Below are 72,089 nucleotides of genomic sequence, written 5' to 3' on the forward strand. Positions count from 1 at the left end.
AAGACATTCATTTCTCTCCTATAGTTTAATGACATTGTTGTAAGACCTAAGTGGCAATTATGAATTTGTATTAAGGGTTATGCCTGAATGTTCTATATCATTTAGATCATTTAATATGAGATGGTATTGTTAGACTAAATTCTTATATGTTGATTATATTCTCCAAACGAGAAACCTATGTAAGCTTCCTATGCGAGGATTCTAAGTGAACTTCATAAGTAGTATGTGAGAGGATTTCGTAAACCTCAATATATAAAAGATTTATTTTTTTGCATTTTAACATATGATATGTTATGATAAATGCTACGAGACTAGTCTTAGTCCTCTCCGAGGATGATGACGTCGGTTACATCTAGGGGGGGCTCCCCGATCGTGAAAAACTTGGTATCAGAACATGAGGTTGAAGTAATCTTAGGATTGATGTCTTACTAAACTACGTCTACATAGAGTCTTATTTATGTGTGTGAAGTGTGTCACTATTATAAATGAGAGGTTATGTGACGCTTAGAAATTCTTACTTATTGAAAATCTTGAAAGTCATGCCTTATAAGTGGTAACTCTATGTATCCCTATGTCTTGTAATCTTTTTCTTGTGGATATAGGTGAAGGCTACGAGGAATGGAAGTCGCAAGGAGAGTGGAGGCAGATTTGGATAATGTGGGAGCTCATCCCCCAGAGAACCAAGTGCTTTCACAAGGCAATCAAGGTCCTCCACAAGACAAAGCTCCGATCAGTCCTCCACCCATGATGGCTGGAGACATAAGGTTGGCATTTATGACTTTGTCTCAAGTTATTACTACCCAAGCACAATCGGTAGCTACTAAAGATAAAGCCATGGCTACTCAAGCAAATAGGGAGGGTTGACCCCATTTTCAATAAAATTGTAGTACCATGCCTTCTCGCTTGAGGGACTTCATAAGGAAGAACCCTCCGATGTCCTTTGGGTCTAAGGTGAATGAAAATCCTAATGATTTTATTGATGAGGTCGACAATATTCTTTATTCTATGGGGTTAACATCGAACAAAAAGGTCGAGGTAGCTTTCTATCAACTCAAGTATGTGGCTCAAACTTGGTATACCTAATGGAGAGACAGTAGGGCCTTGAGAGCGGGTCCTATCGCTTGGAGGTGTTTAGAAGGGTTTTCCTTGATCGATTATTTCCTAGGGAGAAAGAGGAGGCTAAAGTGGAAGAATTCATCAACCTTCGTCAAGGAGGTATGAGTGTTCAAGAGTACTCCTTTAAGTTCACTAAATTGTCCAAGGATTCTCCTTCCTTGGTATGTAATCCTAGGGATGAGATGAGTCGCTTTGTGATGGAAGTGTCTGATGACTTAGTTGAAGAGTGTCGTTCAACGATGATACATGATAATATGGATATCTCCTTGTTGATTTTTTATTCTCAAAAAGTTAAGGAGACTAGGATCAAGAGGAAGAATAGGGAGTTTAAGAGGGACAAGTCTTATGAGGAAGGTACATCCAAGGGTAGGCTTAATATTCAAGACAAGCCTAGGTTTTAGAATAGGGTTTCCAACAAAGTTCCTTCTAATTTCCCTAAGGTAAATAAGGATAAGTTTTCGAAACCTAAATTTGAAAATTTAAGGAGTGGAAATTCACCAAGTAAGAAACCTACTTGTGCAAAGTGTGATAAGAAGCATAGGGGTGAATGGCTAGTGGAAATGGGAAATTGCCTTGGTTGTGAAAAAGAGGGACATAAGGTTAGGGATTTACCTAATGTGAGGAGTCAAGATAATTGGAATGATAAATATCAAGCAAGTGGTTCTATTTCTGATGCTCCAAAAAGGAACCACTTTTATGCTCTCTGCTCTAGGGGTGAGCAAGAAGAATCTTCCGATGAGGTCACCGGTAAGTTCCAAATCTTATCCATTGATATTTATGCTTTACTTGACCCCGGTTATACATTATAATTTGTAACTCCTCTAGTATCTAAAAATTTTGATGTTCTACCCGATATTCTGATTGAACCATTTTCGGTCACAACCCTCGTGGGTGACTTAATTGTGGCGATAAGAGTCTTTATGTAATATTCAAAAAGTCTAAGACGTGTTCTAGAGCCTAAAATAAGTTTCATGAAGTTTTGACAGTGTTTTAAGGTCTATTTTAATGAATATAAGTCATTTAGGAAGTTTAGAAATCAAAATGTCAAAGAACGTCCATGACATCTGGAGACTTATTCAAGGAGGTGCTAATGTGTCTTAGCTTATTTGACTACATTTTAGGAGTCAGAAATGATGAAAATTGGTAGAAGGGTGTCTAACACGTATTAGAGTTAGCTCATAGTCTAAACATCTAGGAAAGACTCCCAAGGACCAACTAAGGGCCCTTGAGGAGCACCCTTGCATTTTGGGGTCAAAGGCTGCCCAAGGCAATTTCCACCAACGAATGGAGCCCACGATCCGTTGTCCAATCCACGGGGCGTGGACTGCTTCCATCGATACACACTTAGAAAAATCCATGGGAAGCCTCATTTTCACAATCTCTGAACTTAACGACGGACCAATTGTATTGTTGGTCTTTTGTCCATCGATTGACACACGAGGCGTCGACGTGGTCTCGTCTATGAGACCACTGTTTTTGCTGCTCATTTTAAGTTGGGTTGGATTAATTAATTAAGTTGTTAGAAATTAGTTAGGGGTTATAGGAGGTATAATTAAGTTAGTAAATGACCTATATAAAGGCCCTAAGCTAATTATACTAACCTAAGCCCTCATAATTCCCAAACCCAAAACTCTCTTTCCTTCTCTCTTCTTTCTCACTCCCAAAGAAACCCCATTGAAGACAAAGATAGAGGTGGGTTCAAGGGGTGAAAAGGGTCAAGTTTCTCCATAAATCTCATCAAACAATAAGGTATGGTATTCCTTTCACCTTTGAGATTTCTTTCCTCAAAGGGTTCCATCAAATTGATTTAAAAAAATATGAAATTCAAGTGGATTTTCATCCAATACGAAATTGATGTTATGAATTGATTTGTTTATGATTTATTTTGGAAATTATGAATATATTAACATTTACTTTAACTTAATCTTGTTATTTCTTGATTGATTTGTCTAGTTTGTAGAAAATCACTTATTCCCCTTTACCATGGTTATGATCTTGATATGAATTGGGTAGTGGTGGTTCAATTGACTTGGTTATTGGTTAAATTACTATTAGATTATGTTATTGTATAGATTACGAATAGATTGAGATGAATTATAGTCCTCTAATGCTAGTTATTGAGTAATTGATCTAGATTATGACTTTGACCTAAGTCTCTTATCTTAAGCAGTTAACTAGCAATGGATTGTGATGTAGTACTTTATTTAGCCTTGTTATCATGTTGGTTATTGTTGTTTGATGAAATTACACCCATACTGGGTTAAGTTAAGGTTTGATTGTAAGACTTTAATGATGTATTATGATGGAGACTTCGTAAGTCTTGTGATCTCAACTCTTTACTTCAATTGTGGTTAATTATAATTAAGTCATGATGTTATATTGGAGCATATCTTGTATTAAGATTGATAGGGTTCGTATGATGATGAATTGAAATGTCTTTACTATGGTTTGTGAGGTGTTTTCTAAGATGTAAATGTTATAAGGATGATGATAATTTACCAATGTAGCCTTATTATGAAGTGATTATGTAAATGTCCTAACCTTACTTATATGAATTGTAATGAAAGGACTATACTCACGAAATTCTTATTGAGCTATGATGATGATTATTATACAAGGGATACACCCTATTACCTACATCAAGCTATGATAATAAATAAAGGTATTAAAGACATTTCAAAAAGACACTTAGCCTAGCACCGAGTGAATTTTACAATGGAAAGTTTTGACTTTCCATAGAGGAAGATTCACCCTATAGTTCCACATGAGGTGTTAACTCCCCTATGAGGGATATTCATCTTATGGATTCCCATGAGATGAGGCTCCAATTGCCAAGTGGCATGTAGAGAGGTTGTACCTATCTCTTAGTTTTTGAAATATGTTGCCCCCATAGGAAGACTAGCTTGTGGATCCACCTAGAAATTTAAGTTTATGTTTGGTTTACTTTGGCTAATAGACCACCTTCCATCGATGTAATATTTTACAACACCGGATTCCACACTTAGCTCTTGTGGTCCATGTCGGTTAAGCCAAGTGTTTCCTAAACTAAAATGAAGTTATGAAGTACAAAATCAAGTAGAGTGACTTGAGAGGTTTGATTTAGCTTAGGTAGGGGTATGGGATTCTACCTATGCCTTGCACTAGTTTTCCTTGAGAGAAACCTTATGAGGATGTTCTTATATATATGTATATGCTTATAATTGTACATGATATTCATAGGATCTTACACAGTTATGAGACTATATGATGATTAGTCTCACTTATGAATATGTGTTTGGCCTCTAGTTCTAGAGTATGATGATATGTACTCTTAAACGGCATGCTATAAGTTGGATGTCGGTCATGATTTTTGTTGGGTTTACTTAATTAAGGTTATGGGAATTCGCTTGGTCATTGCACTATTTTACTTAATAAGGGTTCATAGGTAATTGTCTTGCTTTAGTTATGTTGTAATAAGCTCTAATTCATGCTTGTTAGTATTATAACTTCATGATAGATTTTTCTTGACTATGTGTTCAATTATATGATATGCATGTTGACTTGACTAGACTTAGCATGGTTTGTGTTGTGATGTACATGATTTGGACTTAATGAATATGTCTAATTGATTTTTATGGTCTTCTTGAATGTGCATAAGGCTTTTTAAAGTAAATTGCATATATTAATGAATTGTCCCTTTTAGCATTATTTCATGATATGTGTGCATATGGTCTCATACTTAGTACAAGTGGTGTACTAACCCCATTTTCTCCCTTTTTCCCCAACATTTTAGGTTTCGATCGTTATAGGGCTTTTGAAACGACTTTGAAGGAAGACTTGGAATTCTCATTCTTCCAAGATGGGTAGATCCTCACTTTCAAAGGGCAATGCCACTATCAAGCTTATGAAGTTGTTCTAGTTTTAAGACTCTTATGTTCTTTCCTTTTCTTTTGAGTACTGAACATTGATCGCCTATATGTGGTCTTATTATATTAATATATGGGCTAGACCCAAAATATTATACTCTTGTTAGATAGTTATGAGATGAGACGTTCATTTGAGACTATGTTATATTTTTATATTTATGTGCAATAAAAAGTAAAAGACTAAGTAATCTTCCTATACGAAGGGTCTATCTATATTTGATATAAATATTATTTGTATGTAGTGGTCTATGTAAACCTCAATGTAGATGTAATAAAAAGTTTTTAAAATTGCTACATTTTAACCTATGAATGTAATGATGCACGCTAAGAGGCTAGTCTTAGTACTCAAAGAGGACGACAACTCTGGTTACGTCTAGGGGGTGCTCCCTGAATGTGACACTTTAGGAGTTGTCCTATATCTTTGTCCAATAGAGTTTCATGGGTGGATTAAGAAGAGATTGATATGGTTGATTTTGATGTTATTTTGGGAATGTATTGGTTGGATACTTGTTTTGCTTCCATAGATTTTCGAACAAGATTGGTTAAGTTCAACTTTCCTAATTAAATCGTCTTAGAGTGTAAGGGGGATAATTCAATTTCTAGAGGTCGTATCATTTCTTGTTTAGAAGCTTCTAAAATGATCTCTAAAGGGTGTCTTTACCATATTATAAGAGTCAAAGATCTTGAGTCTGACATTCCTCCAATTGAGTCGGTCCATGTAGTGAAGGACTTTCTGGAAGTCTTTCTCGATGACTTGCTCGGAATTTATCCTGAGCAAGAAATAGACTTTGGTATTAACTTGTTACCAGTTATGAATCCCATTTCGATCCCTCCATACCAGATGATTGTGTGGAGTTAATAGAGCTAAAGATGTAAGTCAAGGATTTCTTAGACATGGGTTTTATTTAACCTAGTATTTCACCATGGGGAGCTCCGGTGTTGTTTGTTAAGAAGAATGATGGGTCCGTTAGGATGTGTATTGACTATCGTCAACTCAATAAGGTCACCATCAAGAACAATTATCCTCTCTCTCGGATTTATGACTTATTTAATCAACTCCAAGGGCAAGCTACTTTTCCAAAATTGACTTGAGGTCGGGGTTTCACCAACTTATGGTTAGAGGTGTGAATGTACCTAAAATGGCTTTCGAACTAGGTATGGTCATTATGAGTTCATAGTAATGTCCTTTGGTTTCACGAATGGCCAGACGACTTTTATGGACCATATAAATAGGGTGTTCTGGAATTACCTAGATTCCTTTTTTATTGTATTCTTTGACGATATCTTAGTGTATTCAAAGAATGAGGGTAAGCTTATGGACCATTTGAGGGTGGTATTGCAAGTCCTTAATAAATATCAATTATTTTCCAAGTATAGCAAGTGTGAGTTTTGGTTGAGATCGGTGGCCTTTCTTGGTCATATTATCTCACTTAAGGGTACATAGCTTGATCCAAAGAAAATCGAGGCGGTTAAGAATTGGCCTAGAACAATGACTCCAACCGACATTAGAAGTGTCTTGGCTTTAGCCGGGTACTATATGAGGTTTGTGGATGGGTTTGCATCTATTGCTTCTCCTTTGACTACCTTGGCCTAAATGATTTTAAATTTGAGTGGTTGAAGGCATACGAAAGAAGCTTCCAAATTTTGAAAGATAGGCTTACCTCTTCTCCGGTGTTGACTTTACAGGAGGGTACCAAGGGTTTTGTGGTATATTGTGATACATTTCGAGTGGGTTTGGGTTGTGTCCTTATGCAACATTTGAAGGTAGTAGCTTATGCATCTAGACAACTCGAGGTGCATGATAACAATTATCCATGTCATGATCTTGAATTAGAGGTCGAAATTTTTGCTTTGAAATAAGGAGGCATTACTCGTATGGTTTTCATGTAGAAGTCTATACCGACCATAAGAGTCTTCAATATGTGTTCACTCAAAAGGAGTTAAATCTCCGACAAAAAAGATGGTTTGAATTATAGAAAGATTACGACATGAGTGGCCTCTACCATCCTGACAAGGCCAATGTGGTTGCAGATGCTTTAAGTCATATGACCATGGGTAGTATGTCTCATGTAGAGGAAGGTAAGAAAGATCTAGTTAAAGATGTTCATAGGTTGGCTTGATTGGGTGTTTGGTCAGAAAATTCTGCAAATAATGGTTTTATGCTTCATAATAACTCTGAGTCATCTTTAGTGGTTGAGGTAAAGTCTTATCAACATATTGACCCACATTTAATGGAGTTGAAGAGATAGGTATTTAGCAAGTTTAATGACTCATTCTCCTAAAGGGGGATGGTGTACTTAGGTACCAAGAGAGGTTATGTGTACCAAATGTTGATGATTTCAGGGGAAAAGATTTTGGAAGAAGCTCATGGTTCCCAATATTCTATTCATCCTTGTGCTACCAAAATGTATTGTGACCTTAGAGAGGTATATTGGTGGGATGGGTTGAAAAAGGACATAGAAGAGTTTGTATCCAAGTGTCCAAAATGCTAACAAGTTAAAGTCGAGCATCTATATCCTAGTAGTGTAATCCAAGAAATGGGTGTTCCTACTTGGAAGTGGGAGAAATTGATATGGACTTTGTTGTTGAGTTGCCTCGAACCCAGAGGCAAAATGACTCAATTTGAGTTTTAGTGGATAGATGGAAAAAATCCTCTCACTTTATCCCCATCATGTCTACTTATTCGGCAGAGGATTATGCAAATATACACATTGATGAGATTGTGAATTTTCATGGGATCCCTTTGTCTATCATATCATAAAAGAGGTGCACAGTTCACTTCTCATTTTTGGAGGTCTTTTAAAATATATTTGGGTACTCAAGTAAAGATTAGCACCACTTTCCATCTCCAAATGGACGGCCAAGCGAAGCAAACTATTCAAACCCTAGAAAACATGTTAAGAACTTGTGTTATAGATTTTAAAGGAAATTGGGACAATCACCTACCGTTGATTGAGTTCTTCTATAATAATAGCTACCATTTGAGTATTTTCATGGCCCTTTTTGAAGCACTCTATGGTAGGCTATGTAGGTTCCGGTTGGGTAGATTGAGGTTTGTGAGTCTTCATTCCTTGGTCCTGAAATAATCTATGATGCTTTGGAGAAGGTTCGGGTGATAAGGGATTGGTTGCAAACAGCCTATAATAGGCAAAAATCCTATGCCGACTATAGAAGATGATATCTTTAATTCAAAGTAGGTGATATGGTGTATTTGAAGATTTCACCTATAAAAGGGATGATGAGATTCGGGAAAAAGCAGAAGTGAAGTCCCCGGTATATAGATCCCTATGAGGTCTTGCAATGGGTCTAAAAGGTTGCATATGAGTTGATACTACCTAGTCATGAACTAGCTTCGGTTCATCCAGTATTTCATTTCTCCATGCTAAAGAAGTGTATTGGTGATACCATATCCACTTTTCCTATTGAAGGGTTTGGTGTGGATGAGAACCTTTCATATGAAGAGGTTCCGGTGGAAATTCTAGATCGCCAAATCAAGAAGTTGAGGAACAAAGAGATGGCATTTGCAAAAGTCTTATGGAGAAACCACCTTGTTGAGGGAGTAACATGGGAGGCCGAGGACGACATGAAGTCCTGTTATCCTCATCTTTTTCCTCAAAATTCTAGCCAAAGTTGAGGTTAGTAATAATCCCCTTAAAATATTGAATAATTTGAATTTAGCTTATTTTGCTAAAATATGCATAATTATGATAAAAGGTTTTATTCTTAAATGAGTTTTAATGTAAAAATGATTTTTTGCTTAACTTGCACTTATTTGTGTTTTTTGTATTGTTGCCTTCATGAAAAATTATTGAGCATGTTAATGTGTTTGGAGAGAAGGTTGGCATAAATGTCTTGATGATCATATTGAGCTTATATTCATATTCAGAAGGTAGATCCTCATGTTATGATGTTGATATCTTATATGTGGTAAATTGTGATTTGAGTTGCTATATGTAAATACCATGTTGGTATGTTGATTTGAGTTGAAACTCATGTTATTATACGTTTTTGGTTGGTTGCTAGTATTGAGTCTCCTAATTTCCCCTACAAAAGATAAATAGTGTCATTCGAGGATGAATGTTCCTAAGGGGGGGATAATGTAACACTCCCAAAGTCCATGACCTAATATGGAGCCTCACGTGATGAACTAAATCTTAGAAAACTATTTAAAGGCCTAAAATAATATATTCAAACTAGTTAGGAAGTGTTAGAGTCGAAGCATTAAGAAACGACCATAATGTCTGTTGAGTTGTGAAATGTGCACTACTGTGCCTTTGCATGTTTCAATGGGTTTTAAGAGTAAAAAATAAATAAAATTTTGTAAAATGGTGTTAATCAAGTGTTAGAGTGTGTTTAGGGTCGAAACATACGGGTACGACTCCCCATGGACCCTTTAATTTGACCCAAAAAGTTGTCTTTTGACATTGGCCATCCACAAGCAAAATGACGAGCCATCAATGGCTTAGTGGTTCAACACTTATAGATTTTCCAAAATGTCCAGGAATGCATGGTATTTGTCTCATCTGTCACTTGAACAGCAAAGAGTTGTCGATGGACCTACGGTCTGTAGTTCAAGGATTCATAGGTGAGAGGTCTGTTTCACTGTTAGAATTTTAAGTTAGGGATTAATTAGTTAGTTACTTAGGTGGTTAATTATGGGTTAGAGGGTGTTTAAGTTATTTAGTCAATGGACTATATAACACATAAACCTCATTAAACTAACCTAACACTCCTTATTTCCCAAACTCAAATCTCTTTACCTTCTCTCTACTTTCTCTCTGTTTTTCCAAAGAACACCATTAAAGACAAGGTTCAACGGCATTAGGTCTACAAGATTTCAATTTTATCTCCATCAATATTCAAGGATTGTGAGATATGGGAACTTTTCACTCTTGGGATCTCTTTCCCCAATAGGCTCCTTCAAATTGATTTTAAAAGATGTCAAAAACATGGTTACTTTCCAATTTATTGAATTTTCTTTCAATTGGATTTAATGTTGATTTCCTTTTATTATTAATGATAGAGTTGTTATGGTTTAATTGTTGTAATTATTAGTTCTTGTCTTTGTTTGATGATACAATCTATGAATTGACCCTTTACCCAAACCCTCGTTCTGAATGGACTTGTAGATGATTAGGTTTGTTAGAATTTGTTATGTTATTGATTAATCACTTTATTATGATGATGATGAGTGAGTTATTAGAAAATTTTGATGAATTGAGGTTGAGATGCTTGATGAAGATCATGGAGGCAATTTGGTAATATATTGTGATCTTGAACTCTTTCTTTCAATAATGATGGATTATAATTGGTGATGATGTTGTTCAATTGAAGTATCATATATGATTAAATTAGGAAGATATGATATTATGACTATGATAACATGATATGATTATGTTAAATGTGATATCATTGTGATGCTATGATAATGCAAGTTTTAAGATGGTTTCTCTTGTGTGCCTTATATGATAAGATAATGATATGTTGATCTCACGAATGATGGTTTATGATGAAAGGAAGTTCTCATCCTATGACTAATGAGATAAATGGTATTCTATACAAAGGGGTTAGTTTCTTATGACCTATATTAAGCTTTGATTGTTAGATCATGACTTAATGACATTTCAAAAAGAGACTAGCTTAGCACCGAGTGAACTTGACAATGAGAGGTGTTGACTCCCTATAGAAGGGACATTCACCAAACATTCTCATGATATGAGAGATCCAATTTCTAATGGAATGTAGAGGGTTCAAGAAATATCTCCTAGTTCCTTAAGTATGTTGCCTCCAAAGGAATACTAGCTATTGAATCCACCTAGAATGTTATGTTCATGTTTCGGTCCTACATTGGAAAATAGACCACCTTCATTCAGTGTAGGGTTTCATGACACTGGATTCCATGTTTAGCTCACTTACTATATTGTCGGTTAAGGCGATTCTTCCCGAAAGTAAAATAAAAGTAATAAAGTTAACTTTAAATAAGGTGACTTAAGGGGTTCTTCTTAGTGTAGGTAGGGGTATGGGACTCTACCTATACATTGCACAAGTTGGCCTTGAGGGATGTCCTAGGAGGTTGTTCTCTTGCTTTTAATAAAATAAATAATATGCATATGTTGACTCTACATGTTGATGATCCTATATAATGTTAGTTTCATTTATGAACATATTGGTCTATATTTCCATATATGATGATGAATGCTCATGATGCTATGTTATATGAAGTTAGGCATTACTTATGATCTTTTTTCCTTGTTTGCTTCACTATGTGGGGTTATAGGAATTCACATAGACATTATACTTGTAGGCTTGGGAATGAGTTATGAATAAGGGTCGTGCGTGATGTGATGATATGAACTTTTGTACACACTTTGTTGTTGTGATCACATTATATTAGAGTTTATTTGGTTATATGATCTTGATATTCTACTATTCATGTTGATATGACCTTACGTTGATAATATACATGTTGACTGACTTTATTGGTAATGTTGGTCTTGTGTTGCATATGGAATTTTCTTAACGAATATGTGATTATTGGCTTGTATGTGTTCTTATTTGTGTATTAAGGCTTTCAAAAGTGATTTAGCATGACTTCGAACAAATTATCCCTTTAAGCATGATTTAAAAGATTATATGTACATATGTTTCCATACTTAGTACAAGTAGATGTACTAACCCATATTTTTTCCCTTTTTCCTCAAACAATATAGGTTCGGGCCGTTGAGGTATCAAGGTTGATTTCCAGAAGACTTGGACTTGTCCCCATGTTTTGGTAGGTCCTCTAGTTCGAGGATGGTGCCACATACTCTACCTTATCAATATTTTTATAGTCTAAAGACATTAATTTCTCTCCTATTATTGAATGACATTTTTGAAGCCCTAAGTGGCAATTATGAATTTGTATTAAGGGATATGCCAGAATTTTCTCCTTTATTTAGATGGTTTAATGTGAGACGGTATTATTCGACTAAATTCTTATATGTTTGTTATATTCTCTAGACGAGAATCTTATGTAAGCTTTTTATGCGAGGAGTTTAAGTAAACTCCATAAGTAGTATGTGAGAGGTCTATGTAAACTTCAATATATAAAAGTTTTAATTTTTTCACATTAAAACCTAATGATATGTAGTAACGAATGCTAAGAGACTAGTCTTAATCCTCTCCGAGGATGACGATGCTGGTTACATCTAGGGAGTGCTCCCCGACTGTGACAAGATTGGTGTATAGTACCTATGAAGGGTTATTATGTAGTCGATTGTTCAGCACTGCTAGACTCCCTTTGGGTTGAAATAGAAAATTGACTATCTTCATCATCAGTATTCATTATAGACTCATAAGATTTATTAGATTCATAAAACAAAAATGAATAGATTCTTCAATATGTAAAGTACGCTTATTAAAAACATGATAAGATCTACTAGAGTTTGAGTAACTAAGAAATATACCTTCATTGCTTTATTCATCAAACTTACCGATATTGTCCTTTCCATTGTTGTGAACAAAACACTCGCACCCAAATGGATGAAAGTAACTAATGTTGGGTCACTTACCATTTCATAGTTCATAGAGTATCTTTTCTGATTAGGTCTTATTAAGCATCGATTTACCACATGAAAAGAAGTACCTAAGCTTCTGCCATTATATGTGTTGAAGAGAATGCTCGACTATCATTGTTCTAAACATATCTTGTAGTTTCCTGTTTTTCATTCCGATACTCCATTTTGTTGGGGTGATCAAGGTGAGGAGAAGTTCTGCGTGCATCCTTTCTCATTGCAAAACATTTCGAACAAATTATTTTCAAATTCTCCTCCATGATCACTTCTTATGGATGTAATATAGTAAACTTTATCTCTTTGAACTTTTTCATAGAAGAACTCAAAATTTTTTAAGGTATCATCCTTGTGAGATAGAAACATAACCCGATTAAAATGTGAATAATCATCAATTGTTACAAAAGTACCTTTTTTCACCGATGTTGACAGTTCTGGTAGGTTCAAATAAGTCCATGTGTAAGAGTTGTAGAGGTTTATTTGTGGAGACAATATCCTTACCGGAAAAAGAGTTTCTAGTTTGTTTTCCATTTTTACAATTGTCATAAGGTGATCTTTGGAGTAATCCAATTTTGGTAAACCAAAAAATAGTTTATTTTTAACAAGTTTCTCAATTAGTTTCATGCTTGCGGGACCAAGTTTCTTATTCCAGATCCAGGGATCATCAGTCATTGATGCTAGGAAAATATGTTTTCTATTTTTTTTAACTAAGTCAAGAACGTATACATTCTTTTCTCTACTTCTTTGTAACATATTGTTTCCAGTAGAATTTTTTATCAAGCATCGATCCTTTTTAAAATGAACTTCTAGATTTGAGTCACATAGCTGACTTATACTCAGAAGATTGTATTTGAGCCCTGTCACTGAATAAACATTTGAAATATCACAAGAATTATTGAATGAGATAGTACCAATACAAATTACCGTTACTTTAAGTTATCACAAAAAAGAATGTTTCCTCCTTTGTATTCGGCAATAGATTTGAATAAATTTTTGTCTCCGCTCATGTGATTTGAATGACCACTATCCAAGTACCATTTTCCTTTTAATTTATTGTGGTGTTCCTAAAAAACAAAATCATTATTTCCTTTTAGGTACCCAAACCTTTTTGGTTCCTTCAAGGTTAGAGTTATTTTGAGTTCTTTTGGGTCTCCAAACCCATTTACATGAGTTATGATTTCTATGTCTGCTGTTTGAAGATATATGACAAGACTTCCCACAATAATGACAAAATTTAGGAGTATCTTATTCATAATTGGAGTCATTATTTTTAGCTTTTGCACCAATAAACTTAAATGACTGGTTGCAACTAAAGTAATTTTTATTTGAAGAATTATTACAGGTAGATACCTTTAACTGGAAGTTTTTGAAGAATTTGATTTTAAAGATTTCTCAACAGAAAGTTTCAATTCAAATACTTCTTCATTAAGTAGATCTTTTTCAACTTCACTTACTTCTAATTTGATTTCCATATTTCTTTTTTCACTTTGAAGGTTTGTCAATCGGAATGAATTATATTAAGATCTGTCACAACACAATAGATTCTACAATAGCCATGAAGCATATGTTTCCGATTTCTTCATGTTCATTTTCATAACAATCTTCATCATTCCAGCTGCTTAGAGCTTTGTTCTTTTAATTTCCTCTAGAGTAAATTTTCTTAGCTTCTAGACATTAACAAGCTATGTGACCATATTTTCCACATTCATCGCATTTTCCGTCGTTTCTTCATTCATCATTTAATTACTTTCCTCTTCCATGATTTCTTCCTCTTCTCTTGTTCTTGGATTTTATGAAGGATTCCATTACTGATATGGTAATAAAAGCAATTTGATCTTCTGCTAGAGCTTATTCTCCTTTGTCTTCCAAATTCTCTTTTTTGATTCTTCGTGACCCTTTTTGTTGATATAAGTTTTTCTCTAAATATAGTAGATCTCATCTTACCTCATCATAGGTTAGAGTGATTAGATTCATGTTTTTAAATGGGAGAATATGTTTTTTGTGAAGCTTTGAGTTCACCAGTGATTTCACTAAGTTGGGAAAACATGTTTACAATAGTTAGTTCTGAAAGATTTCTTAAGTATGGTGAAAACACAATTTGGAGTCAATGTTAAGTGTGTTAGAACAGATAATGGAACTGAGTTTGTTAACTCTCAAGTATCTAGTCTATTCAAGGAATGTGGAGTTATACATCAGAGTTCTTGTGTTTATTCTCCTCAAAAAAATTGTGTTGTTGAGAGAAAACATAGATCTATTCTTGATATGGCCAGGGCATTAAGGTTTCAAGAAAGTATTCCTTTGAAGTACTGGGGTTGTTGTGTTTCTGCAGCAGTATATATTCTTAACAGACTACCCTCTGTAGTACTGCAAAATAAATCTCCTTTTGAAGTATTGTTTGGTGAAGTTCCTTCTCTTCAACATATGAGAGTCTTTGGTTCCTTATTCTATGCTACTACTCCTAGACATTTAGATAAATTTTCTCCCAGAGCTATTCCTTAAATACATTTAGGTTACTCTTAATCAAAAAAAGGTTATATATTATATGATCTGAGATCTCACTGTTTTTTTGTTTGCAGAGACACAGTGTTTAAAGAAGGTATATTTCCTTTTAAAGATCTTCCATCTTCTCCTTCTCCTGTATTTCCTGTTCTACATTATTTTGATGACTCTTCTAGTCTTTCTGAGTCTGTTATTACTGCAGATACTTCAAATGATATCTCAGTCTCTACATCATCTCTAGCTGATTCTCATTCACTTTCTACTCCTAATGAGATAGTTGTACCTACTGAAAATCAACCTTCTCTTAAAATATCTACCAGACTCTCAAAACCTCCTAGTTGGTTGGATAACTATGTTAATCCTAGTACTAAAAGTGTTTTTCTATATCCACTTTCCAATTATATTTCTTATTCTAGACTGTCTCTTTCTTATAGAGTTTCTCCTGCTGCTTACTCTACCATTATTGAACCTAAGTCATATAAAGAAGCATGTTTGGATCCTCATTGGGTTAAAGCCATGCAAACAGAAATTACTACTCTAGAAGATAATTGTACTTAGACTATTGTTCCTTTTCCACATGATAAGACTCCTATTGGTTGCAAGTGGGTGTATAAAGTGAAATATCATGCCTCAGGGGCTGTTGAAAGATATAAGGCCAGGCTAGTGGCCAAAGGGTATAGTCAGCAAGAAGGTCTAGATTACAATAAGACCTTCTCACCAGTAGCTAAGATGGTAACTGTGAGGTCAGTTGTAGCCTTAGCTGCTTCTAATAATTGGTTTGTATTTCAAATGGATGTTCACAATGCCTTTCTTCAAGGTGATCTTCTGTAATGGTGTATATGTAGGTTCCAGATGGTTTTGCAACCCAGGGGAGAAGTCTATGGTTTGCAAGTTACATAAATCTTTGTATGGCTTGAAGCAAGCACCAAGGCAATGGAATCAAAAACTAACTCAAGCATTGAGTAATATGGAATTTACACAGTCTCATTATGATTATTTTTTGTTTACAAAGAAGGTAGGAAAAGAGTTGCTTGTTATTCTGGTATATGTTGATGATCTGTTAGTAACTGGCAGTAATCTGCATCTTATACAACAAGTTAGGAAATATCTACAACACAGGTTCAAGATGAAAGATCTTAGTGAGCTAAAATACTTTCTTGGAATTGAGTTCTCTAGAACTAATGATGGTATTCTCATGAATCAGAGAAAATATGCTTTAGGACTTGTATCTGAACTAGGACTAACAGGGTGCAGACCTGCTTCTACTCCTCTAGAATTCAATCATAAGTTAACTTCTACTGAATTTGATGAATGTACAGGAAAAGTGGGTAATACAGAAGATACATTGTTAGGTGACTTTGTAAATTATCAAAGGCTTATAGGGAGGTTGTTCTATTTAACTATGACCAGGCTAGATATAGCCTTTATGGTTCAAGTGTTGAGTCAGTTTATGCATTCACCTAAAACATCTCATATGGAAGCTTCTATTCGAGTAGTAAAATATATCAAAGGAACAGTAGGACTTGGGTTGTTTATGCCAAGCAGTAAAAGTTCAGAATTAACATCATATTGTGACTCAGATTGGGCTGCATGTGTGGAGTCTAGAAGGTCTGTAACTGGATATGTAGTGAAGTTTGGGAGTGTTGTAATATCATGGAAAGCTAAGAAGCAAAATACTGTATCCAGAAGCTCTGCAGAGGCAGATTTAACAAGTATGGCCACTACAGTTGTAGAAATAGTTTGGCTGAAAGGTTTATTCAAGGAATTGGAAACAGAAATCAGGCTGCCTATAAGGTTGTTTTGTGACAGCAAAGCTGCAATTCAGATAGCAACTCATCCTACTTTTCATGAGAGAACTAAACATTTCGATATAGATTGTCACATTGTTAGAGAAAAGATTTTGGAAGGATTAATACAAATACACTACATAAACACTAAAGATCAGCCAGCAGACTTACTCACAAAAGGACTATGTAAGCCTCAGCATAAAGCTTTTATTCACAAGCTTGGAATGAAAAATATATTTTCTTATTCTAAGCTTGAGGGGGAGTGATGAGTTAATAGAAGTTAGTTAGTTAGTTGTAGAACTTAGTTGGAATTCAGTTAGGAAGAATCTTCTAGTTACAACTCATTTACTTGTATATATATACATATCTTGAATGTAAAGTCACACACAATGAATGAAAGGTTTTTTCTCTGTTCTCAAATTTCCATTAATGGTGATTCTCATCAATTACTATTTTATTAGTTCTTTTATGCTTTGTCAATTTTAATTGGTTGGGATAATGGCATAAATTTTGAGAAGCTTATTGATATCATTTGGCTTCTGTTCGCATGTTAGTGCATAATTTGGTATTATTTTAGCTAGTTTTGTGTAATTTGGTGTTTGAAAAGTATATTGTTTAATTGACCAATGAGAAAATTTCTGTCGGTTTTGGAGGTCTCCCTAATGTTAAAATACGGAAATTTAGTTTAAGTTCATATATTTTGTTTGTTAAAATTGCCGATTAAGAAATTACCGTCGATTTTCAAGGTTTCCCATTGTAATAAGACGAATTTTTATTTTGTAGTTGTTATTTGAGTTATTCAATTTTATTCATATTTGTTTATTAATAAAACTTTTACTAATTGTCTTTACAGGTACCAGGAGGTGCTTTCCGTCTTAGCTATTCGAATTAAGTTCGAATTATACTTTAGTCATTATTTTGTATATATCGATGTTAGACAAATCTTAGGTCTTTTCGTATATTATTTGTTTATTTATTATTTGTGTATATCGCATGTGTTATTATATTTGTATATTATTTTTGTCTCCTCCTCAATTTGAAAAAATTACTTCAGTCGGGAACCATAATTGTGAATTTCGAAGGGTGTCTAATCCCTTTCCTTTGAAATAACTTGAACCCCTTACTTAGAATCAATTGGTTTCGTAAACATTTTTTAAAAGTTAATTTGGTAATTGGTTTCCTAGTTTTTCCTAAAAATAGTGGTGACTCCTTTACTCTTTTTGGCATTTAAATTTTTTTAAACTAATTCTTTTTAGTTGACTCACTGCGGCGTTGCTCCAATTCAAAGGATGACAACAATTATTGATTCTGTCTATAAAATACTTTTTTGCCGCACAACTCCACACTTATTTTTCTCAACACACACAAAACCTCTCTTGTTATGATTGTTAAGGGAGATTTCTACAGTTTTGCAGTTGTTATTTATGTATAAATGAGGATCCATTCTCATCTTTCCTCATCTTCGGCCAAAGGTTCTCTTGAAAAATCCTTCTTTTACTGATCATTTTTTATCTGGTATTTCTATTGGCGATCATATAACTTGTAAATTTTGATGTGATTTGCATTTATTTTGCTTGAATCTTATTGAATGAATATGTAAAATCGATTTTTTAGGGTGTGTTTTGTATAGAAGAATTTAAATTTAAAACTTCTTCATGTTTTTGTTGGTTAAAAATATTTTTCTAGATACATCAAGTACTGAAAATCATGAAAATGACTTCTCTGCAAGGAGTTAATTTATCCAACCCATACTTAGGTAATTTAGCTATCAAAGGGAGTGAAATAATTGGTTCAAACATTAAATGAAATGACACTAAGTGAATTATTCTCAAATTTTGTGATAGAGTTTTCCGATACTTGTGTTGATTTGAGATAACAGGTGCCAAGAGATAGTCAACAAACCAACATTATAAAACCTCTCTCTTTCTCTCTCTGTCTGTCTGTCTCTCTCTCTCTCTAGTGGTCACAATTGTTGAGTTTTTTTTTTACAAATATGCAGTAGTTATTTGTGTATAAAACGAGGATTCATTCTCGTCCTTCCTAATCTTCGACAAAAGGTTCTTTTTAAAAATCATTCTTTTAGTCATCCTTTTTTTCTGGTGTTTCTATTTGCGATCATACAACTTGTTTATTTTTATATGATTTGCACTTGTTTTGCTTGAATTTTATTGAGAGAACAAGTAAAATTTATTTTTAGGGTGTGTTTGGTAAGGAATAATTTAAATTTTTTTCATGTTTTTATTGGTTAAAATATATTTTTTCTAGAAACATCAAGTACTGAAATTCATGAAAATGAGTTCCCTGCAAAGAGTTCATTTATCCAACCCATAATGGTGTAATTTAGTGGTCAAAGGGAGTGACATCGTTGGTTTAAATAAAATGACACTAAGTGAATTATTCCTAAATTTTTTGATATTGTTTTCCAGTACTTGTATTGATTAGAGATAACAACTTCCTAGGGATAGTCAACACAACAGCGTTATAAAACCGCTCTCTCTCTCCCTCTTTCTTCTCTCTCTCTCTCTCTCTCTCTCTCTCTCTCTCTCTCTCTCTCTCTGGTGGTCACAATTGTTGAGGGATTTTTTTACAAATCTGTAGCAGTTATTTTTGTATAAATGAGGATCCATTCTCGGCCTTCCTCATCTTCGACCATAGGTTCTCTCAAAATATTCTTCTTTTACTTTTTTCTGGTGTTTCTATTTGCGATCATACAACTTATTTATTTTGATGTGATTTGCATTGTTTTTGTTTGAAATCTTATTGAGTAAACAAGGAAAATCAATTTTTTAGGGTGTTTGGCATGAAAGAATTTAAAACTTTTTTCATCTTTTTGTTGGTCAAAAATTATTTTTTAGTAAAATGAAGTACCGAAAATCATGAATATGACTTCCCTGCAAGGAGTTTATTTATCCAACCCATGGTGGGGAGATTTAGCAGTCAGGGAATGACATCATTGATTCAAGCATCACATGAAATGACACTAAGAGAATTCTTCCCAAATTTTGTGATTGAGTTTTCCGATACTTTTTTTGATTGGAGATAACATGTGCCTAGAGAACAGAAATAGTCAACACACCACTGTTATAACTGTTTGACCCTTACTATTTGTTTTTATTAAGGATTAAATGAGATTATAATTTATTATATGATATTATTAATGAAAAGAGTCTCACATTATCCCTTTAAAAAATGGGAGTACCTTATTATATGAACTAGGATAATATTCTCCTCATTAACTAGGTTTAAGATGAGTCAAACACCAATATAAGTTCAATCCAAAAGGATTCTTGAATAAATTTACTCATCAAACACAAAGATATTAAAAAACATAGAAAGAGAACAATTAAATGCTAGTAAGAAAATATAATAAAGAAAATAAGGAAAGCTTTTAAACTTGTTCTTGTATCGGGGACAATACTTGTCTTCATCTAGGGTAAACAAGATACTTCGTCAAATACCCACCTTACAAGCCTAAGTAACAAAACAAAACTTTTATAGATACAAAATAAAAAGAGGAAGATCATCAAATGAGGTTTGCGAGTATTATTGAGGAGAATGATATATTCTAATAGGAATACTGCAAGTTTGTTCCCATGCATAGAAACAAGTGAGCCTACTTGGTTTCAAATTTGTCCTCTTGATTTTTAATTTTTTTGTATGTGATGAAGAATTTCTCTGATATGGCATCTTCCAAACATACATATATCCTTAGATTCTGATTACATAGAGAGAAGTGATGAAGGTATTCTATATAGCTTTTATTTTTTATGTGTATATTAATATTGACATTTTTATAGCATGATGAGACCTTTTTTTTGTTGATGCATGATACCGATTGGTTAAGCTAAGACAAAAGTTCATACACAGAAATAGGATGTGTATTGAATAATTAATTGATCACGGTTAATTATGTGAGTGTTGATTCAACCATCGATGCATATGAAGCGCAAGTTCGTGGAGTTTCTAATATTGATTTAACTACAGAAGAGGTTTTGCCCAATATAACACAAGGAAGGAAATCCTATAGACAAAAGGGTAAACATAGTATTAAAATAAATGAAGAGCCAGTAGAAGAAGATTGAGTAATGAATGATGTTGAAAAGGGTGGTGACCATGTATTTGTGTGGCAAATATGGGAAGAAGAGAACAATAGGTGGATGGAAGAAAACCATACGCTTTATCTAGACCACTTTATTCATAATGAGTTTATGAGTAAAATTGCCGAGCAGCCATCTAATTTGATCATTCCCTTGCTAAGGTACCAAAAAGAGTGGTTGGCTTGGGCATTAAATCAAGAAGAATCTACAGCTAGAGATGATATTCTTGCTGATGATATGGGGATGGGGAAGACTATTCAAGCCATGGCTCTTGTGCTTGTTAAACGTGAAATGGGGCAGGCATTTTCTGATTCCAATTTGCTCTCACCTTCCCCTTATATGCTCCCACCAGTGAAAGGAACCCTTGTTATATGTCCAGTTGTTGCTTTGATTCAATGGGTCAGTGAGATCGACCGCTTTACCACTGTAGGAAGCAACAAAGTTCTTGTTTACCATGGTGCCAAACGGGAGAAAGATATGGACAAATTCGCAGAGTATGATTTCGTTATCACTACCTACTCCACAATAGAGACTGAGAATAGGAAAAATATCATGATTTTGCACTCTATGAAGTGGAATCATATTATTTTAGATGAGGTAATCATTATTTAACTAGACCCAAATATTTGGTTTTGCTTGATATGCTTCACTTGAGCCACGAGTCTATCTAAAAAAACCTCTATACCTTCATAAGGTAGGGGTAAGGTTGTGTACACGTGACCAACCACTCTACAATCACAAGGTAGCTAGGGGTGTGGCTGTTGTATTTATGCTTTTTCTTACTGATAAGTCTATTGAAAGTTCACAGTTGTTGGTTTTGTGTGAGATATGTTAAACTTCTTGGTTTCCCTATATATTTTTTGGTCTGACGAAGACCTTTCATCCATAATTGTCTAACGGATTGCACTTTTGTGACACAAGCCCATTGTGTGAAAGATATATGCAGCAACACTACCAGAGTTATTCTTGCGCTAGAATCGTGTAAGAGAGTTGTACTCACTTGTAAGTTCTTGTGATTAATTTTCTTTTGTGGGCAACATAATTAACATCTTCATTCTCTGAAATAAATACATCCTTACTTCTGCGCCGATCCGTTTCTTGCAAATTAATCCTGACTCGTACTACTTCTGTAAAGATTGTGATTGTAGAGCTCTCGACCACAACTAGACTTAAAATCTTATTTTTTATCTTTGCACCTAACTTAGTTGGAGAGAGAAACATATAGCTGAAAATTTGTTTTATTTGGTCATTTTCACTAGAGGTTTTGTCGTTAATGTTTCTTCCTTGAGTTTTTAATTTTATTTTTCACCTTTTTGAAATATCTTGTTTGTTCCCACATTGCCACCACAAATATAATTGGCACTTTTCCTGGTGGAATAGAGTAAGTCATCAAGTTAATATACTTATTTTGGTGCTTTATGTTATTTGTGATAAAAAAAAATGTTTTTTTTGACACAGAGCAATTGATACATCTTATATTTCTGGTATACTGCCTCGCCCACACAATTTCAAGGAAATCATAGGTTTGGTAGAGATGCGATGGTTTTGTTGAAACACAAAATTTTAAAAACGATAATAATAAGGCGTACTAAAAAGGGAAGGGATGTTGATCTTACACTTCCTCCAAGAATTGTAAGTTTTTTTTCACATTAATGTAGTGCTAGAGTTGTTAATTGTTTTTTCTTCTCTTTAGCATGTTACTGATTTTTGCATTTTGGTTACCTTGCGCACAGATTCTTTGGATGCTAACGAAGAAGACTACTACATATCACTGCGCGAAGAAAGTCGGTTAAAATTTTATGCGTATACAATCTATTTTTGTCATTATTTATGCAATTACTATCTTGCTTGTTTGAAAGTCATCTTGGCATTTTTGTTGCTCTCCATTAGCTACTTATGGTTACTTCATATTAAATTTGTTTTGACGACATGGATCATGGTCTTATTTTTTAATGTTGTTTTTTTCTGGTCTTTGGACTTCATTCTTGCGTGATATATGTTTAATCTATTTTCCATGTGTTAAATAATAGTGAAAAAATATAAAAATTACTTTTCTTGAAAATCCTGAAAACTGTCCATTTTACACCTTTTTCATGAAATATTAATGCTCAAAATAGCTATTTCACCTTCTGAAATAGTAAATAATGAGAGTCACAATAGCGGTACATTATTATTCTTCTTATCAGTATATTGTTTCTTCCTAAAGTATTTTGGTGCAGATACATTCATGATGGTACACGTTGATGAATAACTATGCTGACATTTTTTATCTACTCACACCCATGAGTGGAAATCATTGTTTTCAATATGGATTCTTCTTAATTATGTATTGACACCTACTTGTATTTGGTTTTAGTTGTAAATAAAAGCTTGTGTAATACGTTCATTGTTAACCTTCAAACTAATAATCTAATGTTATTTTATTTCTTAAGAAGATCTATAACAGTACTTCTACATTATGTCACGACCCAAATCCGGGCCGCGACTGGCACCCACACTTACCCTCCTAAATGAGCGAACCAACCAATCTAAACCTTAACATTTCAATGTAATATCAACATAAAGTAATGCGGAACACTTAAACTCATTAATAAAATCAATAACTATTATTATTCCCAAAATCTGGAAGTCATCATCACAAGAACATCTATAATCAAATTACTAAACTAAGAGTATTCTAGAAGCTAAAATACATGAAAAGCTAGTCCATGCCGGAACTTCAAGGCATCAAGACATGAAGAGGAAGATCCAGTCCAAGCTAGAAGCATTAGCTCGCCCTGAAATCCGGAGTGATGAAGACTGGCTAGAGTTGCGGTTGAGTTGAAGACGACGGCACGTTTGCTGCACTCAACAAATAAACAAGAAGAAAACATAAAAGTAGGGGTCAGTACAAAACACGGGTACTGAGTAGATATCATCGGCCAACTCAAAATAGAAAACAGTATGTATTAAGCAATATCCTAAAATAAACTAATATCCTTAGCATGCAACATTTACAGTTACCATGACCCTTGGTTACAACACCAAGCACATCAATGAGGACTCACACCTCCTCATCATACTCATTTGGGAATTCAGTTCATTAGATTGAATATATTAACATATTTCAAGATTCATTATCTTTATTCCCCTCATGTCGGTACGTGACACTCCGCTCCTCAATATACTATCCTGGTGTCGGAACGTGACACTCCGATCCTCATTCTATCCTGGTACCAGAACGTGGCACCCGATCCATATTCTATCCTGGTGTCGGAATGTGACACCTGATCCTCATATACTATCCTGGTACCGGAACGTGGCACCCGATCCATATTCTATCCTGGTGTCGGAATGTGACACCCGGTCCTCATATACTATCCTGGTACCGGAACGTAGCACCTGATCCATATTCTATCCTGGTGTCGGAACGTGACACCCGATCCTCATATACCATCCTGGTACCGGAACGTGGCACCCGATCCCCTAATCTCACTACTTTCGTTCATCAAGCCTTCTTTTATACCAAGGCATGATCATTAACAAAGTAGATTAGGGTTTCTTTTCAAGATTTGGGATTCAATAGCTTCATCATGCTTATTTATTCATAATTACATAATCACATCATTCATGCAAGCATACAATTAAGCATATAGAAGGGTTTACAATACTACTAACACATATCATTCACTATTAAGAGTTTACTACGAATAGCATGAAAACCATAACCTACCTCCACCGAAGAATTGAAATCAAGCAAGTTAATCCTCAAAGCTTGGTGCTTTCCTCTTCTCTCGATCGTTTCTCTCTCTCCCTTCTTGTTCTTCCTGTTTTTCTTATTCCAACCCTCTTTCTTTTACCCTAATTAACATATAATTAAGAATAAAAGATGGCAATAATGCCCCACTAATTAACTTAAGGTTACCTCTTTTAACCCCCAAGTAATTAGGCTTATTAACATTAACCCACTAACTTTATAATTAAGGCAAGAATAGTCAAAAACGTCCCTTAAAACGTATGAAGAAATCCGACTCAGACTGGGATTGCGCAACCTGTGACGGGCCGTCGCGCCTGTGACGGGCCATCGCGCCTGCGACGGTCCGTCCTGCTGTCCGTCGCATAGTTCAGAAACTTGATTTTGGGTGAATGGCCTGTGACGGTCCGTCCTGCCACTCCGTTACGAAGTTCAGAGAGTCGATTTTCAGTACCCAATTTCAGATTTTCTAAGTTTTTTGAAACGAGACCCTGCGACGGTCCGTCGTGCCCATGACGGTCCGTCGTTGGGTTCGTCGCCTCAGCCTGTTTTTCCTGAAATAAAATATGCTGCTCAAAACGACTAAACAGGTCGTTACAATAGATACCAATTTACCCATCGTTCGTCCCCGAATGATCACAAGAAGGAAAACAAGGGCGAAAAAGAGTACCTGAATCTGTAAACAGATGTGGGTATTTTTCTCGCATATCCGCCTCCTTCTCCCAAGTGGCTTCTTCAACGGGTCGATTCTTCCATTGAACTTTGATAGATGCAATCTCCCTTGATCTCAACTTCTGAATTTCTCTATCTAGAATGGCAACAGGTTCCTCCTCATAAGACAAGTTCTCATCAAGCAAAACTGAATCCCAACGGATAATGTAGATTCCATCCCCATGGTATCTTTTCAACATCGACACATGGAATACCGGATGTACTCCGGACAGCCCTGGAGGCAAGGCTAACTCATAAGCCACCTCTCCTACTCGCTTAAGTACTTCAAATGGTCCAATGTACCTTGGACTTAGTTTACCCCTTTTACCAAACCGCATCACCCCTTTCATTGGTGAAACTTTCAACAAGACTTGTTCACCCTCCATGAACTCTAAGTCTCTAACCTTTCAATCTGCATATTCTTTTTGTCTACTTTGCGCCGCTAGAAGCTTTTCTTGAATAGACTTCACTTTCTCTATCGAATCCCTCAAAAAGTCAGTACCCCAAGGCCTAACCTCAAATGCATCAAACCAACCAATGGGAGACCTACATCTCCTACCATACAATGCTTAAAATGGAGTCATATCAATGCTTGAGTGATAGCTATTATTGTATGAAAACTCCGCTAAGGGTAAGAAGCTATCCCAATGGCCACCAAACTCTATCACACATGCACGAAGCATATCTTCCAACACTTGAATCGTTCTCTCAGACTGACCATCGGTCTGAGGATGGAACGCAGTACTAAGGTCCAACCTAGTACCCAATTCCGCATGCAATGTTTTCCAAAACTTAGAAGTAAACTGCGTACCTCTATCTGATATGATGGATAGTGGAACCCCGTGCAATCGCACCACTTCCGAGATGTAAAGTTTGGCTAACTTCTCTGCATTGTAAGTCACCTTGACCGGAATGAAGTGAGCAGACTTAGTTAACCTATCAACAATTACCCAAATAGAATCAAACTTTCCCAATGTCTTTGGAAGACCAACCACAAAGTCCATTGCAATTCTCTCCCACTTCCATTCAGGAATGGGCATTCTCTGAAGTGTTCCTCCGGGCCTCTGGTGTTCATACTTTACTTGTTGACAGTTTGGACACTTGGCAATAAAGTCAACAATATCACGCTTCATTCTACTCCACCAAAAGTGTTGCTTTAGGTCATGATACATCTTGGTTGCACCCGGATGTATAGAATACCTTGAACTATGAGCCTCTGTCAGAATAGTGTTGATCAAATCATCGACGCTGGGTACACATACCTTTCCCTTGATTCTCAAAACACCTTCCTCATCGATTTGTGCTTCCTTAGCCTCATCTCGCAATACCTTATCTTGAATTCTGCGCAGTTTCTCATCATCAGACTGTCTTCTCTTAATCTTGTCAAGAAAGGAAGATCTTGCCTCCACAGAAGCCAACAATCCTCCCTTCTCATTTACTTCTAATCTTATCAAATCATTAGCTAGAGTCTGAACCTCTCTAGCCAGTGGGCGTCTAGAAGCTTGCAAGTGAGCTAGACTTCTCATGCTTCCCGCCTTTCTACTTAAAGCATCCGCTACAACATTCGCCTTCCCCGGATGATACAAAATAGTGTTGTCATAGTCTTCAGTAGTTCCATCCATCTCCTCTGCCTCAAGTTCAAATCTTTCTGATAAAGACATACTGAAGGCTACGATGATCTGTGTAGACCTCACACTTAACCCCATATATATAGTGTCTCCATTGCTTTAATGCAAACACTACCGCAGCCAATTCCAAATCATGAATTGGATAGTTACGTTCATGCACTTTTAATTGCCTTGAAGCATAAGCAATCACACTCTTCTCTTGCATTAGTACTGCACCCAAACCAGAATAGGATGCCTCACAATAAACAATGAAGTTCTTACCCTCTACTGGCAAGGTAAGGATAGGTGCGGTAGTCAACAAAGTCTTGAGCTTCTGAAAGCTTTCCTCACATTCGTCCGATCATACAAATAGAACATTCTGCTTAGTCAAGTTCGTCAATTGGGAAGCAATAGAAGAGAATCCCTTGACAAATCGGTGGTAGTAGCTAGCTAACCCAACAAAGCTCCTTATTTCTGACACATTAGTAGGTCTTACCTAATTCTTTACTGTCTCAATCTTAGAAGGATCCACCATCACTCCTTCTTTAGAAACCACGTGCCCCAAGAAGGACACTGCATCTAGCCAAAACTCACACTTAGAGAACTTGGCATAAAGCTTTTTCTCCCTCAACATTTCCAATACCATTCTCAAATGCTCTTCATGTTCCTTCATGTTCTTTGAGTATACCAATATATCATTAATAGATACGATCACGAAGAGGTCCAAATATGGCTTAAAAATCCCGTTCATCAAGCTCATGAACGCAGCAGGGGCATTCGTAAGACCAAAAGACATCACTACAAATTCATAATGCCCATACCTCGTTCGAAAAGCAGTCTTTGGCACATCCGTTGCCCGTATTTTCAATTGATGATAACCGGATCTCAAGTCAATCTTAGAGAAGACACAAGCACCTTGTAACTGATCGAACAAGTCATCAATGCGGGGAAGAGGATACTTGTTCTTTATGGTTACCTTGTTTAGGTGTCTGTAGTCTATACACATTCGAAAACTCCCATCTTTCTTCTTTACAAACAAAACTGGAGCACCCGAAGGAGATGCACTTGGTCTAATAAAGACTTTGTTCAATAACTCTTGAAGTTGTGCCTTTAACTCTCTTAACTCTGCGGGAGCCATTCTATAAGGGGGTATAGAAATGGGGCGTGTGCCCGGTTCGAGATCGATACAGAAGTCAATATCCCTATCTGGTGGCATACCAGGAAGATCTGCAGGGAACACATCCAGAAACTCACGGACTACTGAAACCGACTCAATCGAAGGCACTTGGGTAGTGTCATCCTTGAGATGTGCCAAGAAAGCTAAAAACCCTTTACTAACCATTTTCTTAGCACGAAGAAAGGAGATGATACGCACCGGATTGGAAGTGTAGTCACCCTCCCACACTAACGGATCTGTCCCAGGCTTGGCTAACGTCACCGTTTTAGCATTACAATCCAAGATCGCAAATTGCGGAGAAAGCCAAGTCATACCCAGAATTACATCAAAATCATCCATTTCTAAGATAACCAAATCTACATAAGTGTTGCTCCCCACAAAGTTCACCAAACAAGACCTATACACCTTTTCAACTACCACAGACTCACCCACCGGAGAAGAAACACGAATAGGCATATCAAGTAATTCACAATGTAAAGTTAGACCATTAGCAAATGAGGAAGATACATAAGAAAATGTGGATCCAGGATCAAACAATACAGAATCCATGCAATCACAAACCAAAAGATTACCTGTTATGACAGCATCAGATGCCTCTGCTTCAGACCGCCCAGGGAAAGCGTAACAATGGGCCCTATCGTTCGTCTGTCCGTTGCCCCTACCTTGTTGTGATGTAGTGGCTCCAGTTTGCCCATCACCTCGGCCGTTTTGGTGACCACCATTTCCTCGACCACCACGTCCTCCAGAATAACGGCCTCTGCCATGACCACCTCTACCTCTAACATTTGGAGGTCTGTAACTCTGTTTTGGACAATATCTCTTAATATGTCCAATCTCCCCACATCCATAGCACTCTCTTGGTTCATGCATAGGTCTCTCAGAGAAGTGTTGACCGGTCGGAGGTGGACCCCCAACTACAGTCTGTAGTGAAGACTGAATTGGTCGGACTGAGTAACTTCCCGAACCTTGTCCTCTAGTGTAAGCACCATTAAACTCACCTCCCTTTCGAAACCTTTTTGATGTCGATGTCGGGGTGAAGTTGTCTGGCTTCACTTCTTCCACTTCTATCACAAAGTCTACCACCTCTTGGAAGGATTTTGCCGTTGCCGCTATCTGTATGGCCGAAATCCGCAATTCTGACCTCAACCCCTTTACAAACCGGCGAATTCGCTCTTGTGGACTGAAACATAGTTGGGTGGCATACCGGGATAATGCACGAAACTTAGCCTCATATGCATTGACCGACATCCTACCTTTCTCTAGGCTCAAGAACTCATCCCTTTTCCTATCCCTCAAAGTTCGGGGGATATACTTCTCCATAAACAAGCTAGAGAATGAGGCCCAAGTCATAGGTGGTGCCTCTATTGGTTGACACTCAATATGTGACCGCCACCACATTTTGGCATTCCCTTGAAACTGATAAGTCACAAACTCCACAACAAACCGTTCTACTATACCCATCTTGTGTAGTAGCTCGTGACAGTCAACCAGAAAATCATAAGCATCCTCCGATTCAGCACCCTTGAAGACCGGAGGTTTCAATTTCAAGAACTTACTGAAAAGTTCATGCTGATCATTTGTCATTATATGCCCAGTAGTCAGACGTGGAAATGTGCCTATGTCCAATGAGGCCTCCATACGAGGAGCCATAGTGGCTGCATGTTGTACTTCTGAAACCGGAGGTGTTGGCGCAGAAAACACCGAAGGTGCCTGACCTCTATCAGACAACCCACTGAGATAGGCGAGAACATGATTGATCATCTCTGGGGTAGGTTGGGGTGGCAATCCCTCATTCTGCACTTGTTCAGTTTCCCCATCCTCCCCTTCTCTTATTACTTCCTCAGTCGGTGGAGGAGTCACTGCCCTAGTATCAGATGGGCTAGGTGCTCGTCCTCTTCCCCTAGAGGACATCCTCCCACGACCTCTACCACGGCCTCTTGCCGCTGCTCTTCCTCGAGCTACAGCCCCAGTGGTTGGCTCAGACGCACCCTGTCCCGCCGGTGCTGGTGTTGGTGTTGGCGTAGTCGTTGCTCTAGTTCTAACCATCTGCAAAAGAGAGTGAAGATGGTCAGATACCAATTCGTATCGCCTAGATACCAATTGGACTCAAGTAGTAGCACAAAAGAAAGAATGAAAGAGTGAAATTTTCCTAAAGTCTTATAGCCTCTCAAGGAAAAGTAAAGGCGTCCCCCTACCGTTCCTTAAGACTCTACTAGACCTATTCTTGTGTGATGAGACCAACGAACCTAATGCTCTGATACCAAGTTTGTCACGACCCAAATCCGGGCCGCGACTGGCACCCACACTTACCCTCCTATGTGAGCGAACCAACCAATCTAAACCTTAACATTTCAATGTAATATCAACATAAAGTAATGCGGAAGACTTAAACTCATTAATAAAATCAATAACTATTATTATTCCCAAAATCTGGAAGTCATCATCACAAGAACATCTATAATCAAATTACTAAACTAAGAGTATTCTAGAAGCTAAAATACATGAAAAGCTAGTCCATGCCGGAACTTCAAGGCATCAAGACATGAAGAGGAATATCCAGTCCAAGATAGAAGCATTAGCTCACCCTGAAATCCGGAGTGATGAAGACTGGCTAGAGTTGCGGTTGAGTTGAAGACGACAGCACGTTTGCTGCACTCCACAAATAAACAAGAAGAAAACATAAAAGTAGGGGTCAGTACAAAACACGGGTACTGAGTAGATATCATTGGCCAACTCAAAATAGAAAACAGTATGTATTAAGCAATATCCTAAAATCAACTAATATCCTTACCATGCAGCATTTACAATTACCATGACCCTTGGTTACAACACCAAGCACATCAATGAGGACTCACACCTCCTCATTATACTCATTTGGGAATTCAGTTCATTAGATTGAATATATTAACATATTTCAAGATTCATTATCTTTATTCCCCTCATGTTGGTACGTGACACTCCGCTTCTCAATATACTATCCTGGTGTCAGAACGTGACACTCCAATCCTCATTCTATCCTGGTATCGGAACGTGGCACCCGATCCATATTCTATCCTGGTGTCGGAACGTGACACCCGATCCTCATATACTATCCTGGTACCGGAACGTGGCACCCGATCCATATTCTATCCTGGTGTCGGAACGTGACACCCGATCCTCATATACTATCCTGGTACCGGAATGTGGCACCCGATCCATATTCTATCCTGGTGTCGGAACGTGACACCCGATCCTCATATACTATCCTAGTACCGGAACGTGACACCCGATCCCCTATTCTCACTACTTTCATTCGTCAAGCCTTCTTTTATACCAAGGCATCATCATTAACAAAGTAGATTAGGGTTTCTTTTCAAGATTTGGGATTCAATAGCTTCATCATGCTTATTTATTCATAATTACATAATCACATCATTCATGCAAGCATACAATTAAGCATATAGAAGGGTTTACAATACTACTAACACATATCATTCACTATTAAGAGTTTACTACGAATAGCATGAAAATCATAACCTACCTCCACTGAAGAATTGAAATCAAGCAAGTTAATCCTCAAAGCTTGGTGCTTTCCTCTTCTCTCTATCGTTTCTCTCTCTCCCTTCTTGTTCTTCCTGTTTTTCTTATTCTAACCCTCTTTCTTTTACCCTAATTAACATATAATTAAGAATAAAATATGGCAATAATGCCCCACTAATTAACTTAAGGTTACCTATTTTAACCCCCAAGTAATTAGGCTTATTAACATTAACCCACTAACTTTATAATTAAGGCAAGAATAGTCAAAAACGTCCCTTAAAACGTATGAAGAAATCCGACTCAGACTGGGATTGCGCAACCTGTGACGGGCCGTCGCGCCTACGACGGTCCGTCCTGCTGTCCGTCGCATAGTTCAGAAACTTGATTTTGGGTGAATGGCCTGTGACGGTCCGTCCTGCCACTCCGTTACGAAGTTCAGAGAGTCGATTTTCAGTACCCAATTTCAGATTTTCTAAGTGTTTTGAAACGAGACCCTGCGACGGTCCGTCGTGCCCATGACGGTCCGTCGCTGGGTTCGTCGCCTCAGCCTGTTTTTCCAGAAATAAAATCTGCTGCTCAAAACGACTAAACAGGTCGTTACACATTAATTGAGATAAAATCATTGAAGCATGGAAATGAAATAATTGATGTTGTTAATGAGTTAAATCTTTCAATATTACATAACTCAGAGATAATAATTTTGTGCTTCATAATTTTTTGGGCTTTCTTTTCCCTTAGATATCCTCCCTCAAGCCATTTTTTCTGTAACGTTTTTCATTGTAAGTTTTTCCTTCACCACTTATATTTTTTCTTCAGTAATGTTTTACGTTTTTTTTTCTTGATTGATTTTGTACTAGCATTCTTTCAATTTGATTAATCTATTTTTTTCTTCATTTCTTTCTATGCTATTTAGTTTTTTTATAGTACTTGTGGGACTACACTACGTGTAATATTATTATTTTTGTTGTCGTAATATTCATTGCTATTCTTTCTATATGATGAAGTGTAATATCTACCCATGAGAACTCCCTACCAAGGCATCTGACAATGATCATTTCCTACTATCTTTTCATTGTCAATCGAATCCACATATCATTTCATTTAGTGGTCGAGTTAGTTTCCATCCATATGTTTTTTGCAGATGTATTTACACCATGATACCACATTGAATTTAAGTTGGCATAAAAGTGGATGCAATATATGGATACGAAAATGGAAGTGCCTATTTTATATTTCTTATTTTTAATTCCATGAATGAAGAAGTACGACGCAAGAAAAAGATCAAGAATTGACTTCATTAATGTCTTGTGACATCAACTTATTTGTTGTTTTTAGCATACCTTGTGTCACGAACTTACAGTATTTGCTAAGACTCCGTCGGCCCTCGACGACTTACTCACTAATCTTTCAAGATCATGTAATTTCAAGGAAGCCTTAAGACTCGGAAAGCTAAGAGAATGCTTTGAATGACTTAGAAACAAAAGAAAGAGAGCTTTGAAGAAAGCTTTTGTATTGCTTTGGAGAATGCTTACAACTTTTCTTGGTTTGCTTGTTTTAAGATTGGATGCCTTGCAAATGAATGTCACCCCCTATTTATACTACCTCCTAAGGACCTAAGTGTAAATATTATTTACTTTATAAGTCCCTCTTTATTTATTCTTTAGTCCCTCTCTAAAAAATTCTGCACATTTTTGGAATTTCTAAATCTTTTCAAGAAAATATCTAAGTTATTCAAGAGAATTATAAGGAATTCTCGAGCCTTCTATATTAGTCTAACAGGTTTTAGAGTTCTCCGCAACCTCTCCACAACTCTAGACCCTTTCGCTCCCATCCGGATGCAAAATTTAATTGTCATGTGGCGGGACGTGACACTCTCCCCCACTTATGTCACATCGCCACTTCATCGGTGACTGAGTCTTGTCTTCTCATACGCGCGACCAATAGTCCATTGACTCAATTAATGCCCTCACGCAATCCTTCAATTGCTTCTTTATCTATTCAAACTCGGCCACACAATCTACCTCCTTCCAAGGAGGCAAGCGCCTCGACGGCTTCTTTGGCATCACGACATTGCTCCCTCTCAGAAGCTTTTTCATACATTGTGGCAAGGACTTCTTAGCACCATTCTCTTCCTTCGAACTTGTAATGGTGGCTAAGAATGTCGTCCCCTTTTTCTTATTGCTTCTCTCAAGTTGCATGGCCGTTAGTCGCACTTTCCTTCCGTATTTGGTGACTTACCTAGGGGAACCATGCATGTTCCTCCTTGCTCCATGACCAGAAGTCGTTGGAGGTAAGGATCGATCATCGCGTGACACGCCTGAAAGAACTCCTTCCCAAGAATTATATCAAATAGATCTAAAGGAGCGACAGTGAAGTTTGTTTTACCTTGCCACTCGCCTAGAGTGATGCTTACTCTATGCGCGAATCCACTCACGGGAGTCAATGGTGCATTGACCGTCCCAGGTTGGGCGTTACTTAGTCTTTAACATAGCCCCAACCTTGTCGCTACCGTCTTGTTCATGATATTGACCTTTGCACCTGTGTCGACCATAGCATGAGCGGGTCTTTCATTGATTATGATGTCGACATACTACGCGACCACATACTATCGTCTTCTCTGGTTTCTTGGTAATAGCTCCACATATTCCTATCAAGCCCAACGGTGTCGTATCCGCACCTTGTTGTTGCTCATGTGCTTCCTTCTTTTTTCGCTCTCGCAGGATAGCATAAGGATCTTCAGCTCGGGGCACCTTGCATAGCCATGCGGTCCACCACATATGTAGCAACCACCTCTTTTGGCAAACCTCTGTCTTTATCTCCGTGTTTCCATGATATCCAGACTTCTTGCTATCGGACCTATAGGTATCATGCTTTCTTAGGATGTGGCCGCTGCTCCTCGCCTTTGCCACGATCTCCCCCACCGTTGTCATGACTACCTCTTATCTCCTCTCCTTTGGCTATGTAGGGCTTCTCGTGCCTGAAGTTTGTCAAAACTTTAGCCTGCGTCATGGCTTCATCAATAGCCCTGACCTGTCTACGATCCAGCCCCGTCCTGGCCCAACTTTGCAGCCCATCCATGAAGTGGAAAAACATATCTTCACCTATGAGGTTGGGAATCTGAAGCTTGAGGATGGTGAACTCTTGAACATATGCGTGAATGCTACCCGTTTGCTTCAGCTCCCTAAACTTGCGCTTCGCCTCATAGATGACGTTGTTAGGGAAGAATGCCTTCTTGAACTCTTCTTGGCATTGCTCCCAAGTGCTGATGATTCAACGTCCCTTCCCTATTTCTGACCCTTTACGCCTCCACCATAGCATGGTCATCTCCTAAAGATACAACACAGTGGTGTTGATCTTACTCTCGTCGCTCTTCAGCCTGTTGCACTTAAAGTAATTATCCAAGTGCCATAGGAAATTCTCCACCTCTTGCGCGTCATGGACACCTTTGAACATAGGTGGCTTGGGAGCCTCGACCTTGTCCTCCATATCTCGGTAAAACGACGATGATCTTCCAACTTCCATGCCTTCCTTGAGTTCTTTCACTTCGGCCTTCAGGGTCTAGATTGTGCTAAGCACTTCCATAAGCTAACGCTCCAAGGAAATGATGGTCTCCTTCGCGTTAAGCACATCCACAAGCCGACACTCCAACGAAGTGATGTCCTCCTTCATCTCTAACTCGGCCCGCTAGCAACCATCCAACTCCTTCCGGATGCTCTCGGTCTCCTCAAGGGTGAAGTACTCAAGGGTCTTGAACTTTTCGTCGACCACATTCATGCGCCAGCTTAATATTTCCAGGGCCTGCCTTGAAACTTCCACCCTTTAGACCCAATCTTCTCCAGTGGTGGCGTCTATGGAGTTTTTGCCCATTTCTTCGTCACTTACTTCTTTAGACGATGGTGGATGAGATGTTAGCGTCTCGCTAGGTGTGGAATCGTTCAGCACCTCCTCGTTACCCTTTTGTTATTTCTTCCCCTTTCAGTTCTTCTTACCACCATCCATACAGACGTTAATGGTGCTAGCGCCCTTTACGTCTCCTTTGGTAGCCATTCCCTTAGTGTCAAACCTCGCTCTGATACAACTTTTTCACGGACTTAAAAGTATTTTCTAAGACTCCGTGTGATCCTCGACGACATACTCACTAATCTTTCAAGATCTTGTAAGTTCAAGGATGCCTTAAGACTCGGAAAGCTAAGAGAATGCTATAGAAGACTACGAAAGAAAAGAAAGAAAGCTTTGAAGAAGTCTTTTGTATTGCTTTAAAGAATGCTTAGAACTTTTCTTGGTTTGCTTGTTTTAATCTTGGATGCGTTGCAAATGAATGTCACCCCTATTTATACTACCTTCTAAGGACCTAAGTGTAAATATTATTTACTTTACAAGTCCCTCCTTATTTACACTTTAGTCCCTCTCAAGAAAATTCTACACATTTTTGGAATTTCTAAATCTTTCCAAGAAAATATCTAAGTTATTCTAGAGAATTCTAAGGAATTTTCTAGCCTTGTATATTAGTCTAGAAGGTTCTAGAGTTCTCCGTAAACCTCTCCACAGATTTAGACCCTTCCGCTCCCATCCGGACGCAAAATTTAATTGTCATGTGGCGGGACGTGACACTTTGCTCTCTTGTTGGATCTCTTGAATTTCCTTGACAATCTATGCAGACTTCTACCTCAAAAATAATGCAACTAGATATGTTTTGCTTATATTTGATTGATTTTATTTTTTATCCTGACCACAGACACTTGATCATCCCTACCTTGTGGAATACTCAAGTACTGTTGTGGATACAAGTGGAAGCACAAACAATGTCGAACAATCATGCGATTTATGTCATGATCTTTTAGAAGATCCAGTTGTGAGTTTCATCATTTTCCCTTCACTAAAATTGGATTTGATTGGATTCATATTTCCAGTACATTAATATTTTGTATATTATATGGTGGATATTACAAATCTTAATGTGTCCATATTTTTTCACACTTACACCTACGATGTCTTTTCAAGGGATATTTTGAATAGGTTTTTCAATCCTTCTTTAAGTGCATGAGCTTCTGCAAATTCTTTTCCAACACTATTCGAAAGACATCAATATTTGCTTTTAGGAATGTGTTTTAACACCTAAAAGGACTACCATGAAACTTGTGGACTTGATGATTTAAATTCTCATACCTTATTTCTTGACAACCTAAGAAATATGCTATGAATTCCTTTACTATTATTCTGTAATTTGAAGTTTATACCTACTTTCCTATTAAATATGCACCTCTTTTGGTAATTGCAGGTTACTTCTTGCAAACATGTCTTTTGCAAGTCATGTCTGATAAGTTTTATTGCAGTTATGAGACAAATTTCATGTCCTTCATGTTCTAAATCATTTACCGTGGATGTCACCACAAATGATGAGAAAACTAAAGCAAAATTCAAAATCAAGTATACTAAAAAAAATTTGTCTTGACAATTTTAAGACAAGCACAAAAATAGAACTTCTGGTATACAATTACTTTTCAATCAATAACTATATCTTATCTTGTTTTTATAGTTTGCTTTATGGTTTTATTTTCTTCTCACAATAAGTGCAGGGGGCTGCAATATTATGGCTTAATCATGTATAATTTTTTTCTTGTGAATATCTTTATTATGGTAGTAAGAGTGTTCTGGTTGCTTGTTTTATTAGTGGAAGAGAGAAGAAATAAGGTTCATGATTAAAAGAGATGGTTTCGCAAAAGGAAATTGTCTTCAGCCAATTCACGTCAATTTTGGATCTGATACACTATTCTTAACAGAAGGTAAGATCTATTTTCTTTATCCCCTTCGTACCTACCCCTGTTGTTGCCATCAGTTGTAACAACAAAAATCATATCTTGTGTGCATTTGGCATTCGGGCACTAGTTGTGTTCAATTAGATGGATCCATGACTATCACTGCAAGAGATTCTGTGATTACAAAATTTACAAATAATCCAAGTTGCATTATATTTCTTATGAGCTTGAAAGCCGGAGGTCATACCTTGAATCTTACAGTAGCATGCATCACAAGTAGATTTTCCTTTCCTCTCTTTGTCAATGCATATTCTACGTTCCTTGATGTGCCACTCTAATCTGTCCCTTTGCTAGGTTTTCTTGATGAATCCTTGGTGGAATGATGTTGTGGAGAGGCAAGCCCAAGATAGAATCCATCGAATAGGGCAGTACAAGCCATTCACCTATGTGCTTGTTTTTTTAACCCAACTATACCAATGAAAAGAGTTAATTGTTATTTTCTAATTTCTAGGATTGTGAGATTTGTGATTGAGAATACAATCGAGGAGAGCATTTTAGAGTTGCAAGAGAAGAAGAAATTACTTTTTGAAGGATAAGTTTCTGCCATGTTCATTGTGCTTGTTGCATGTGAGTTAAGAGAAAATAATTTGGCGTCTTGAATTAATTTTGATATGCTTTTTTACAAAAATGATTTCAAGATAAATTAAGAGAATCAATTACTATTTATGTCCTCTGGAATATATAATATTGGGCTAAGATGAGATTTACTATTTTTAGTTGTCTAGATATTTACAACTAAAATTAAGACATTTGGGCTTGGGGTTGAAGTAGGGTCGTACATCGTTTTATATTCTTTTATTTTCTTAGAAAAGAGAACATGATTATGCATGGAGAGCTCAACTAGGTATTTTATGGTTTCTTATTCATGTAGTTTTTTTATATGTCACAACAATAATCTCTTAAATGTTTTTCCCTCAAATGTGATTTACACATATACTATCATTGGCTGAGTCTGTTTTACACTTGGCTTTCAATTTCCCTCCTTTACTCCGGCACTCCTCCCTTCTCTTTCTGTTGTATGAATTGCCCGATATTGATTTTTTTTTTGCAGGATGGTGGGTGGAACTTATGAGGCCTTGGGGAAACTAATAGAGGCAGACTTGAAATTCTTGTTTGCAACCTAGATCAAATTTTGTTCTGTACTAGGATTAGCAAGAAAGATCATTTGATCTATGTTTAGTTTCTTTCTCGAATCTCATCCCTAATACTCTTGTTTTTAGTTTTCTATGAACATTAACTTTATCATCATGAAATGTTAATTACTATTCAAGCTACCTCTAGAAGACACTCTTACGTGCAATTTCATTCCAAATTGACAAGCATGTCAAATGCCTCTGATTAATGAGCGGTACTTACATCTTTGTTGAATTTGGTCATTATAATCTTTGTTTTATAAGGTATGCCAACACATGTATCATATATTCATATAACGTGCTCATTTTATAGATACTTCGAATGATAGATGCCCAATATTTACTAAAATATAATATTGTTAGTCTTATATCTATTTTAAATTTTGACCACGACCAGGATGAACTTGTATCATCTTTGATGATTCCAGTTCTGAACATGTTTCATAATTAATTTGCAAATTTGATTTTTTTTATTGGAGCTTCCAGATGAGTTTCAGATGCTCGAAATGCATTCTAGTAAAATTTGAAGTTAAGAGTTGACCTCTATCAAATAGTTGACTAAACTAGCTCGGATTATGGTCTGAATCGAACAAGCTACTTTCTATCACTACTAACAACTGTAAAATCCCAAAAGTTTGTCTCTCCTCAATATTCCTAATTGGAAAGAAGATAAATGTACACCGTAAATACAAAGAGAATGGAACAATCATCCATGTTTTATTAATCCAAAAAGGAGAGCTATATGTAGGCATACAGATACTCTATCTAAGGAAAATAGATAATCTATCTAAGGAAAACAAAATCAGAAAATCCCTAAATATTACTATCTATGATCATGTGGAAATTGTGTTATGTATTCTATAGGAAATTATGTCTATGTACATTCTAACACTCTCCCTCAAGTTCAAACATAGATATTAATCATGCCCAACTTGTTACAAAGATATCCCAGCCGAGTTCAATTTAAAGGCTTCGTAAATATACCACCCAATTGTTCTCCTATCTTTACATATCAAGTAGAAATCGTGTTCTCTTGAATCTTCTCACGAACAAATTGACAGTCAACCTCAACGTGTTTGGTTCGTTCATGGTACACTAGATTTGAGGCAATGTGTAGAGCTGCCTGATTATCACACCAAGTTTTGCTGGAAACAAAGGGTTCAACCCAATCTCAACTACCAGGTGATGAAACCATAGTATTTCACATGTGGATTGAGCCATATCTCTATACTCAGTTTCTGCACTCAATCGAGATACAACAATTTGTTTCTTATTTCTCTAAGATACCAAATTTCCACCAATAAAAATGCAATGGCCAATAGTAGATCTTCTATCAATTCTTGCTCTACCCTAATCAGCATCTACAAACACTTAATACGAGTATATATTTGGTCGTTATACAGCCAAGGCCAGGAGAGCCTTTCATGTAGCACATGATTTGTTCCAAGGCTGCCCAATGTTTGATTGTTGATACAAATATAAATTGACTAAACAATACTGACTGCATATGCAATATCTGGACGGATCACGGTGAGGTAGTTTAATTTCCCAACCAATTTCATATATCTTTCTGGATTATCAAGAGGATCACCATTATCCTTAGTAAGATAAACATTAGGAACTATTGGCGCGCATCATGGTTTGGCTCTCAATTTTCTCGTTTATGCAAGTAGATCAAGTACAGGCTTTCTTTGGGACAAGAAAAATCCTATCTTGCTTCTTGCTACTTCGACACCAAAGAAGTATTTCAGTTTCCCCAAATCTTTGTTATGAAACTTGGCATGTAAAAACTCCTTCAGAGAAGAAATTTGTGCACAATCATCTCGTGTAATCACAATACCGTCAACATACACAACTAAAAGAATAATACCAACTTTTGACTATCTATAGAAAAAACTAATTGATCACACTTTCTCTTCTTCAATCCAAATTCCTGAATTACATCGCTAAATTTTCCAAACCAAGCACGAGACTTTACGTTAGACCATATAAAGATTTTTTCATATGACAAACTTTCCCATACTCCCCTTGAGCAACAAATCCTGGTGGTTGCTCCATATACACTTCTTCATTGAGATTACCATGAAGAAATGCATTTTAGATATCCAAATGATGTAAGGGCCAGTGCTAAGAAGCATCCAAGGAAATAAATAATCATACAAAAGTGAGCATGGCTACCGGGGAAAAGGTGTTAGAATAGTCTATACTATAAGTCTAGGCATAGCCTTTAGCCACAAGTCAAGCATTAAGTATTGCAACAGAGCCATCAGGATTAACCTTGACCACAAATATCCATTTGAATCCAACTGCTTTCTTTCCTTTGGGTAAATCTACCAAATCCCAAGTGTGATAATCATCTAAAGTATGTTTCTCCTTAAGCATTGCATCATGCCATCCGAGATGGTTCAAGGCATCCTTCACTGTTTTTGAAATAGAGATAGAGTCTTGACAGGCAATCATACAACTAGATGTAGCTGATAACTGGTCATAAGAGATAAAGTTAGATATGGAATATGTGGATTCACACTGACGTGTACCTTTCTAAAGAGCAATAGGGAGGTCAAGATTTTCTAGAGGATTAAGTAGAGTAACATCTGATGATAAAGGAATTGTATCATCGATTTGCCGCCTCCTCAAGTATTGAACACTTGTAGGTCTTGATGGCGCAGATACAATAGGTGTTGATAGCACAATAGTGGATCGGTTCTAAAAAAGACTAGGATAGGGAAGACCAACATCTTCTGACTTTTCCATCACAACACGAGTAACATAGTAGTCTAACCACTCTTGTTCCTCTCCCTGACCACATCAGTTGACACCAAATATCTACCAAGCTAAGAAGAATAACACAGATATCCCTTTTGAGGCGAGAATAACCCAAGCAAACACACTTCAATGACTTGGGGTCCAACTTTGTAACAGATGATTGAATATCTCGAACATAACATGTTCTTCCAAATACCTTAAGTTCCACCGGAAATAGTGACTTAAAGAGCATTATAAGGCACATTACCATCAAGCACAGTTGATAGCATGTGATTTATCAAAAAACAAGTAGTAGAACCTGCATCAGCCCAAAATTATTTAGGAGCCTTCATTTGGAACAGAATTGCCCGATCTCTCTCAAGTAGATACCTATTCTTCCTCTCACCAACTTCATTTTGAGAGCGTGTATGAATAAAGGAGGATTGATATAAATTATTGTGCTGTCTCATTTATGATCTATAATACTTCTGACATATATTCTTTAGCATTATCAATCCTTAGAATATGAGGAATTGAACTTAATTTTGATTTCAGCAATATAGGTAGAAAAATGAGTGAACACTTCAGATTGACTCTTTATAAAGTAAATCCATGTCACTAAAGAAAAATCATCTACAAAAGTGACAGAATATTTATGCCCCATTTTAGAAACAAATTTGACATGGTCCCATACATCAGAATGAACAATCTCAAAAGCTAACACAACTCGATTATTAATTCTTGGAACTACTAGATACGATGGTGTTTTGCAAATCGACATAACCCATAGTCCAACGAAGAAATATTCTGAAATTATAGGCAAAGCTTCTTCAACAGACGTGGAGAAGAATGTCCCAATTGACAATGTGCTTCAAATGGAGATACAACACTGGAGCAGGCAATAGATTGAGACTCTCATTCACCGAGGATGTAGAGATCATCATATAAATTTCCTTTTCCAAATACTTGATTCATTGCAATATCACAAAAAAGACAATCATCGGAAAAGAACGAGATATAAGAATTATTGTCTCTAGTATTTTACTGACAGATTTCAAATTAAAAGCCAATTTTGGTAGACTTAACACAGATGACATGGTGATAGAGAAAGTTGCTTATCATTTACCGATAATTTTCTAAACTGACCATTACCGGTGTTCCTAACAAAAAAAGAGAAACAGAAAGAAATTCTGTTGATACCATCTAAAATACAGAAAGAATGGAACAATCCCCATGTTTTATTAATCCAAAAGAGAGAGCTATTGTAGGTGTAAATATTATCTATGTAAGGAAAACACATATTCTATCTAAGGAAAACAAAATCAGAAAATCCCCAAATATATCTATATATGATTGTGTTGAGATTGTACTATGTATTGTATAGAAAAATATGTCTATGTACATTCTAACATACACAATTACACCAATGTCTATTCTATCCCTGGAACCATCAAAAGGAAGCACTTTATTCCTTGAGTACAGTTTTCCCGTTCACCTTCTCCTCCTATACTTGCGGCAGCGCCAATTGCATCATCACTTCAACCTTTAGTTCTCTCAGTAACACATAGGTGTTGGGATCGATGAAACGTAAATCAGGAATAGTATCATGATAATGAATAGTTGGTGCTTAAAACATTTTTGCTCCATCCCAGTGGGAAAACCGCTAATTGGCTGCAGCGGACGCTGGGTTCTTGGCCCGTGTGTTTCAGTGATTTTATGCTTAAAATTCATCTAACTTGATTTTTTTCAATGAATTTCTATATACAAGAGAACCAATCAACATCATTACACAACAATAATTCATGAATTTGAGTTCACTGAGTTGATAAAACACCAACTTATCAAGAGTACATAGAAATATCTTGTGCATAATTGTTAATAAAGTAATGAGTAGAACAAAGAAAATAAATTGAAGGAAAAAAAAACTTCTTACTGCTGGAGATGCATAAACAACTTACAACTAGATTCTTAAATAGATCACCCAACAACAAACTATCTTCTAGAACTCCTAAAGGAAATGAAGTAACTTAACCATAAACAATAACTAAAACCTAAAAGTTAGGACGTGCTAAATAAATAGTAAAGCAACATAAGAGAATGAATCGATTATGTATTAGATTGCATTGTACAAAGTCTATACATATTAACTATAGGACATAAGATAGAATTCATAAACTAATTGAGATAAACTATAATTCTAGAAACTGGAAAACAACTAAAACTAGAATAACCTGAAAAACAGGAAGATAATATGCAGTTGTTATTACTAAATCCGTTAGAAACATGTTGAAAGTAACCAGTAAAAATAGTAACATACAATTAACCGTTGAATACAATTATTGAAATTACCTCCCTTAAACTGAAAGACTCTCAGTTTATTTTCTTGAAGCAAAGGTACAAACTCTAAGTGATTCCCTAAGTTTCACAAATTGTGCATATTTTAGGGATTTAGTGAATATGTCAACAACCTGGTCTTCACTTCTGTAATGCATAAGATCAATTCATTCATCTTCAGTAAGATCTCGTAAAAATATAAAACCTTACATCAATATGTTTGCTTCTCTTGTGCAAAACTAGATTTTTGGACTACTTTAGAGATGAAGTGTTTTAGAATGATGGACAACTAAATGATTGTATATATTAATGTAATTATATAGTGACATAAATTAACATTTGAAATTGCTAATTACTCTCAAGGAGGTCTTTCTGTTCAAACTCATTAATAACTCAGTGAACTCAAATTCATGAATGATTTATAACCAAGATAATAGTGCAAGACTCTTTAAGTTAGAGTATGAAATTGCTAATTACTCTCAAGGAGGTATTTTTGTTTAGAATTATTTTTCAAGATTTCACAACTTATGGGATGAATTTACAAATATTGTCTATGCTAATATACCTACTGAATATCTATTTAAGAAAGCTCATGAGCAAAGCAAGCGAGACCATTTTTTGATGAAATTACTCTCTGACTTTGAGAGTGTTCGTTCAATCTTAATGAATCGTGACCGGTATCCCTCTTTGGATGTTTGCTTTAGGTAATTACTTCGTGCAGAGCAATATCTTGTCACACAAAATGCTTTCAAGAAAAAAAATTATGTCACTATTGCATTTGCTTCTCAAGGTAAAGGAAACGGCAGCAATATAAGTAGAACTCAATGCTATAGCTACAAGTAATATGGTCAAATTGGTAGAAATTGTAGCAAAAAGTCTTGTAACTAGTGTAAACAACAAGGACACATTATCAAAGAGTGTCCCACGTGCCCTCAAAATCGTAGGATCAATGCTTTTCAAGCTAGGATAATTGGTTCCACTAATGATAACTCATATTCAAGACAAGTTCTTACTCCTGAAATGGTACAAAAAATGATTGTGCCAACATTTTCACCATTGAAATTACAAGGTAATGATATTACATCTAATTTTTTTATTGTTGATTTAGATGCTTCCAATCATATGACCAACTCAACAGCATCCTAATAAATGTTTGTAAGTATCAAGGTCCATCACAAATACAGATTGTCAATGGTAGTAATTACCCATTACCAAGGTTAGGGACATCACTCCAACTTGCAAGAATGTTTTTGTTTCACCAAAGCTCTCAACTAATCTTATTTTCGTTGGACAATTGGTAGATATCAATTGTGATGTGAATTTTTCTTGTAATTGTACTTTTTTGCAGAATCATGTGTCGGGGATGATAATTGTGAAGGGGCGTGAAGTTGGAAAATTGTTTTCTATACACTTTTTCATTCTTCCCATTCTATATTTTGCTTGTACTTCTAATGCTAGTAAAACTGAGGTTTGGCATAAGCGTCTAGGGCATCCATATTCTGTTGTGCTGTCTCATTTATCAAATTTTGGTTTATTGAGAAATAAAAATCATGTTTGAGTTGCTTACATGGATTGTTCTACTTGTATATCAGGAAAAAGTAAAACTCTTCCATTTCATAATTTTGGAAGTCGTGCTAACAAAGTGTTTGATGCCATTCATAGTGATGTTTGGAGAATTTCACGAATTATTTCTCATGTTCATTGCAAATACTCTGTGACATTCAAATATGATGTACATGAGTGTATTTTCTTCGATCCAAATCTGAGGCATTTTCCATGTTTAAGACATTTTTGGCTTACATTGAGACTCAATTTTCTACGTGCATCAAATTATTAATATCTGATTATTTTGGAGAATATATGCCTTATGAATTCAAAAAATTCTTTCTAGAAAAAAAATTGTCTCATAACACTCTTGCCTGTATACGCCACAACAAAATGGAGTTGTTGAACGAAAAAATTGCTATCTTTTAGATGTCATTCGTACTTTATTGATTGAGTCTTCTGTACCATATACATATTGGGTGGAATCTTTGTCTACATCCGTCTATTTAATTAATAGATTTTCATCAAACTGCTAAATCTTGAGTCCACATGTCTTCGTCTTTATCGCCAATATCCTAATTATAGTGATTTTTATATATTTGGTTGTGTTTATTTTGTATATTTTCCTTCTTCACAACGCAATAAAATTTTTGTCTAGTCTCCTAAATGTTCTTTTATGGGTTTAAGTGTTTAACAAAAATTTTTATTTTCTATGATCCATGTTCACACAATTTTCGTATTTCTAGAAATGTTGTTTCTTTGAAAATCAGTATTTCGTTCCTATGATTGTAGATTCGTCTTATGTTTCCCATCTTCTTCCTACTTTAGAGGATATATCATCTTCTTTTAAGAGGTTTAAATCTGGATTTGTGTATGAACAACAAAGCCAACTTTATCCTATCCTGACACTAATCTGCCACCTTACCATTCTAGAATCTGAGAATTCTTTAAGATATGGTCCTCTTGAACCTACTCGACAATCTACCAGAGTATCTCATATTCCAATTGTTATGGATTTTCCTCTACTTTATCCACTTTGTTCCATCTTATTACTCAGAAACTTCCAAGCATAAAAGTTGGTAGAAACTAATGGAGGAAGAACTTTTGGCTCTTAAAGAAAATGACACATGGGACATTGTTTCATATCTGTCAAATTTCTGCCCTATTGTATGTAAATGGATTTATTCATTATGATGGAAATCTTGACCAGTACAAAGCTCGACTGGTTGTTCTTGGTAACATACAAGAGTATAGGGTGGACTATGAAGAGACTTTTGTACCCGTAGCCGAAAAAAATATTGTACGAACTATTATTGTCATTGCTGCTTCAAAAATTGGTCTCTTTATCAAATGGATGTAAAAAATGCTTTTGTCCATGGTGATATTAAAGAAGATATTTATATGAAACCTTCACCTGGTTTGTTCTCATTGCCTAAATCAGATGTATGCAAGTTCAAGTGTTCTTTGTATGAATTAAAACAAGCTCCAAGAACTTGGTTTGATAAGTTCCGGTCTACTTTGATACAATTTTCTTTTGAGTAGAGAAAATATGACTCATCTTTATTTCTTCGAAAAATATCTACAGGGTGTGTTCGTGTTTTGGTGTATGTAGATGGCATTATTATTACATGAACTGATTCTTCACTAATCACTAGCCTCCAACAACAACTTAAAGATTCTTTTAATATGAGATCTTGGTACTCTTACTTTTTTTGGGTTTGGAAGTTCATAAGTTTGCTTCACGTGTGTTTCTAACCAACACAAATATACTCAAGAACTGAATGTCAAGTATCGTCGTAAGGAAGACAATTTTCTTCTTGATCCAACTATATTTCGACAATTAGTTGGGAGTTTATAAATTACCTTACTATTACTCGACTTGATATGTCATTTGTAGTTCAACAAGTTAGTCAATTTATGCAATAATTACAGAACCTCTTGCTCCCTGTGATCTCTACTTGGTGGTTGTTCAATGCATCATTCAGTATCTTATAGAAACATATATTAGTGGATTGTTCTTTCCAAGTGGTTCTTGTATTAGTCTTAATACATTTAGTTATTTTGATTTGGAGGGATGTCCTGATACTCATCATTCATTCTCTGGTTGGTACATGTTTCCTGGAGAGTCATTGACATCTTGGAAGAGTTAAAAAGCAAGATCTGTGTCAAAATCTTCAGCAGAGGTTGAATATAGATCCATGTCTACTGCTTGCTCCGAGGTTGTATGGCTTCGGGAATTACTTTCTGAGATTGGATTTCCTCAATCTCATCTTACTCGTCTCCGCGCTGTCAATACAAGTGCTATTCAAATTTCTACTAATCTAGTTTTTTATGAGAGGGCCAAACACATCAAAGTGGATTGTCATTATATATGAGAAGTTGTAGAGAAAGGAGTCATTGCTCTTCCACATGTGTCCAGTGATCTTCAAATAGCTAATGCGTTTACAAAATCCATGCCACGACAATTCCACAGTTTCTTGTAGGAAAATTGATACTTTTTGATCCACCAACATCGATTAAAGGGGGTGTTAGCATGATGGAAAAATAAATGATTTTATATATTGATGTAATTATATAGTGATATAAATTTGAATAATCATAAACATTTGTTGTAGAATCAATAAGTAAATATTGTGATAGAATTGTTGATTTGGACATATAGCAAGGCAAATTTAGAGGGGTTGAATGACAAATTTGTAGAGATAGAATAGTTGCTCTTTAGGGATAGGATGACGGATCTTTAGGAATGTGTAATCTTTATTTTCTCTATATAATGAAAAGACTCTCTCACTTTGAGAGGCATTCAGTAGAAAATTGACAAACTATTGTCACAATAAATTGTTGTTGCTTTCTACTACTTGAAATTCAGCTCAGTATGACTATTTCTTAGCTAAATGGCTTGTGAGGCACATGCAGTTTCAACAACAAGTTCAACTTTAGTGTTTGACAAAATGGCGATTGGCTAATTCATTTATAACCATGAGATTGCACCTGAACTCAGCATAAATACATAACATGAAGTACTCTTCCGATCACCAAAATCTCCATCATAATCACTATCTAAAAGCCCAATCTGACTTTTCAACCTTCTTGTACAACAGCCCAAAGTCAACAGTATCTTTTAGGAATTGTACATATATATATGCCCTTTAACTTGACTTCAGATCACATTTATGTCCTTCAACTTTGGGTGTGCACAATAGACACTTAAACCTGTATAAAATTAAACAAATAGACGCACATATCATACATGTCATTTTTTGTCCTACGTGGTGTCTTACGTGTCTGTATCACATATAACTCATGCGTCTACTTGTTCAAATTTATACAAGTTTAAGTGCCTACTTATGTTTACCCAAAGTTGAAGAGCATAAATATGAAATGAGACCAAGTAAATGGGCATATTTACTCATTATGCCTATCTTTTAAGTAGTGAAGGATCTGTTTAGCAACCAAAAGATGCAATTCTTTTGGATTCTCCTTGAATCTTCTAATGAAGCTTATAGCATGTGTGATGTATGACCTCATTGTTGTCAAATACATCAGACTTCCCATAACTTTTTTCAAAAAAAATGCCATCAATTCTCTTTCCTCCAAGATCTTTTGTAACCTTCAAGCTAACATCTAATAGGAAGTGAAAGAATTGCAAATTCTCATTTAAAACATGACCAAAATTTCTCGCACACACTTCTTTTGAGCAACAAATATTCATTCGACTCATTGTACTATGTCTATGCCAAGAAAGTAAAGTGACATACCAAGATCAGACATATCAAACTCAAGCGTCATAAACCTTTTAAACTTTTCAAACATGACTATATCATTTCCCATTTAAATCAAATCATTTACTTATAAGCATACAATCAACAGTTTCCCTCCATCTTCACGCTTCGTAAAGAGAGTATGCTCGTATGGAAATTTTTTAAATCCTTCCTTTTAGAAGTAAGCATTAATACGATTATACCAAGTTCTATGTTCTTGTTTAAGTTTGTATAGAACCATCTTTAATTTCCAAACTTTATTCTCTCCGTCAATCTTAACATAACCATGAGGTTGTTCAATAAATACTAAATCTTCATGTAGAAAAGACGACTTCATATCCAAATGAGAAATAGGCCATGTATTTTTAGAAACCAATGTAATCACCAATCTCATTGTATCAAGTCTAACAACTCGAACAAAAAAAATTTTAGTAATCCACCCTAAATTATTGTTTGTATCCTTTTGCCACCAACTGTGACTTGTACTTGTAGATCTCCCCATTCTCCTTCAGTTTAGTTTAATGAACCCATTTTACTCCAATATTTTGTGTCCTAATGGTAGATCAGCAAGCTCCCATTTATCATTTTTCAATGGCTGCAATTTCATCATCCACCGCCTCTTTCCATTTTTCATATTTGACGCCACTTTGAAAATTTGTTGGATCACAATATAAAAAATAGCAAAATGAGTGAGAGGATATTTAATTTGATGAATTCCTCTTACCTTATAATTTGTCATCCATGATGGCCTTCTTTGAACATGAGGGGCACATGAATCAATTATAGTTTCTATATCCCCATTCATAGCTGGTGAAGTTTCAGAACTTCCATAATTGATATCTTGATCAATAGCTGGAACTTGTTGTTGTGGCTTAATTGTTTCTTCATCGTTTTCTCAAACTGGAATTTTTTCTCTCATGGAATTTTTGTTCCATTGCCAAAACTGATTTCACCAAAGATGACCTCCCGACTAATCAATATTTTCTTAGTGGTAGGATTATAAAACTTGTAAGCTTTTGGTGTTCACTAATACTAGGAAAAATATGTTTTCCCGCCTAGCTTCTTTATCTTTTGATTAGAAACATGAGCATATGCAATGCACCATAATATATTGAAGTGATCTACAGCTAGTCATTTTCCGCTCCATGCTTCCTCCAAGGTCATATTTTTACTTGCAAACATGGGGCACCTGTATAGGATGTGGATACTCCAATTGACATCCTCAGGACAAAAACTTATAGAAAGTCACTGCTTGTCAGAATGATTTGCCCACTGCTTGTTAGAATGATTTACAGCATATTCATTATAGTGCGATTTTTCCTCTTACATACTCCATCTTGTTGGGATGGGTAAGCTGCTGTAAATTGCCTCTTGATTCCATGAAACTCACAAAAAATTGTAAATTCATATGAGTTATATTCTCCCCCATGATTTGAATGAAGAACTTTTATTGGAAAACCAATATCCTTTTCAACAAGTACATTAAAGCTTTTAAAAAGCTGCAAAAGCTTCAGATTTCACCTGCAATAAATTACACCAAACTTTTTCGAGTAAAATCATCAATGAAGGTAATTATGTAGCTTTTACGCCCATTAAAATATAGTATTATTGGTCCACAGATATCAGAATAGATAAACTCAAGTTCCTTCTTTGCTCACCATTTGTGGAAAAGAGTTGCGAGACTTCTTGCTAACCACACACTCTTCACAAATTTCAGATGGAGATACAATTTGAGGAAGATCAATCACCATATTCTTCTTTTGCAAGGTTCAGGGCCGACTCTTGCCTTGTAAAATGAGGCTTATGCCTTAGGCCCCCATATTTTGGGGGGCCCAAATTATTATGAATAATAAATTATGTGTTTAACTTTTATAGAAAAAAATTGATTAATTATGATAGAAAATATATCATTTTACCCATTTTAACATCTTTTATACTTTGTTAAAAATATGAATTAATTGTGAAAAGTGTTGAACAACGTGAATTATAAATTCTTTTTTATTTCTTTTTAAATTTTAGTTTTAAACATTACAAGACACATGTTAAAATGGTGTATACCAAGTCATCAATTTCTTGAATCAGATTATATAGTTCTAACTCTTTTATTTATTAAATATTTTTCAACTTATTACTTGTAAAATTATGTTAACGTTCATACTGCCTCATTGAAAGAATTTTTTTCAATGTTGAGTTGATAAAATCTTACCTAAAATAAGTAATTGAAAAAAACCATATTAAATACTAATAATTATCATCTCGATAGTGTACCAAAAAATAAATTTTGAATAAATATGTATAGGAAGTTTGTTTATTCATCCGTTCAAGCACTACTAAGGATCCGGAGAATTTTTTTGAGGAGCTAAAGATGGTTTTTGATATGATGCATGTCATCAATGTTGAAAGAGTTGAGCTAGCTGCATACCAACTGAAAAAATGTGGCTAGGACTTGGTTTGATCAATGGAAAGAGGGTAGAGATGAGGATACGTCCCAGTTGGGCTTGGTTTGAAGAAGCTTTCTTGTGGCATTTCATTCCCCCAGAACTGAAAGAGGCAAAAGTACGAGAGTTCCTTATACTGAAATAGGACTCTTTAGGTGTATATGAGTCTTGGTTGACATTCACCTAGATGTCCCGACATGCTCCTGAAATGGTTATGGACATAAGGAGCAGAATGATCTTGTTTGTCGCTGGCTTGGGTCGTGCATCAAGCCAAGAGGGCAGAGTTGCGATGCTAATAGGCGATATGGACATATCCAGGTTGATGGTTTGTGTGAAGCACATCGAAGAGGACAAGTTAAGCGACAGAGAATAGTATAGAAGCAAGAAATCTAAGACTGGGAATGAGTCTGGGCAGCAGAAGTGTGGTTTGAATCGGCCACAGTTTCAGAAACAAAAAGGGCATGCACCATCATCTGCTAGTGCTCCCACACCTAGAAACAAAGGTGAGCATCATGGCCAGAATTAGCAGAACTTCAGAGCTAGACTAGCACATTCTCAAGAAAGTGTGGCGCAGTGAGGTATTTGGGCTCCTTCATGTGATAAGTGTGGTAGAACCCACCCACGTAAATTGCGATGGTCAGACAGGTTGCTTCAAGTGTGGTCAAGAAGGTCACTTAATGAGGAGTGCCATAAGAACATGCAAGGTAGTGGAAATCCGAGCAACATAGCCCAATTTTCATAAGTTGCTCCACCATACAGGATTGTACCTAGAGGAGCAACTTCTGAAACTAATGGAGGGGCAAACCGCCTATATGCAATCACTAGTCACCAGGAGCAAGACAACTCTCCAGATGTTGTCACTGTATGGTCAAAGTCTTTACTTTTGATGTTTATGTTTTGATAGACCAAGGAGCAACTTTGTCTTTTGTAACTTCTTCTAATGTAAATCACTAAGAAACTTCATGAACCTTTCTATGTTTTTACACCTGTTGGAGAGTTTATTCTAGAAGAAATAATCTATCATGATTTCCTATTTCTATCAATCACAAGTAAACCATGGCTGACCTAGTGGAGTTAGACATGGTAGATTTTTATTTCATTCTAGGTATGGATTGACTTCATGTTTGTTATGCATCAATAGACAGTGGAACTCGAGTTTTCAAGTTTCATATTCCTAATGAGCCAAGTTATAGACTGGAGTATTAGTTCAGCAGTGTCTACGAGTCGTTTTATTTTGTACATTAAGGCGAGAAAGTTAGTTTCAAAGGTATATATCTATCACTTTGTCTGAGTTAATGACAAAGTGTTGAGATACCTTTCATTCAATCAATTTCCATAGTAATGGAGTTTCCAGTCTTTCCTGATGATCTACCTGGAGTCCCTTCAGAGAGAGAAATAGGCTTTGTCATAGACATCATTCCAGATACTCGTCCTATCTATATTCCTCCATATAGAATGGAACCATCAGAGTTAAAAGAGTTGAAAGACCAGTTGAAAGATTTGTTAGATAAAGGTTTCGTTCAGCTAAGTGTCTCACCTTAGGATCTCCGATCTTGTTTGTAAGAAAGAAAAATGGTTTCCTAAGGATGTGTTTAGACTACCGTCAACTGAATAAGGTTACCATCAAGATTAAGTATCCTCATCCAAGGATAAATGATCTTTTCGATCAACTTTAGGGTGCCACCTGTTTCTCAAAAATTGATCTCTGATTTTGCTACCATCAGTTAAAAGTTAGGGAATGTGACATTCTGAAGACACCTTTTAGAACTAGATATAGGCATTTCAAGTTTTTGGTCATGTCTTTTAGGTTTACCAATGCACCAGCAGCATCCGTCGAACTTATGAATAGAGTCTTCAAACCTTATCTAGATATGTTTTTTATCGTTTTCATTGATAACATACTAATCTATTCAAGAAATGAAGAAGACCATGCTAGTCACCTCAGGATAGTCCTTCAGACTTTTGAAAGATAAGGAGTTGTATGCCAAGTTCTTGAAGTGTATGTTTTGGTTTAAGTGTGTGGCATTCTTGGGCCACATAGTTTTCGGTGATGGGATTAGAGTTGATACCTAAAAGATAGAAGCAGTTCATAGTTAGCCTAGACCCGCGTCTTCAACTGACATAAGGAGTTTTTTTAATTTGGATGGCTACTATAAAGGTTTGTTGAGGGGTTTTCGTCTATCTCATTTCCCTTGACCAAGTTGACTAAGAAGACGGCTAAATTTCAATCGTCTGAAGCTTGTGATAAAAGGTTTGATGTATTTAAAAAAATATGACTACTACCTTGGTTTTGACCTTACGAAAATGTACTCAAGGTTTTGTGGTGTATTTTAATGCATCTAGGGTTGAGTTAGGCTGCATGTTGATGCAGAACGGCAAGGTTATAGCTGATGCCTCAAGATAGTTGAAGGTTCATGAGAAAAATTACCCAACCCATGACTTAGAGTTGGTTGCGGTAGTATTCGCCTTGAAGATATGTCACACTACTTGTATGGTTTTCATGTTGATATATTCACTGATCACAAGAGCCTACAATATGTGTTCACCTAGAAAAATCTCAATCTTAGATAGAGGAGGTGGTTAGAATTACTCAAGGATTATGACATGAGTATTCATTTCCACCCAGGTAAGGCTAATATGATTGTTGATTCTTTAAGCAGGTTATGCATGGGGAGTACCACCAATGTTGAGGAATAAAAGAGAGAGTTAGCCAATGATGTCCACAGACTTGCACGCTTAGAATTTAGACTTATGGATTCCACAAAAGGTGGGATAGTGGTGAAAAATGGGGCTGAATCATCAGTAGTGTCAGAGCTGAAAGAAAAAGAAGATCAAGACCCATTTCGCTTGATTTGAAAAAGAGTGTTCATAAACAAAGAGTTTTACCTTTTGAACAAGGGGGAGATGGTGTACTATGCATGAACTTCTAGAGAGACTCATGGAGAAAGCTCACAACTCCAGATACTCAATTCATCCAGGTTCCACATACCGCAATTTTAGAGAGGTATATTGGTGGAAAGGTATGAAGAAGGACATTTTTGAGTTTGTTGTCAAGTGCCCGAACTGCCAAAAAGTGAAAGTAGAATAATAAAGTTCTAGAGGGTTGGCTCAGAACATAGAACTTTCAGAATGAAAGTGGGAGATGATTAATATGGACTTCATCATGAGATTGCCAAGGTCTCGCAGGAAGCATGATTCAATTTAGGTGATTGTCGATACAATGAAAAAATTAACCCACTTTTTGCCGGTAAATACCACTCATTCGACCGAGGATTATGAGAAGTTATACATTCAAGAAGTGGTGAGACTTCATGGAATCCCACTGTCGATCATTTCAGATAGAGGGCACAATTTATTGCTCAGTTCTAGAAGTCTTTCCAGAAAGGATTGGGTTTATAGGTTAACATAACCACTATTTTTCATTCTCGGATTGATGGGCAAGCAGAGCATACTGTCCAGACCTTAGAAGATAAGTTGAGGGCCTGTGTGATTGATTTATATAAAAATTGGGATGATCACCTACCTTTCATTGAGTTCGCTTACAACAACAACTACCATTCGAGCATCCAAATGGCTCCATATGAAGCTCTTTATAGGAGAAGATGCATATATGCTGTTGTGTGGTTTGAAGTTGGTGAAGCAAGGTTGATAGGACTAGATTTAGTTCACCAAGCCATGGAGAAGGTGAAGGTGATTCAAAAGAGATTGAAAATGGCACAGATTCGCCAAAAGTCTTACACATATGTTAGGAGAAGGTTGTTGGACTTCAAAGTAGATGATTGGGTATACCTGTAAGTTTCACTCATGAAGGGTGTTATGAGGTTTGGTAAGAAGGAGAAACTTAGTCCCCGGTATATTGGACCTTATCGCATAGACAAAAGGATTAGCATAGAGCTTGTGAGTTAGAGAGCCACAAGAATTAGTAGCAGTTCATCCTGTATTTCATATCTACATGTTAAAGAAGTGCATGGGTGATCATTCGTTGATTATATCAACTGAAAATGTTGGTATTAACATTAGTTTATCCTATGAGGAGATCCTGATTTAGATTTCAGATTGCTAAGTTCACAAGTTCTGAACAAAGGAGGTAGCATCTTTCAAGGTCATTTGGAGGAACAAATTTTTTGAAGAAGCGACTTGGGAAGCTAAAGAGGATATGAAGAAAAGATATTCACATCTCTTTGAATCCAGAGAGAATGACGATCAAGGTACTAATTCTCTTCTTAGTACTTTATAAACTATGAGTAAGCATGTTTTACTTGCTTTTGATTGTTGAGTGTTAAACTTGAGGTTGCTATTCTTAGCTTAGTGAAAGAAATCTCATTGAAGGATGAATATATTGTAAAATCTCATAACTCAAACTAGCAAATAATAAGCTTAGAAACTAAAAATAATCACCTTTGGAAAGAAAAGGAAAAATCTGGAAAATTTTCCAAGTTAAGAAAGTGAGTTTTGGTCATTTCCAAACAGCCATAACTTCTGGCTCAGTATGATTTAGAGGTAGTTCTTGATATGGATGGAAATACCTTAGAGATATCTTTCCTACTTTACCGAGTTTGCACATGTTTGATATCGTATGAGGGAGATATGTCTATCGAAAGTTTGGTTGTTGGATTAAAGAAGGTCCCAATCCAGATTTAAGGATGGGCAAACTAGTCTTTTCACCTATATGGGGTAAAAACAAATTTTAGTTCAGATTAGAAAATTTAACTTTACGCTTAGGGCTTGGAGAAGAAAAAAGGAAGAAGGAAAGAGAGAAAGATCAAGGATTCACCAAGAACAGCAAGGAATTTCGAGTGGAATTTATTGGGGGTGATCCCTATTAAGGTATGTGAGATCGTGTTGGGTTAATTCATCCACACACCAAACTTGTTCAGTTCATTGATTTCAGAATTGTTTACATGTTAAAAAGTGAATTTTTGATGAATCTTGTTGAATCCTTATTGGTTGAGTTGTTTGAATGCCCATTGATGTTGATTTCTAAATTTCTGAGTTGTTCATTGAGTTAGATATATTGGGTATGGAGTTATTAATGATCCTAAGGATTTGGAAAAAGAACTATCGAGGTTTAGTGGGGTTAGCATTGAAAACAAAGAGAAGAAGTTCGTCAGCCATACCTGGGCAGCACCAGGCGCGACGCGCCCCATCTATGCTATAAGGCCTGGGGTGGGGCGCATTCAGTGTGCCAAGATGGTGCCTTAGACGAAATGGTCTGGCACGGCGCACCCAAATCAGCGTTATTCACCCAATTCTCATACTTTAGCCTTTTAAAGTCCTTCAAAGGTATATTAACACCTTCCAGTGATTCTAAGTACTTCAAATGTTTTCTGAACACCTAGGAATCACCAAAAACATGAATCATAACCTTGAATCCATAATCCACTTCAAGAAAAATAAGATCAAAGTCAATGAAGTTGAGAGTTAAGTTTAGAAGTTAAGAAGTAAGGCAAGGAAAAGTTTCTTAAAGTTTCAAGAGTCTTTAGCAAACATTTTAACTTCGTTTAAAGGCTAAAGTTTCAAGTAAAGTAAAGAGTAAAGAATTGAAATTTTTCCTTTAAAGAAAAATAAGGGAACTAAGTATTCTTTAAGAAGTGATTTAAGACTCAAGTTTCAAGCTATGTAAAGAGTAAAGAGTTCATTTCTCAAAAACTGTAAGAGAACTAAGTATTCCCTAAGAGTTTATAAATGTTTTGACATTAAAATTAAGAGGAAACTAAGATTTTCCAAAAGAGTTTTGAACAAGAAAAAGGGAACATTGATTCCAAGAGAGCTTTTTAAAAGCTAAGTTTTGAGCAATTATCTCAACCCAAAGAAGGAAGTTGTTTTTAAAAGCATGAGCTAAAGTATGTTTTGGGAGTAGTATTGAGCACTAATGTGGGGATGAGAGTTCATATTAACTAAAGTCTCCATGAAAACCATGTATCCATCATGGGTATTAACGGGTCATACTTTTTAGATGATCACGTAAGTTAAACTAGTGGATCCACTAAGTTAAGTAGTTCTATGCGAGGGCAAAGTATATGACAGATCTAGCAGCCTGGGCAAGACGTTGTATCACCATTTAGGCTCATAGTGGTGGTTGTCGATTAGAGAATCTCCCATAGAAACTATAGTACTTCATATATATGTAAAGTTGAGTTTGTTATTGCATTTTCTTTAACAAACTAAGTGTTTACATTGTTTTACAAGATGTATTGTATGTATTATTGCTTTATATTTAGTCAAATCACCTATGAGTTGAGCAGAGCCAAGGTAAGTGTTTCTTCTTACTCTTTTCAAGCTTAAGTTTTATTAGCATTCTGACTCACATATTCGTACATTCAATGTACTGATACCAGTTAGCCTGCATCTTATCATGATGTTGACGCAGGTTACCTGGATCAGCATCATCTAGCTCCTCGTTGATCCAGCTGAGCACTTGGAGTCAATGATGAGCCTCCTTACATTCTGGAGGACACATATTTACTGTTTTTCGGTCTTTTCTTTTATAAGATGTGTGGGGTCTTTCTCAATATCCATCTTAGCTATATACAGGCTTCATAGAAAGTTAGACAGTCACAAAGTTTAGTTTTGAGTCTCTTCTTTGTATTGCAAATATTTTTGCTATGAGACTCAAGTGTCATTTTGGCCAAGTTATTTACTTTATAAAAATATTTTCTTATATTAAGCTAAGTCTTCCGCTAAGTTAAGTAAGTCGGGTCAAGCATTCGCTCAAGGCCAGCAATGGTCATTGGTTGTCGATTACGTCCAGGGTGTGGGCTCGGGGCGTGACATGGGTTCCCTTCCTTTTTAATTAAATTAGGATTTAGTCTTTTACCTTTTAAAAAATTTTAATACGATGGACTAAATTGTTAACTTAAAAACTTGAAGGCAAGTCTCAGTCTCTCACACATCCCTCACAAATTCTTAAGTCAATCTTAATTACATAATCAACACCTATAATGAATCAAAATAACTTGAGTCGTTACTATTTAATTTTAAAACCTTACTGTCACCCCTAATTCAAAGTCTCGGGTAACTTGAATGTTTAATTAGTATAATACTACCAACTAAATAATCCTAACTTAACTTAAATATTAAATTATTATAATACCTCTAGTTAGAAACACTCAATTTAGTATATTTTCGATATCTTATATTCATATACTCCCTCCGTTTAAAAAGAATGACCATCTTTCCTTTTTTCAAAAAGAATGATCTCTTTCTTTTTATGGTAAATTTTAATTTCAGTTTTCCACGTGGTATGTTTACGACCACAAGATCAAAGAGCAATTTTGTACCTTTGGTCTAACTTTAATTTAGAATCACAAGATTCAAAAGTCTTCTTTATATTCTTAAACTCCATGACAAGTCAAACCCAGGTCATTCTTTGTGAAACTGAGGGAGTATTATTTAAAGCAGACACTTTCCATAGAAGGGTTGTAGCTTTTCGAATGGTTGTGTATTTTCTTATGAGTTGTGGCTTTTCAAATGGTTGTGTATTTTCTGATGAGTTGTGGCTTTTATGATAAGGCACAGTAAGTACATGTTCATACTATTATTTATTTATTATAAATAGAGTTTAGTGGATTCGATTTTCGATTCTTTCATCCTAATTTAATTTTATTACTATTTTGAATATTTTTTTTCTTCTATTTACTTTTTGTGTGAGTTTTATCTCTATTGGGTTTCTTTAATTTAAAGGACAAGGGTCTAAAATACCCTTAAAGTATTGAAAATGGTACAAAATTACCCTTCATCCATCTATTGGCTCCAAAATGCCCTTTTCATCCACCTATTGGCTCCAAAATACCCTTGTCATCCACCTTTGTATTTAAAATTGACCACTTTTTTTATTGTTTTAAAATTAAACTCTTTAAATATTTTTTTTAAAATACTTGGCGTTCAATTATTGATTATAATTATAATTTATTAATATAATTTATAAACCAAACCACTACACACTCATTACTAACTAAACCTCACCCAATTAATAATCCAATTATAATATCAAAATCGTCATAAATACTACTAAAACACGATGAAATTATATCTGAGAATGACATTCAAAATTATTCGAGTCCGAATCGGAGCTCCAATTAAATTTAGGTTGAGCCGCTTATTTAGGAGGACACTTTTTTTCAAAATAGAATTAGAAATTTATGATTAAAAGCAAAGAAGTAATACATCCCCAATTGATTAATGCATTTTTTTAAAGATAATTTTATAAATATTTATGATTTGTTTTAAAACTTTAATATATTATTTTGAAAAAAAGTTACCTATGAAGTAACATTACGTAATTGAGACGTAAGAATAATTAAGATAAACATAGTTAGACTTTTAAGTTTATTGGAGATTTTTATTTAGTCATTTGAATGTATGATAATCTACTTCTATAATTTTTAAAAACACTCAATTGACAGTAGCTTGCATTAATAATGTGACTGGTTCATTAATTTTGAGGGATTTAATTATTAATGGGGTGGGTAGTGGATTGATTTATAAATTATACTAATAAGTTAAATTATAACATATAGTTGAGCACCACGTATTTTAAAAAATATTTAAATAGTTTAAATATAAAATCGTTAAATAAGTGGTCAATTTTGAACCAAAAGGTGGATGACAAGGGTATTTTTGACCCAATAGGTGGGTGGGAAGGGTATTTTGGAGCCAATAGGTGGATGGAGGGTAATTTTGTACCATTTCCAATACTTTGAGGGTATTTTAGGCCCTTTTCCGTTAATTTAATTCTATTATAAAAAATTGTAATTTAATTTGGGCTAAAAATATTAGTTCAAATTTTTGAATTTTTGAATGTATTTACATTATTTAGCATGGAATACACGTGCAACGCGCATGTTCATAAACTAGAATAATAATATTAATAGTGTTATAGGTGTTTTAAAAGTGGATGTTTATATTCAGTTTATGTCCTAAACTTATTTTCTTAATAGGTATGATTTCTTAAAAGAATTACTTAATATATAATAGAGGCGAGAAACTGTCATAAATAGTATCTTAACTATAAGAGTTGCACTTAAAATATTCTCTTAAATATACACTTATAAAATTTAGTCATTTAACTATTCAAAACCTTATCAGGCATAATTATCTAGACAATTAAAATAATTTATCTCAAAATGAATGTACGTTAATTGGCCTAACGTCTAGTAATTGTTACCATTGGTCAAATATGATCAGTTCGTCTACAATCAATTTCCTCTTAAATTGGTATTTAATTCCTTTTGTGATAAATGTCTTTATGACTTAGCATATGTTGGTAGCTTCGTCTCCATTATATATGTATATACTAGGGAATGTGTATGCGTTTCGTGCAGTGGTTAAAATTTTTTAGAGTTAATTTTACAATGTTCACTTCCCCATGATCTACAATATTACGTATATTTTCCTTGTTTTTATTTTTTATAACCAGTTATTAAATTTATTTAAAATAAACATAAATTAAGTATAATTTGATGACTTTGTCCTTTTGTATTAATTTCTTCATATTAATCCACATTATTTTAAAAATAACTTATATAATGAAATTTTTAAAAAATAAATCAATATGAAGAAGTGTGAATCTTCGTTTGGTAAAACAGGACACGTTTATATATATTTATATAATATATATTATAGTATAAACATATTTGTGTTAATTTATTTTTAAAGCATTTATTAAATAAGTCGTGTTTTTAATAATATGCATTAATATGAAGAAATTAATACAAAGGACAAATTTGTCAAGTTATAATTGAATTAATTTCAAACAATGGTTAAAAAAATTAAAATAATGGATGTAAGCGTTATCGTAAACTATAAAAAAAAATGTGAATATTATAGTGTGAAATCCAAATGAATTATCCTTTTTTTATTAATAATAAATTAATTGTTGATCTCTATCAATGTCATGTTTTCTTTTTTTCTCCAGTTATAACATCATTAGTTGTTCTAATATTATATTATCTTATCAAGATAAATACCAAAATAATTTATTTATTTTGTTAAACTTAACAATTAATATTGAACAAAAGAGAGAATTTATTATTAAGCAATAACTTGTAATATATACATCCTTCAATTAATTTCGTTTCCGTTGTACATATCAAATATTTTGTAGTAAATTATGATGCACATATATACTCATACCACCATCTATTGGCAATTGACCCTTTAATTTCTTTTAATCTAAATAAAAATTTAAAATATATTTTCTACAATTGTAATAAATAAAATAAAAATGAAATGAAAGTTAAACAGAAACTAAAACAACCATTAAGTTACGTTATTTGGGGGCATATACTATTTCCCAATCGTTTATCCTTCAATAATGCCTCTACAATTGTTTTGTTCTTTTTTCTCCCTATATGTTGTACAAGTAAAAGAACACACAAATACAAAGAAGGTAAAAAAATTGTATATAAACTACATAGTTGTGATTTAACTTCATTAAATTGCAGTTTGCTAATAATTTACTTTTAATAATTGAAGAAATGAGACAAATCTCCTCTGCATATTAAGACTCATAAATATGTTATACTAAAAGTTGTAGTTTCATAATTATATATAGTAAAAATGTTATAATAAGGACAAAGAAATAAAATATTATAATATCAATATTTCGATATAAAAATAGCTATAAAAAATAAACATGAATAAAAGAATCATATACCTTTTTATGAATTTATTACAACAAAATGTTGGAAAATTTTCAATTGAAGAACAAAAGTTAATATTTATTTCCAAGAAAATAAGAGTAACATTAGCCTTTCAGCCTTTTGTTCTTATTTTAACGGTGTTCATATATTTATGTTAGTAATTGTAATTTAATTATATATGTATTTTTAAAAGGTTTTTCGTGTTTTTGGATGTAATATTATAATATTTTTTATTTTATTACTTTACATTTTTATGAGGAAAAATAAGAGACCAAATTATATAAATAGAAGTTATAAAACAAATAACTCTCATACTCCTAAAATTCAAATACTCATGCTTCAACTTAAATTTTAAGTTCGTATACAAAATATACTTAAGAGGTATCATAAAATACACAAGAAAGAAAAAATACAATACATATATCATTGTGACTTTAGTCATTAAAATTAAAAGCAAAAGGAAAAATAAAATCAACGCATAATTGTTTAAGATCTTGTGACATCCACTTCACAAGTCTATCAATAATCAAAGTATTTCTGTTTCAAGTCAACCAAAGGGAGAGAGGCATCACTTTCGTTGATATTCAGTAATCAGTACTTCAATGCATAATTATCTAAACTCTTGTCAATATCCACTTCACGAGCCTATCACTATTCAAGAACATTATTCTTTGTTTTCAAGCCAAATAAAAGGATGAATATAATAAATACTATGGTTAAAATGAAGGGTAAATTTAATTAGAATATCTTGTGTGTGTGCATGTGTGTGTGTGAAATATAGAGACAAATAGATTCATGTTAACTTTATAAAAATATTTGATAGATAGTAAAGTATATTATACAATAATTAATAGAATGGAAGGTTAATTGAATCGAATACTTTGATAATACGTTTTAATTTCAAATGTACAGTCTAATCTTTAAAATTTAATAATTTCTTTAAAATAATTATTTTCTCCAATCCCGACTTGGGTCAATAAAAAAAATCATCAATTCACATTAGATAATAAGATAATATATTTTCATAAGACCCCTAAGTAAATATATGGTCCCATTCATATCATAAATTAATAATTTTTTAAAAGATCAACTATATCTAAGAAAATTTAGTCAAATATGATTTTATTGTGTTCTATTTTTCTTAAAATTTAAATCTAGTTAAAGTTCATCTCTAACTTTTCTCATTGCAACCAAGAGCTCCATTGTTGTCTTTTAGAACTTCACCATAAAATTATGAAGAGTTTTAGATGTGATAAGTAACTAGTTCCAAAGATATATTATCATCTTCAACTTCAACATCAATAATATTTTTCAATGGTATCCACAATTTATTATAAACTCTGGACCTCCGAACAAGTATCACTTTCATCTGGATAATCCAACAGGTTATTGACATCCATTTTACTGTGGTAACCGAGATCATTAATCATTACCTCAAGTTCATGAATGACGTTTTCACAAGTGGGTGTATTCAAATTCTCTGATATTGCATCCCCTCGAATGAATTTTACAGTGACGAAAATAATTTACTAATGTTTATTGTTGAATATTTGTTGTCCAAGCAGGCTTAAAAAATTTATAACATCCAAAACATTAATCTTTGTGGGATCAGTTTGTCCCACTTCATAGCCTTCTAATATCCTACGATAAAATCTGTTACGATAATACATCTTGAAAACTCTTGTTATTCAGCATTACAAGATTGAAATTAGTAATATATAATGATTTTGATATATTCGTTTTACTTTATGCATAATATTTGTTTATATGAAAAATAAATATGATACATAAATTAAAAAGATATAATGACTTTGATATAATCGCATTAAGCTTCATTAAATCTCAAATCATTCTTTAAATTAATAAATATTAATTTATCTATTAAATAATATCTCTATAAAATAATAAAATATCATGGTCCCACCTATATTAATTTATAGAGATTTTACTGCACTCCTTATATTTTCAAATCAATGATTACACCTTTCAAAATATACATATTTAACAAAAATAAATTAATTTATCAAATGCATAAATAAATATTGTTCCTATTTTTAAATTTTCATAAAAACATATATTTTAGATAGTTATATTCGCGATTCTATTTATTTGAATTGATAATTATATTTTAATATACTTCAAAAGAATTATAAAAGTATGATTTAGATAGTATAAACAATATAAGTATTTAATAAGAAAATATGTGTGTGGAGTGCAATTTACATGTAAGTAAACAAAGGCAAAATAAGAATAGTTTTGACTCAAAATTTTGCAATATCATCAATTATGGGATCAATATTTTCACTCATCAGATTTTGTTTTTCAATTATTTATTTCAATTCATATGAAAAAAAACGTGAAATAAAAAAAATTAAAAGTGTGAAAAAATAATAAATAAAATAATAAAAACATAATTTATAGTATTAGTTCAATAAATTACGTCTTTTTTTTTTCAATTGTTATTTTTGATTTTGGCAAAAAAATATTTTCTATCATAGTTCTTTTTCTTTTCTTTAAAGAATAAGTTGCAATACAAGTTGAAAACTTCTTACAATGTATTGCATGGTTTTATTCAAGTTCTTCCATAATTTAGTTTTAATATTTTTTAAATTTTCTTTTCTTTATCTCCATTCTAATATTATATATATACACACACACACACACTGTAACGACCTGTTTAGTCATTTTGAGCAGCAGACTTTGATTCTGGAAAAACTGGCAGAAACAACGGACCCCACGACGGACCGTCATGGGCACGACAGACCGTCGAGGGGGTCTCGTTTCAAAACACTTAGAAATTTTGATAATTGGGTACTGAAATTGACTCTCTGAACTTCGTAACGGAATGGCAGGACGGACCGTCACAGACTCTTCAGAGAATTGAGTCTCTGAACTCTGTGACGGAGCAGCAGGACGGACCATCGCAGGCACGACGGCCCGTCACAGGCTGCGTAATCCTAGACTGGATCGGATTTCTGTAATTATTTTAAGGGGCGTTTTGGACTATTCCTGCTTTAATTATAAAGTTAGTGAGTTAATTCTAATAGGTCTAACTACTTGGGGGTTAAAAGAGGTAACCTTAAGTTAATTAGTGGGTTATTATTGCCATCTTTTATTCTTAATTATATGCTAATTAGGATAAAAGAAAGAGGGTTTGAATAAGAAAAGTAGAAAGAACAAAGAGAGAGAAAGGATCGAACGAGGAAGAGAGAAAACGAAGAACAAAGCTTGGGGAAATTGCTTGCTTGATCAAAATTCTTCAGTAGTGGTAGGTTATGGTTTTTACACTATTCGTAGTAAACTCTTAATAGCGAATGATATGTATTGGGTAGTGTTGTATTGTATGCTTGCATGAATGTGATTATATAATTGTGATAAAATAAGCATAATGAAGCTATTGAATCCTAAATCTTGAAAAAGAAACCCTAATCTACTTTGTTAATGATGATGCCTTGGTATAAAAGAAGGCTTGATGAACGAAAGTAGTGAGATTAGGGGATCGGGTGCCACGTTTCGGTACCAGGATAGTATATGAGGATCGGAGTGTCACGTTCCGACACCAGGATAGAATATGGATCGGGTGCCACATTCCAGTACCAGGATAGTATATGAGGATCGGAGTGTCACGTTCCGACACCAGGATAGAATATGGATCGGGTGCCACGTTCCGGTACCAGGATAGAATATAGATCGGGTGTCACGTTCCGACACCAGGATAGAATGAGGATCGGAGTGTCACGTTCCGACACCAGGATAGTATATGGATCGGGTGCCACGTTTCGGTACCAGGATAGTATATGAGGATCGGAGTGTCACGTTCCGACACTAGGGTAGTATATGAGGAGCGAGTGTCACGTACAAACAAGAGAGGAATAAAGATAATGAATCTTGAAAGATGTTAATATACTCAATCTAATGAACCTAATTCCCAAATGAGTATGATGAGGAGGCGTGAGTCCTCATTGATGAGCTTGGTGTTATGACCAAGTGTTATGATAATTGTAAATGCCGCATGTTGAGTATTGTAGTTGATTTTATGATATTATCTGATATATACTGTTTTCTATTTTGAGTTGGCCGATGATATCTACCCAGTACCTGTGTTTTGTACTGACCCCTACTTGTATATGTTTTCTTTTGTTCATTGTGGAGTGCAGCAAACGTACTGTCATCTTCAACTCAACCGCAACTCTAGCCAGTCTTCATTACTCCGGATATCAGGGTGAGCTAATGCTTCTAGCTTGGACTGGATCTTCCTCTTCATGTCTTGATGCCTTGAAGTTCCGGCATGGACTAGCTGTTTATGTATTTTAGTTTCTTAGATACACTTAGATTTAGTAATTTAAAGTAGATGTTCTTGTGATGATAACTTCTAGATTTTGAGGATAATAATAATAGTTGTTGAGTTTTTAGAAGTTATTGAATAGGTTTTTATTAATGAGTTTAAGTCTTCTGCATTACTTTCTGTTGATATTATATTGAAATGTTAAGGTTTAGATTGGTTGGTTCGCTCACATAGGAGGTAAGTGTGGGTGCCACTCACGGCCCAATTTGGGTCGTGACAAACTTGGTATTAGAGCATTAGGTTCGTTGGTCTCATCACAGAAGAACGAGTCTAGTAGAGTCTTAAGGAACGGTAGGGGGACGCCTTTACTTTTCTTTAAGAGGCTATAAGACTTTAGGAAAATTCCATTCTTTCTTTCTTTCTTTCGTGCTATTACTTGGGTCCAATTGATACCAATTGGTATCTAGGTGATACAAATTGGTATCTGACCATCTTCACTCTATTTCGCAGATGGTTAGAACTAGAGCAACAACCGCGCCAACACCAGCACCGGCGGGACAGGGTGCATCTGAACCAGCCACTGGGGCTGTAGCTAGAGGAAGAGTAGTGGCAAGAGGCCGTGGTAGAGGTCGTGGGAGGAAGTCCTCTAAAGGATGAGAACGAGCACCTAGCCCATCTGATACTAGGGCAGTGACTCCTCCACCGACTGAGGAAGTAGTAAGAGAAGGGGAGGATGGGGAGAATGAATAAGTGCAGAATGAGGAATTGCCACCCCAACCTACCCCAGAGATGATAAATCAGGTTCTTGCTTATCTTAGCGGGTTATCTGATCAAGGCCAAGCGCCTCCAGTGTTTTCTGCACCAGCACCTCAGGCTCCGGAGGTACAACATGCGGCTACTGTGGCCCCCCGCATGGATGCCTCATTGGAAATAGGCACATTTCCTCGTCTGACTACAGGGCCTATAATGACAAATGATCAGCATGAACTTTTCAGTAAGTTCTTGAAATTGAAAATCCAGTCTTCAAGGGTGCTGAATCTGAGGATGCCTATGATTTTCTGGTTGACTGTCATGAGCTACTACACAAGATGGGTATAGTAGAATGGTTTGTGTTGAGTTTGTGACTTATCAGTTTCAAGGGAACGCCAAAATGTGGTGGCGGTCACATGTTGAGTGTCAACCAACTGAGGCACCACCTATGACTTGGGCATCATTCTCTAGCTTGTTTATGGAGAAGTATATCCCCCGGATTTTGAGGGATAGGAAAAGAGATGAGTTCTTGAGCCTAGAGCAAGGCAGGATGTCGGTTTCTGCCTATGAGGCTAAGTTTCGTGCACTCTCCAGGTATGCCACCCAAATATGTTTCAGTCCACAAGAGCGGATTCGCCGTTTTGTGAAGGGGTTGAGATCAGAGTTGCGGATTTCAGCCTTACAGGTAGCGGCTACAGCGAAATCTTTTCAAGAAGTGGTAGACTTCGTGATAGAGGTAGAGGGAGTGAAGCCAGATGACTTCACTATGGCAACTACATCAAAAAGGTTTCGAAAGGGAGGTATTAATAGTTCTTACTCTAGAGGACAAGGTTCAGGAGGTTACTCTGTCCGACCAATTCAGTCTTCACTACAGACTGTAGTTGGGGGTCCACCTCAGACCGGTCAACACTTCTCTGAGAGACGTATGCTTGAATCCAGAGAGTGTTATGGATGTGGGGAGACTGGACACATTAAGAGGTATTGTCCAAAACAGAGTTACAAACCTCCAAATGTTAGAGGTAGAGGTGGTTATGGAAAAAGCCGTCATTCTGGAGGACGTGGTGGTCGAGGTAATGGTGGTAACCAAAAAGGTCGGGGTGACGGACAAATGGGAACTACTGCAGCGCAGCCTGGTAGAGGCAACAGGCAGACAGGTGATAGGGCCCATTGTTACGCTTTCCTTGGGCGGTCAGAAACGGAGACATCAGATGTTGTCATCACAGGTAACCTTTTGGTTTGTGATTGCATGGCTTTTGTATTATTTGACTCTGGATACACATTTTCATATGTATCTTCCTCATTTGCTAATGGTCTTAAATTAAATTGTGAATTGCTTGACATGCCTATTCGTGTTTATACTACGGTGGGTGAGTCTGTGATAGTTGAGAAGGTGTATAGGTCTTGTCCTGTGACTTTTCTGGAGTGCAATACTCATATAGACTTGGTTATCTTAGAAATGGTCGACTTTGATGTAATTCTGGGTATGACTTGGCTTTCCCCAAATTTTGCAATCTTGGATTGTAATGCTAAAACTGTGACGTTAGCCAAGCCTGGGACAGATCCGTTAGTGTGGGAGGGTGACTACACTTCCAATCCGGTGCGTATCATCTCCTTTCTTCGTGCTAAGAAAATGGTTAGTAAGGGTTTTTTAGTGTTCTTGGCACATCTCAGGGATGATACTACCCAAGTACCTCCAATTGAGTCGGTCTCAATAGTTCGTGAGTTTTTAGATGTGTTTCCCGCAGACCTTCCGGGTATGCCACCGGATAGAGATATTGACTTCTGCATTGATCTTGAACCGGGTACTCGCCCCATTTCTATACCCCCTTATAGAATGGCTCCCGCGGAGTTAAGAGAGTTAAAGGCCCAACTTCAAGAGTTGTTAAGTAAAGGTTTCATTAGACCAAGTGCATCCCCTTGGGGTGCTCCGGTGTTATTTGTGAAGAAGAAGGATGGGAGTTTTCGGATGTGCATAGACTATCGGCAGTTGAACAAGGTAACTATTAAGAACAAGTATCTCATTCCTCGCATAGATGACTTGTTCGATAAGTTACAAGGTGCTTGTGTCTTCTCTAAGATTGACTTGAGATTCGGTTATCATCAATTGAAAATAAGGGCAACGGATGTGCTAAAGACTGATTTTCGAACTAGGTATGGGCATTACGAATTTGTAGTAATGTCTTTTGGTCTTACGAATGCCCCTGCTGCTTTCATGAGCTTGATGAACGGGATTTTTAAGCCATATCTGGATCTCTTTGTGATCGTATTTATTGATGATATATTGGTATACTCAAAGAGCAAGAAGGAACATGAGGAGCATTTGAGAATGGTATTGGAAATGTTGAGGGAGAAAAAGCTTTATGCCAAATTCTCCAAGTGTGAGTTTTGGCTGGATGCAGTGTCCTTCTTGGGGCATGTGGTTTCTAAGGACGGGGTGATGGTGGATCCTTCTAAGATTGAGACAGTGAAGAATTGGGTAAGACCTACTAATGTGTCAGAAATAAGGAGCTTTGTTGGTCTAGCTAGCTACTACTGTCGATTTGTCAAGGGATTCTCTTCCATTGCTTCCAAATTGACGAACTTGACTAAACAAAATGTTCCATTTGTATGGTCAGACGAATGTGAGGAAAGCTTTCAGAAACTGAAGACCTTGTTGACTACTGCACCAATCCTTACCCTGCCAGTGGAAGGTAAGAATTTCATTGTCTATTGTGATGCATCCTATTCGGGTTTGGGTGCAGTGCTAATGCAAGAGAAGAACGTAATTGCTTATGCTTCAAGGCAATTAAAGGTGCACTAACGTAATTATCCGACCCATGATTTGGAATTGGTTGCGGTAGTGTTTGCCTTAAAGCAATGGAGACACTATCTATATGGAGTTAAGTGTGAAGTATACACGGATCATCGTAGCCTACAGTATGTCTTTACTCAAAAAGATTTGAATTTGAGACAGAGGAGATGGATGAAACTACTGAAGGACTATGATATCACTATCTTGTATCATCCGGGAAAGGCTAATGTTGTTGCAGACGCCTTAAGTAGAAAGGCAGGGAGCATGGGAAGTCTAGCTCACCTGCAAGTTTCTAGACGTCCATTGGCTAGAGAGGTTCATACTCTGGCTAACGACTTGATGAGGTTAGAAGTAAATGAGAAGGGAGGATTGTTGGCTTGTGTGGAGGCAAGATCTTCTTTTCTTGACAAGATTAAGGGAAAACAGTTTGAGGATGAGAAACTAAGCAGATTCCAAGATAAAGTATTGCGAGGAGAGGCTAAGGAAGCACAAATTGATGAGGAAGGTGTTTTGAGAATCAAGGGAAGGGTATGTGTACCCCACGTCGATGATTTGATCAACACTATTCTGACAGAGGCTCATAGTTCAAGGTATTCTATACATCCTGGTGCAACCAAGATGTATCGTGACCTAAAGCAACACTTTTGGTGGAGTAGAATGAAGCGTGATATTGTTGATTTTATTGCCAAATGTCCAAACTGTCAGCAAGTAAAGTATGAACACCATAGGCCCGGAGGAACACTTCAGAGAATGCCCATTCCTGAATGGAAGTGGGAAAGGATTGCAATGGATTTCGTAGTTGGTCTTCCAAAGACAATGGGTAAGTATGACTCTATTTGGGTGATTGTTGATAGGTTAACTAAGTCTGCTCACTTCATTCCAGTCAAGGTGACCTAATATGCAGAGAAGTTAGCCAAAATCTATATCTCAGAAATCGTTCGATTGCATGGAGTTCCACTCTCCATCATATCAGATAGAGGTACGCAGTTTACTTCTATGTTTTGGAAAATATTACATGCGGAATTGGGTACTAGGTTGGACCTTAGTACCGCATTTCACCCTCAGACCGATGGTCAGTTTGAGCGATCAATTCAAGTGTTGGAGGATATGCTTCGTGCATGTGTGATAGAATTTGGTGGTCATTGGGATAACTTCTTACCCTTAGCAGAGTTTTCATACAATAATAGCTATCACTCAAATATTGATATGGCTCCATTCGAAGCATTGTATGGGAGGAGATGTAGGTCTCCCATTGGTTGGTTTGATGTATTTGAGGTTAGACCTTGGGGTACTGACCTTTTGAGGGATTCATTGGAGAAAGTGAAATCTATTCAAGAAAAGCTTTTAGCGGCTCAAAGCAGGCAGAAAGAATATGCGGATCGAAAGGTTAGAGACATGGAGTTTATGGAAGGTGAGCAAGTCTTGCTGAAGGTGTCGCCCATGAAAGGGGTGATGCGGTTTGGTAAGCGAGGTAATTTAAGCCCAAGGTATATTGGTCCATTTGAAGTTCTGAAGCGCGTGGGGGAGGTAGCTTATGAATAAGCCTTGCCCCCAGGGCTGTCCGAAGTGCATCCGGTATTTCATGTGTCTATGTTGAAAATATACCATGGGGATGGGAACTACATCATTCGTTGGGATTCAGTTCTGCTTGATGAAAATTTGTCTTATGAGGAGGAGCCTGTTGCCATTTTAGATAGAGAAGTTCGCAAGTTGAGGTCAAGGGAGATTACATCCATCAAAGTTCAATGGAAGAATCGACCAGTCGAAGAAGCCACTTGGGAGAAAGAGGCTGATATGCAAGAAAGATATCCACACCTGTTTACAGATTCAGGTACTTCTTGTCGCCCTTATTTTTCTTCTTATGATCATTCGAGGACGAACGATGGGTAAATTGGTATCTATTGTAACGACCTGTTTAGTCGTTTTGAGCAGCAGACTTTGATTCTGAAAAAACAGGCAGAAACAACGGACCCCACGACGGACCGTCATGGGCACGACGGACCGTCGAGGGGGTCTTGTTTCAAAACACTTAGAAATTTTGATAATTAGGTACTGAAATTGACTCTCTGAACTTCGTAATGGAATGGCAGGACGGACCGTCACAGACTCTTCAGAGAATTGAGTCTCTGAACTCTGTGACAGAGTAG

The 72,089-nt window shown here is 35.7% G+C and overlaps 1 pseudogene; it reads left to right on the forward strand.

The window, feature by feature from the left end:
- Positions 1-20,942: 20,942 nt before the first annotated feature.
- Positions 20,943-38,759, forward strand: LOC101246447 (ATP-dependent helicase rhp16-like; annotated as a pseudogene).
- Positions 38,760-72,089: the final 33,330 nt, after the last annotated feature.

This window comes from Solanum lycopersicum, chromosome 7 (assembly GCF_036512215.1).
Source record: "Solanum lycopersicum chromosome 7, SLM_r2.1".
NCBI lineage: Eukaryota > Viridiplantae > Streptophyta > Magnoliopsida > Solanales > Solanaceae > Solanum > Solanum lycopersicum.